We start from the raw sequence: 72,089 nt of genomic DNA, 5'->3' as shown, positions 1-72,089 counted from the left end.
TAGAAATGTAAATTTCATATACAATAAATCAAAAACATATATCATACCAAAAATAAAAAGGACTAAACGGTTTAAGAAAAAACACTCAGGACTAGATAGAGCAACATTTCCCAATATGGGATTTATGAGTAATTTTTCCAATTTAAACCAAACAAGCTGGTTAAAATCGTCATTACTCTTATACTCAATTTTCATAGTAAATTAGCTTTGTTTTTTTTTTATTAAATAAAATAATATTTTAAGGCCTTGTTTGGTTTATGAAAATTTTAAAAAATCCCAATATATTGGTTTGTGATTATGATTCAATTTTAAACAATGAATAACAATCTCAATCAAACAATCAATAACGAATCGACACAGCGATTTAACGTGAAAAAGATCACAATTTGACTCCTCTAATCGTGATAAAAAATCACAGGCCTGTTAGTAATGGGCGCCCATGTGGCATGACCATTTAAATTTAACATTTGATCCTTATCCAAATAGGTTTTGATTTTGAAATCAAACCTATTTAGGATAACCACTCTTGAAACAGACGTTATCAGTTTGAACTGATATAGATAGATATAATATATATTAGATATTATCTGTATCTTAACTGATATGGATAGATATTATAATATATTAAATATCTGATATGGTTATGGGTAATCAGAAAAAAAGAAAAAAAACAACGTAGTCTGTTTTTCTACCCACATTCTGACTCTCTCCCAAAAACACAACGATCAAGTCTTTGACACTGTGGTTAGTGTGGGTGATATTCAATCTGTGATATCACTCCACTGCTGGGTTGGTTCATCAAGAAGTTTCCTGGAAGCACGTGATTTATCCAAGAAGGTTCTATCATCAAGAAGGTATGATCTGATCATTTTAATCCGCTGCATATTCTGTGTTTTTTCAGTTTACATTGGTATCAGAGCCAGTTAATGGATATTTTCGTGTTTTCCTCATGTGTATACTTTTATATGTATATGTATATATTATACACATGAATATTTGTAGAAAATTTTTTTTTTCAGATTAGGAGCATAAAAATATTTTTTTATGTTCTTTAATGTCTTTTTTCATATCATAAATAGTTTTATTTTGAAAAAAGGAGTCTGGCAGTACAAAAATCGGACCAGAAAACACCCTGGAAGGCGGCGCGTGGCCTGCACGCGCCACCTGACGCCGTGGGCCGTTTCCACGCGCCTCCACGCGCAGCCACGCGCCTCCACGCGCCAGCTGCTCACCCGACGCGCTTGCACGCGCTCTCACGCGCGCGTCAGCGGCGCAGTCACGCGCGCGCCCTCCGCGCCACGCACGCGCGCCGTGCGCTGAGCCGCGAGCCGAGCCGCGAGCCGAGCCGCGCGCTGAGCCGCGAGCCGAGCCGCGCGCTGAGCCGCTAGCCGAGCCGTGAGCCGAGCCGCGTGCTGAGCCGCGCCGTTTTCCTCGGCTGGCTTGGCTGCTGGCGATTAGGCACTGTTTGTTTTGTTTTTAATTCTGAACTGCGTTAAATGATCATAATTAATTCATTACATATTTGTTTTATGCGTGGCTTATACTGTTAGACTCAGAATTAAGTTTTCTACATTCTGTAAAATTTTGAAAATTTTCAGAAAATATAAATTATTTTTCCTGTGTTAATAATTCATTTTTTATGCTTTAAAATGATTCTGGTATTGCATAAATAATTTTCTGGGGCTGAAATATTTATTGTAGACTTCTGAAAGGTTTTATTATTTACTGGTAATATTGTCTCATTTTATCAGTTTCTGGATTTTTTATTTCTAATTTTATGTGTATTTATTAGTCATTTAAAATTCCAGAATATTTCAGAAAAATTTCAGAATATTTCAGAACAATGTACATTTTAATTATGGCATAATCTGAATATTGTTTCTGTTTACTAGTTTCTGGATTTTTTATTTCTAATTTTATGTGTGTTTAATTAGTTATTTAAAATTCCAGAAAATTTCAGAAAATTCCAGAAAATTTCAGAAAATTCCAGAAAATTTCAAAAAATGATGTACACTTTAATTATGGCATAATCTGCATATTAAATACAATTTTTTTTTGGTTTTTTAATATGTTGCAATTAAAGCATGATTATTTATTTATTTATTTATTTGAATTACATCATTAAATAAATATAGCATGAGTTGTTTGCAAATTTATATTGAGATGCTATTGTATGGAATTTATCATGCTTTGTATATGCCATAAATAGTGGGAGATTGTTTGATTATTTTTTGCGCATGGAATGAAATTAAATTTTGATAATTATCACTAGAGGCGCAAGAGATGATTACGAGCATAGCAAATTTTCGATCTTGAGACATGTGTAAAATTATCATTATTTAATTTAGATTCTTTTTTGCTGCAAAATATTTTGTTTTGTGTTGCTATCATTAATATCCCCTGCGCATTTTTATTTACTCTGTATGTAGAAATGGCTGCTAAGTCAGTGGTGGCAGACTTAACTAAGGGAGAGAAATTGGATGGCGACAATTACGACATATGGCGCCGTAAGATCCAATACCTCCTCAATGAGCAAGAAGTGTTGACCACACTTGAACAAGTGATGGTTGAGCCAGAGCAGGGCAATACAGCTCAACATCGTTGTGATCTTGAAGCCTTTCAGACTTGGCGTAACAAAGATCGGTGTGCGCGCTTTACTATGTTGAGCAGCATGCACAACGACTTGATTAGTGAGTTTGAGCATTGCCCGACTGCATTTGAGATGTGGGAAGCTCTCAAGCAAAAGTTTGGTATTACCTCTTTGGCAAAGCTACGTGGGCTGACTATGAAGTTTGACTCATATCAGAAAAGGGCGCATCACTCGATGAAGCAGCATTTGAGAGTCATGTCAGCCATGATACGTGAGCTTGCGGCTGCTGGGCATAATTTGACTCAAGAGCAGCAAGTACAGGCTGTGATACGCTCTCTGCCAAATTCTTGGGAGCAGATGAAGCAGAACATGATGCATAATGAGAGTGTGAAAACATTCGAAGACATATCGCGTCATTTGGAGCTAGAGGCTGAGCGCCTTGAGGCGGCTAAGTCTGATGGTTCTGCTATGGTGGTTGAGTCAAGCTCACGTAGGACTTCTCAGTTCAAACGTGGAAAAGCAAAAGGTGCCCCCAAGAAGCAAGCAGCGGCTGCGCTTAAGCCCAATGGCGCTAGAAATTTCAAGCGTAGGGGCAAGAGAGGTGGTAAGAAGGCAAAGGCTAAATTGACATGCTTTAACTGTAACAAAGAAGGACACTTCGCTCGGGATTGCCCTGAGCAGAAGAAGGTACTCCCTTACTTAATTTCTCGCATTCAATGCTTTGTGTCTAGTCAAGCATTAATTGCTCATTCTCCTCATTTTTGGGTTGTAGACTCCGGAGCAACAGACCACATCGCGAGGGACAGAGTAGGGTTCGTTGAGTATCGTCGAGTACCTGCTGGGAGCAGAAAAGTTTACATGGGGAACGAGTCCAGTGTGGAGGTGCTTGGCATAGGCACATTCAAGCTGGAAATGCGACGAGGGCGCACCTTGTATCTTCATGATGTTCTTTATGCTCCGGATATTCGGCGAAACTTAGTTTCAGTTATTAGCATGATGAGCCTTGGTTTTAGCTTTTGTTTTGAGAATAATGGTGTTAGCATTTATTTGGGAACAATTTTTTATGGTTTTGGTTATCTTTCAGATGGTTTTTTAGTTTTGGATGTGGATGATTCTAGTATCAATAAAAATGCCAATGGCTCTATTTCTAATATTGCATCTTTTTGTGATAATGATTCTATGAGATGGCATGCTAGATTAGGCCACATAGGGCAAGACAGGATGACTAGATTGGCTAGAGAAGGTCTTTTAGGCCCACTCGCTAGAGTCACTTTGCCTACTTGTGAGCACTGTCTTGCTGGAAAGGCAACAAGAAAACCATTTGGGAAAGCCATAAGGGCATCTATCCCATTGCAACTTATTCATTCTGATATATGTGGACCAATGAATGTGAGGGCAAGGCATGGAGCCCCCTATTTCATCACATTTATAGATGATTGCACACGTTTTGGTCATGTTTATCTGATTTCTCACAAGTCAGAAGCATTGGATTGCTTTAGACGGTATGTTAATGAGGTTGAGAATCAATTAGACAAGAGCATTAAAGCTCTAAGGACTGACCGAGGACGTGAGTATCTATCTGAGCAATTTAAAGTGCTCTGTGAGGAAAAAGGAGTTATCAGGCAATTGACAATTCCTAGGACTCCGCAACAAAATGGTGTAGCGGAGAGAAGGAATCGCACATTGCTTGACATGGTTAGATCAATGATGGCGCAAGCTAATCTTCCAATTTCTTATTGGGGAGATGCTTTGTTGACTGCTGCCTACGTCCTTAACCGTGTGCCCTCCAAATCAGTTCCTTCCACCCCATATGAGATGTGGACTGGCAAAAAGCCTGATTTGGGCAATTTGCGGCCTTGGGGTTCGGCAGCTTACATACACAACGCTTCTCATAAGTTTGGGAAGTTGGGCCCTAGAGGAAAGAAGTGTATCTTCATTCGCTATAGTGAGCATTCTAAGGGCTATGTGTTTGTTGGGGAGCATCCGGATGGAAGTGTGACTGAAATTGAGTCGCGAGATGTGGATTTCCTAGAGGAGGATTTCCCTAGCAGAGGTGAGGTAACTAGAGAAGTAGAATTCTACGAGATGGAGGATCTACTTGAAGGCGCACCTAGTAGCTTAGTAGAGAATGAGGAAATAATTCCTCAAGCTCCTAGGGACAGTGGGAGCGATCTACTTACCCATGGATTGGATCCAATGGATGAGGATTCTCAACTACGTAGAAGCAAACGTGGAGCTATACCCCGTCGTCGTTTTGAGATTGAAGGGGAAACATTCATGATTGCTCCGAGTGATGAGATGGAGCCTAAGAATCTCAAAGAGGCTCTCTCATCCCCTGCTAGTAAAGAATGGAGTACTGCAATGGAAGAAGAAATAGAGTCTATGAAGAAAAATCATGTCTAGGACTTGGTTGATTTGCCGCTAGGGCGCAAGACTAATGGGAACAAATGGGTTCTCAAAATCAAGCGCAAGGCGGATGGTTCCATAGAAAGGTATAAGGCTCGCCTAGTGGCGAAAGGTTACACCCAACGAGAGGGTGTGGACTATGAGGAAACTTTTTCACCAGTTGTAAGGTTTGCCTCTATTCGCCTAATCCTGGCCATAGTAGCTCAGTTGGACTTAGAGCTATATCAGATGGACGTTAAAACTGCATTTCTTAATGGAGAACTGGATGAAGAGATCTATATGGATCAACCAGAAGGCTTTGTGGCAGTAGGTCAGGAGCGCAAAGTTTGCAAGCTTCAACGATCTATTTATGGCTTAAAGTAATCATCCAGACAGTGGAATCTGAGATTTCATCGAGCCATTATTTCAAATGGGTTTACGATGATTGATGAAGATCACTGTGTGTACGTTAAGCGGTCCAAGGACATTTTTCTGATATTGTCATTATATGTAGATGACATATTATTGGCTGGAAATGACAAGGAGATGATTGTCGCCACTAAAATGTGGTTGTTCTCTACATTTGAAATGAAGGACATGGGTGAGGCGAGCTATGTGCTCGGTGTTAAGATCCTCAGGGATCGCTCTAGGAGACTTCTTGGTTTGTCTCAAGAGACTTACATTAAGACTATTCTAGAGCGGTTCCAGATGCAGAGCTGCAAACCCATTGACACTCCTGTTGCAAAAGGCGAGAGCCTAAGCCTTGATATGGGTCCTAAGACTCAAGAAGAAAATGAAAAGATGGCCCGTGTTCCCTGTGCAAATGCTGTTGGAAGCTTGATGTATGCTATGATGTGTACACGTCCTGACATTTGTTATGCAGTCGGATTGGTGAGTCGTTACCAATCCAACCCAGGACCAGCTCATTGGAAAGCAGTTAAGAGGATATTACGATATCTTAGAGGAACTGCAGATTACACACTTTGCTACCAGAGTTCAGATCTACATCTAGTTGGCTATTGTGATGCTGACTGGGGAGGAGACCTAGATGAGCGTAAGTCTACTTCAGGATATGCTTTCATGCTTAGCGATGGTGCTATTTCTTGGAGCAGTAAGAAGCAATCCTGCATCGCCTTATCGACCATGGAGGCTGAGTTTGTGGCTTGTTCATCTGCCGTTCAGGAAGCCGTGTGGTTGAGGAGATTCCTTCAGCATTTGGATGTTGTCACACACACTTCAGATCCTGTGACTATCCATTGTGACAGCATGGCTGCACTCGCTTACGCTAAGGATCCTAAATACCATGGCAGAACCAAACACATTGATGTGAGGTTTAATTTTATCAGAGATATTTTGGCGCAGAAAGAAGTGATCCTGGAGCACATCCCTACAAGTCGCATGGTTGCGGACCCTTTGACTAAGCCCATTGCTAGAGATGTTTATCTTACTCATGTTAGGGCTTTAGGACTACGTAGGTGGTGATTTTTTATGTGTATTTAGTTGAACTCTTTTTTTGGGGATATTAATGCCATTAGTATTCATACTTGTTTCTATCACACATTTATGTTTACTACTTTTAGTAATGGTTTGTGAATTAGCATACACAAAACAATTAAATTGATGTTAGCAGGCAAGATTGGCTCACTCACACGAGCAATCGCCCTTAGCGCTGGGTAGCGAGTAAGGATGAGACTAGAAGCTAAAATTATCCACTAGCTATGTCGCCTTGGTTGAAGCCAAGATGAGGTCTTGTTAGAGACCGACCATGGATATGAGAGTACTCACTTTTCCATGATATGTCTGTTATGGATAGCCAGATGCGAGATCTCATTTGATGCCTGAGAGGCGAGCAAATAGAGAATTCGAGTTAGACGCTAGGAAGCGACTCGTGCACTTAAGAGCGACTAGACTAAGATCTGTATGGTGTGTGAGTTTAACATCACTCTTTGGAAGAGTAACTCCACTATAACATGCATTCATACTGCATGTGCTTATCGACCCGTTAGCGAGGTGAAAGAATGGATCCCTGCTTCTTCACCGTGTGAGTCCTAAAAGTCTTTTTTTGACTTTACTTTGTGCCTTTTGTGACCTTTGACTATGTCATAAGATGAGGAGTTGATGTTCAGCTACTTTGGTATGTTGCCTGCGGTCATGTATGATTCGGCTTTAAGGGACATTACTGGGAAAGCGGTCAATTTCAAATTGAATGATATGAGGGTGAAGGGAAGATCATCTAGTTCTACATCTCTGCTCTATATTCACTGTCGACAACTCACATCGCTCTTTATAGGATGCTGATTGGGTGTGAATATAATGCGGGACCTAGGAAAGTCAAACATGCTCTTTGAGGGATTAGAGATGTTTTTGGACTGATGTAGCTAGATGGGTCTGGGTACATGAGACACTATTTCTGTTCTTTTTGGGTTGATGTCTCTATGCTGACTCATGTTGAGTTTCTAGTATAGAGCTCCCACTTGCAGGTGTTCTCAGCGGTCGCACGGTGCATTGGCTAGTATGAGATTGTTCGTTTTTGGGGAGATTGAGATAGAGATGTGGCAGTGTCATGCCAACTCATGTGCGAGTGGGAGATGTTAGTAATGGGCGCCCATGTGGCATGACCATTTAAATTTAACATTTGATCCTTATCCAAATAGGTTTTGATTTTGAAATCAAACCTATTTAGGATAACCACTCTTGAAACAGACGTTATCAGTTTGAACTGATATAGATAGATATAATATATATTAGATATTATCTGTATCTTAACTGATATGGATAGATATTATAATATATTAAATATCTGATATGGTTATGGGTAATCAGAAAAAAAGAAAAAAAACAACGTAGTCTGTTTTTCTACCCACATTCTGACTCTCTCCCAAAAACACAACGATCAAGTCTTTGACACTGTGGTTAGTGTGGGTGATATTCAATCTGTGATATCACTCCACTGCTGGGTTGGTTCATCAAGAAGTTTCCTGGAAGCACGTGATTTATCCAAGAAGGTTCTATCATCAAGAAGGTATGATCTGATCATTTTAATCCGCTGCATATTCTGTGTTTTTTCAGTTTACAATCACAAAACAATCTGTTAATCATATGATTTGATTTTGATGATGTCTAAAATATTATGAGATAAATTGTGATTTTTCAATATACATACTTTGTATTCTTTGACACAAAATATTATCTATTAAAATATATGTTGTATAATGTATTTGTTATAAATATTATTTAAATAGATTTTACTATGCATGTAAATATTTTAATAAATAAATCACCATGCATTAAGCACTATGCTTTTTACTAGAAATATTTTGAAAAATCAACTTTTACTATTCATCAAAAGCGACCTTTTTATCAATAATTTCAAATGATTGCCTGGCATGTTCTCCGCGTGAATCCGAGCTGCAATCTGAAGCGTCTCCAAAGTCATAGAAGGAGCTTGCCTTCCCAATTGATATATTTTTTTGATATAAATAAAAGTGTTAGTTGAAGAAAAATATGAAGTGAAGAAGAGAAAATTTGTCATATCAAATTATTTTCAAATATTGTATTGTGTTTCATTGAGTTATATTTTCTATGAGAAAATTTATTGAGAGTTTAAGTAAAATTGTAAAAGGGTTTTATATCCCTTACTCTTATTATTCTTGTAAAATAGAGAATTTTTGTGAGTGGTTTTTCAGAAAAAAAAAAAAAAAAAAAAAAAAAAAAAAAAAAAAAACAGTTGGATTAGGTGTGACTAGGCACCAGATTCTAAACTAGTCGAAGTGATCAGGTTTGGTCACTTGTTGTAAAGGTTCACTAGCACCCGTAAAATTAGTGGTGTATTACTATTTGAAGAATAGTGGAGAAATTTCCGAGAATGATACTTAGAGAGTGGATGTAGGTCCGACGTGCCGAACCATTATAAATCATTGTGTTTGATTTTCTTTCCCTATCTCTTTTCACTTTTATATTGATTATTATTGCTTTATTTTTTATTTATTAAAATTTGAATATTTTGATTATTATATTTAATATTGTGAAATTATTTTTAATAACCTAATTTACCCCATCTTGGGTTGCCTACTTGGGATAACACAATCTACTGAGAAGATAAAAAGAAATTACACATGAGAACCCTCAATTTCCTATCGAATTCAAGCCCACACTGAACCAAACTCGATGTGTCTCTTCCACAACCGTCTTCACCTTAGAATTACTTTGTCCAACATTGAATCCACAACGCCGATGTCGAATTCACAACGATAAGCCACTATGAAATTTACCAAAGTTTCTCAGAATCTATCGATAAACACTATTCTTTTTTGTGAATCAAATAACAAAAACAACCCTTGATGTTTGTCAGTATATAGTTCGTTGATCAATCAATCATCTTCTATACATCAAGGAAACTCATCTATAAACATCCTCAAATATAGAACACTTTGTATTTTACTCATTTCTAGAAATTTAAACGAGTTAAACCCTAAAAATCACAAATAACACACATTATACTAAATAGAACTGCGGATACCGTTCGAGCAGTGTAACTAAAGGCAGTGTTCACGTATAAGTCAACCGCTCGAGCAGTAAAACTTGTCTCTCAAAAGTTTAGAACACAAGTAGAGCTACTGAATGAATCACTTTACCGCTTGAATGCACAAAAAAACGCCCAAGCGGTTAATCAACTTTGACTTTTTTCTTGGCTTCGGTCTCTATACTTAGTCAGTGAAGTGACAAATAAGGAATACTCAAGTCAAGGAATGGAATATTAGCACAAACCCCTCTGTACAGGCACAACTTAGGTTGGATTCGCATCTAAACTCTCATAATTCACAGATACAATAGAGCGAATAAAAATATAACTGAAATAAGTTTTGTTCAAAGGGATTGCCAATAATAAAGACTTAAGAGTGTAGTTTTGAAAATAATTTTTAAAAGCTCAAAACTTAAAACTTGTTTATCTAAAAAAAAAACTAAAAAAATAGAAGACGAAATGAAATAAACATAACATAGCCAATAAAGACAAAACATAGTAAAATAACTGATAAGATAAAATATTACATTCAATTTATAATCATTTCATTTTTTCTTGCACAACCATCAAATCAACTACAATAATAAAAAACAATTATGTTCCCAAACACAACTATTTTAGATAGGCTAAAATAGCCAAATAACCAACTTTCCAAACAAGGACAAAATTTCTAACTACAAAACGCCAACTACAAAATGATTTCAAAATATATAACTAAACAAATTTTTAAAATTTGAAAACCCTTTTCGAAAACCTAGATGATGTGACATGTGGCTCGTTCTATCACAACGAAGTGTTCTAAAAAGGCTGTAGTATAGTTTTTTTTCACTATAACACCCAACAAAACCAAACTGATGTGGTATGTGACATATTCCACCATAAATGTTTTAAAAAGACAATAATATATTTTTTTCCACTGTGACATTCACTTTTTTCCATTGTAATACCCAATAAAAATCCAACAAAAAGTTAAAGAGAGTGCCAACGGGGCATGCTTCACCACAAAAAATGATTCTAACAAAATATTATGATATACTATAGTATATCATAAAAAGGCTATAGTATATATATTTTTTCATTATGATACCCATTTCTTACCATTGTAACATCTAACAAAATATTAAATTTATCATTACACATTCAATAAGACCAAACCCAACATAAGAAATATTTTGAAAGCGTCAGGCTTGTCTCCCTTCTCAGATTGGATTGAAATGTGATGTTGGGCTATTGGGGTTCACAACGAGTCCAGTTTCGATAATCCGAACCATATAGGGTGTAGAATTCGTCGAGTATTTTAAAAAATTATGTTAATCGGATATCGATAGCTAGTTGATCAAATCAGATTTCTGTCAACAGTATAATTTTTTAAATAAATTGTTGACAAAAATCTGATTCCATCAAGTAGCTATCGATATCCAAACAATATTATTTTTTACAAAAATAAAATACTTCACAAACTCTACATATTGAACAATTCAAATTACTAAAATAAGACCCATCATAAACCCTACAAACCTAATAACACTGTCTAATTCACAAAGTCAACTTAAAACAAGCCTGGCCTATCTTCAAATTATTTCAGTCACAATTTCAACCTTTAATCTTCATGCATCAATCACCTTATTTTTTTTGGGGTCATGCTACATCCCCCTAAAAAACATCCCCCTAATCCCCCTAATTTCCATATTAAGTAAAAAAAAAAAAAAAAAAGGAAACAGTTGCCAGAAATGAAAATTAGGGGGATTAGGGGTGAGGTTTTTAGGGCTACAAATCATTTCCCTTTTTTTTTATAGAACTCCAAAATCAAAAGTAGGAGCCAATCGTGCTTTGTTGTTTCTTTGAATCTGTAAATCAAAGCCGTTGATGCATTACTTACAGCATAAGGACCCTGTAACCACCGTCGGATCTTTTATTACTTTTTGCCTGCAATCATTTCAAACAAAGACTTCCCAATTGAAATTGGCGGTATTTGATTTATAAATATAGATGTAAATTTTAAAAAGGAAAAAAAAGTAAAATATAATTTTTTTTTAATTTTTTTTTTAATTTAATTTTTAAAATTTTTAATAAAATTCATAAAACAAACCTAACCTAAAAATAAATTTAGAAAGTCAAGTTAAAAAATTAAACATGAGGAAGTTAAAAGATATTTTATTATGGGTCTTGACAAAGAAACATAAAAATATTGCATATTTTTAAGACATTCAGTTCATGAATTTAAAGGTAAATTATAAATACATCTCCTAAAATTTGATTAAAATAAAATTGCTTCCTATGATTCTGAAAATTACATTTCATCCCTTGAGGTTTCTAATTTCATAACAAATCGCCCCTTTTATTAATACATCATCAAGTCAATTAACAGTTTTTAATGATGTTATAAATATATTTCAACTAATAATTTAGATAATTTTATTATTATATAGAAGAGCAATTATAAATTTCTTTTTTTGAGTTAATTCTATTAAATAAATTTTTTTAACAAGGGGGTATTCGTAATTTTTCAAACTACAAAAGACAATTTGTACTTTAAACAAATCTCAAGAGGTGTATTTGTAATTTATCTTAAATTTAAATTGTAATTTTATGAAGCGAGAGATCCAGGCGCTTAATCAATTTATCCAAAAAGACAAGTTCAATTAAAATGATCAAAATACCCTTCTTATATATTTGTTTTTATCTGTTAAAATTGTTTGTTGAAAAAATAACTTATATTTAACTTTCCTAAGAAATATATATATATATATATATACATAAGAGTATAAATGACTCGATTCGGTCAAGATTGAAGGAGAATTTAACATTAAATCAAAATTTTCTATGGAGATATATTTTCTGAGTATCAACACGTGGCCAAGGTGACGCCAACGTGTCAGCCGAAGTGCCACGTGTTCTGGTCATGACGTCGAGGTTATCTCGGCAAGGCCGAGGTTATCTCCGAAGATATCAGAATCCGAGATAAGCGGATAAGGCACAAGAGTCCTAGAATGATGAGAGGACTCAGCCTGGATAAAGATAAAAATCTTAGGGAGTTTATCTCTATCTATTGAAGAGTCCTGGATAAGCACTGAGCTAAAGTCCATTGAAGCTAGGCTTCTGTTGGGACAAGGATTGAGTTAACTATAAAAGAAAGACACCCCCAATGGGTCTAAGGTACGCAATTTTATACTCAGAACAGTGAGTTTAGTATTATTGATTATTTTTGAGAGATATACTGACTTGATCGTCGGAGTGCCCCCGGGTACACGAACCACCGCCGGAATCTTCTCTTTCTGTAGCAGGTCAGACAGGTGCCATCTATTCTGCTAGTGCTCTCCAGCTGAATACTGAGTTGGCAGTGTGGTCAGAAAATCACTCACACAATTTGACGCCGTCTTTGGGAAAGAAAGAAGAATAGATGGCCAACGACGGATAAAAGGAGAAGGTTGGGGATGACACTCCTAACGGGAGTGGGAGACCTGTTGACGTTGACGTCGAGAAGGACAATTGCAACGAAGACCAGAATCACAGCAGAAAAGACGTCGGCCAGGATGGTGACGTACCGAAGAAACCAGACCAAAGTGGGTACTACAACGAGGATGACCTCCAGGTATGGAAGGATAGATGCCTGCGGAGAGACGAAAAAGTAAAAGAGATAGGGAACAAATTGGCAGACCTGCAATTGGTCGTCAATTTCATGATGCAAAATAATGTCATGCAGCCACCATTCCCGCTGCAGGACACGCCGATCTCGGCGGCCAATGCCCAGAAGGTGGGATAGAAGCCAATCCCAATAGCCCCCCAGCATACCAGGAGTGAAAGACACTCTCACCGGCCTTCAAGGGAGGTCAGGCGAGGAGAGTCGAGAAAGGAAGAATCGCAGAGAACGCATCGTACCAAGGAAGCAGACCCCAGAGAACATCAACATGTTCAAAGGCAGGAGTTGTGTTTCGACACAACTCATGGAGAAAGGTCGAAGAGGGCTCACAATGAAACTGAGAGCAGTGCACCTAAAAGACTGAAATCAGGAGATAGCCGAGCTCCTGGGCGGACAAAGGAGGACTTGAGAGATTACGTCAAGAGGAAGCAACAGAATGCCGATGCCGAGGTAACCTCCCCTGATAAGCCGAGAATACCCTTCTCAGTGGAATTGGACAAATTTGCGGCGCCGAAGAGATTCAGTATGCCGAGGTTCCAAATATACGATGGTAAGTCAGACCCCAATTTCCACGTTGGATTATACTTGAACTCAATGGCATTGTATAGTGGGAACGAGCCGTTGCTCTGCAAAGTGTTCCCCTCATCCTTCGGGGAGATTGCATCAAATTGGTTTCACAAACTACCAAAGGAAAGTGTGAAGACCTGGGAAGGCCTGGCCGAGATGTTTGTGGCCAGGTTCGTGACAAACAAGCTGCAGCCATTAACGGTGGACGCATTGATGGCTCTGAAGATCAGTAAGGATGAAGGCCTTAGGGCCTATGTAAAAAGGTACTATGAGGTGTTCAACCGAATACCAGAGTGTAATCAAGAGGTGGCAGTCGTATCTTTCAAGAACGGCCTAAAAGACGACCATCCACTACGAAAGTCTTTGGCAAAGACATTGCCAAAAAGCATGGAAGAGCTCATGGCGAGAATTGAGAAGTATGCCAGAGCCGAGGAAGACACGTCGGGGACTAAGGAGACAAAGCAAGAAAAAGTAAATGGCTCGCCGAAGCGAGGCCGAGGTAACAACGGATCCAGCAAGCAAGAGATAGGACTGAGGGCTACACAGGCAGTTACAACTGTGTTCCGAATCCCAATTCACAAAGTCCTGGACAAAATTCAGAACCAACCCTATTTCAGAGCACCAGCAAGGGCACTAAGAGAGTTTATGGGAAGAAACCTTGGCAAGCATTGTGCTTACCACAATGAAGATAAGCATATGATTCAGGGCTGTAGAGCCCTGAAAACACACTTAGAAGACCTGGTAAGGCAAGGCCATCTGAGAGACCTTATCGATGAGGCTAGGACAAGGGAAGAATAGGCAAGACTACCTCAGGAGCCAGCAGCTCCACCTCCCCCAGCACAGCAACCTCAAGCAGGAGGACCTCGGGTAATTAATGTAATTCACTCGAAGGTCAACGAAAACGAGATTCGGGGGGAGACCCAGAAGGTAAAACACCTACAGCATGTCTACCAAGTCAGGGAGAAGAGACATCGGGCAAAGGAGTGCCAAGGACCAGTAGTGTCCTTTACTGAAGTCGACCTTGAGATGGTGCAGCATCCACATAACGATGCCTTGGTAGTATCCCTCCAGGTTGGGGAATGCCAAGTGAAGCGCATCTTAATCGACTAAGGCAGCTCTTGTGACATCATGTACGTCAGATGTTACAAGGAGCTTGGCCTTCACCTAGACGATATGGAGTAATCCAATAGCCCAATGGTCGGGTTCAATGGAACGCCGACATGGCCACTGGGAACGACGAGCTTGGAGGTGCAGGCTGGCACCAAGAAGATAAAGACAGAGTTCACCGTAATCGACACACCCTCCCCTTACAATATCATCTTGGGAAGGCCGTGGTTATATGCGATGGGGGCTGTTCCCTCAACATTGCATCAACTATTGTGGTTCCCAACAGAACATGGGATAGAGGAGATCAAAAGAGATCAGCTGCAGGGAAAGAATTGCTCCATGGCAGCAATGAAATCCACCTGCAGCATACGAGAACCAAATAAGGCAGAGATCGAAGGCGAGGACGTGGAGGTCCTAGAGGATGTCGACAAGGAGCCAGCCGAGAAGAGTGAAGAAGCACTGAAGAAAATCCTCATCCAGGATGGGGATGAAGAACGCTTCTTTCTTCTCTGCTCGGGCTTAGCCGAAGAAGAGGAAAAAGAGTTTGAAGCTTTTTTGAGAGCAAATATTGAGGTGTTTGCTTGGACACCTAACGAAATGCCTGGCATTGACCCCGAGGTCACTTGCCATAAACTGAACGTTGACAGGTCGGCCAAACCTGTAATCCAACAAGCAAGAAGACCGACGTTGATGCACGTCGAAGCAGTAGAAGAGGAAGTAGACAGACTTCTAGAAGCCAAGGCCATTCGAGAGGTAAATTACCCGACATGGCTATCAAATACAATGGTGGTGAAGAAAAAGAATGGTAAATGGAGGGTCTGCATGGACTTTACCAGCCTGAACAAGGCATGTCCCAAAGACAGTTTTCCTCTACCCAAGATTGACCAGCTGGTAGACGCCACTTCGGGGCATGGAAAGATGAGCTTCCTGGATGCCTACAGGGGATACCATCAGATAGCCATGCATCCCCCAGATGAGGAGAAGACTGCGTTTATCACCCCAAAAGGGCTGTACTGCTACAAAGTGATGCCTTTTGGGTTGAAAAACGCAGGAGCAACTTACCAAAGATTGGTAACCAAGATGTTCAGACACCTGATTGGCCGAATGGTGGAAGTTTACATCGACGACATGGTCGTGAAGACCACGGAACCTGAGGGTCATCTGGCCGATCTAAAAGCAGTCTTTGAAATCCTTAAGACATATCGGCTCTGACTCAATGCATCGAAGTGTGCATTTGGAGTTGGTTCTGGTAAGTTCTTGGGATACCTAGTGACCAAAAGGGGCATTGAGGCCAACCCAGATCAGATCAAGGCCATCCTAGAATTGAAGAGCCCGACATCGGCAAAATAGGTGCAGATGCTAACTGGAAGGGTTGCAGCCCTGAATAGGTTCATAAGCAGAAGCTCAGACAAATGTAAACCTTTCTTTAACTTAGTAAAGACAGCTACAGACTTTTTATGGACCGAGGAGTGCGAAGCCGCCTTGGCCGACTTGAAGGAGTATTTAACCACGACTCTAGTTCTCTCAAATCCAGAACCTGGAGAGGAGTTGTTTTTGTACTTAGCAGTTTCAGAACACGCAGTAAGCGCAGTGGTAATCCAAGAAGAAAAAGGGGAGCAAAGGGTTGTTTACTATGTAAGCAAAACCCTGGCCGATACAGAAACAAGGTATCTACCCTTAGAGAAATTGGCACTAGCTTTAGTAATGGCTTCAAAGAAGCTGAACCATTACTTCCAGGCCCATAAAATTGTGGTGCTAACTGAACACCCCTTGAAGTCCTTGCTGCAACAAGGAGACCTGACAGGAAGAATAGCCAGATGGGCAGTCGCCCTGGGCCAGTATGACCTGGAGTACAGACCCAGAACAGCAATCAAAGGCCAGATTTTGGCCGACTTCGTGGCCGAGTTCACGCCAGAATCCATCAAACATCAGGCTCCGTTGAGCTAGGGTGAACGATGTCCAAACAAGCAAGGAGGAGCCCAGCCAAAGGCAAAAGAACAAAAGAAAGAGGAAAAACTCAGACCCTGCAGCATTTACATCGGCGACTCCTTTCGACTGTTCGTTGATGGGAGTTCAAACCGACAGGAAGCGGGGCAGGAGTAGTATTGATATCTCCAGATGGGCAGATACTAGAACAATCGATTCGTTTGGGGTTCAAGACCTCAAACAACAAAGCAGAGTACGAAGCACTCATTGCCGGACTAAAACTGGCAGCAGCAGTACAAGCAGATGAGGTAATAGTCTTTTGTGACTCACAACTTATAGTTAACCAGACAACAAGCGATTTTTCAGCCTAAGATGAAAGGATGTCGGCCTATGCAAAGGAAGTCATCAGGTTGGCAACCTTGTTTCAGAACTGCCAACTACTTCAGCTTAGCCGAGATGATAACAGTCACACCGATGCATTGACCAACCTAGTTAGTGTAGTACAACCTGAAAAAGCAAGGACAATAATGGTTGACTATTTGTCGGGCCCGAGCATCGAACCACTGACCACAGAGCGTCAAGTAATGTGTGTGAACATGGGACCAAGCTGGATGGATGCAATTGTTGCATTCCTAAAAGAAGAAAAGCTGCCAGATAACCACAAGGAGGCACACAAGATCAGATTAAAGTCGGCAAGATTCAGTCTAACAATAGACGGACATCTCTACAGAGGATCCTTCACTGGACCCTTTTTGAGGTGCGTACATCCTTCACAAGTTGAAGATTTTTTATATGAAATACATGAAGGAATTTGCGGAAGCCACGCTGGGGACAGATCACTAGCTCATAGGGCCATTACCCAGGGGTATTGGTGGCCCTACATACAGAAAGATGCAGAGGCCTATGTCAAGAAGTGTGAAAAATATCAAAGGTTTGCACCTCTGATACACTAACCAGCAGCGGACCTAAACCCAGTATCCAATCCTTGGCCGTTTGCCCAATGGGGCATGGACCTCGTTGGGAAACTGCCCCAAGCAACTGGACAAAGAAAATACCTACTGGTGGCAACAGACTACTTCACTAAGTGGATAGAAGCTGAACCCCTTGCCAAAATCCGAGATGTTGATGTAAAGAGCTTCGTATGGAAGAACATCATCACCCGGTTTGGGATTCCAAGAGCAATAGTTGCAGACAATGGAACACAATTTGACAGTAAGCTAATCAAGAGTTTCTGTGCAAAGTTCAAAATCAAGAATTACTTTTCCACCCCAAGTTTTCCTCAGAGCAATGGACAAGCAGAAGCATCCAACAAAGTCATCTTGGATGGGATTAAGAAGTGGTTGCAAGCAGCAAAGGAAAAGTGGGTGGATGAACTGCCAAGCGTACTCTGGGCATATCGGACTACTCCGAGAAGATCAACGGGGGAATCCCTATTTGCCATGGCTTAGGGCACAGAAGCAGTCATTCCTTTAGAAGTTGGCATCCCAGGAATCAGAACCTAGGGAGTGGAGAATGGGACCAATGACGTATTATTAGCCCGAGATCTGGATCTACTAGAAGAAAGAAGGGAGAGAGCTACAATACAGCTCGCAGCATACCAGCAACAGCTTGCCAGAGCTTATAATAAGAAGGTCAACCCAAGGGAGTTTCAAATCGGTGACCTCGTCTTGAGAAAAGTCGTCGGCAACAAAAAAGATCCTAGAGAGGGGAAGCTTGGCCCAAATTGGGAAGGACCCTACAGAATCATCTCGGTACTGGGTAATGGGGCATATCGACTTGAAGATAATGAGGGCAAAGAGTTGCCAAGGCCTTGGAACACTTGTAATTTGAAATTTTTCTATCATTAGAATTTTTTGTTCTTTTGTCATTTGTCGAAGTAAATAAATAAAGTTTTAGCTTGGTTATATGTTTATACACTTGTGACTGATAAAGATACATAACGTTGTTTCTGGAATACATGTATAATGAGAACCCAAGTGGAACTTAGGTTCACATTAGGGGGCAGAGAGAAGAAAAATGATTTTAACACTTGTTGAAACTTGAGAAAAGTTTACAAGTTGAAGTTAAACCGGGATCATGTTTAACACTTGTTGAAACTTGAGCAAAGTTTACAAGTTGAAGTTAAACCGAGATCATGTTTAACACTTGTTGAAACTTGAGAAAAGTTTACAAGTTGAAGTTAGACTAAGGTTAAACACTTGTTGAAATTTTATGAAAAAATTTACAAGCTGAAACCAAGGTTATGCTAAGAAAGGTACTTGGGTACTTGCCGAGGTAAATCATCAGTTTGTATAACCGAGGTGTGTCACCCCGAGAAGGTTGCACAAAGATTGAAGTGTATATTAAAGATATACAAAATATTCTAAATATGGAATCATACAAGAGTAGTAAAGAGAAGGCAAACATACAAACGTTCAAAACAAAGAAGTTGTATTTATAAGAAGGCACTTCGGCAATATGAAGAGCTTACACTGTTTCAAAAGAAAAAAAAAAGTACAAAGCGCAGAAGAAAGAGAAAAACATGAAATTAAGATTCTTCAGCATCATTAGCAAGCTGGCTTTGGACCTTGGAGGGCTGCTGAGAAGACATCTCGGCGGCCTTCTCAGCCGCAAGCTCAGCGTCAATTTCTTGAAGGGTTAGATCGAGGCTCTTATCAACAAGAGGCACGTCCGATGACGGCTTCTCAGGAGTGGCATCCTTGGGGACTTCCTCACCCTCCTCATCTTGAGTCAAGTCCAGGACTTGCTCATTCAGAGAAGGGGACTTGGTCCCAACAGCCTCCTTTGATTTCCTCACCAAGGTCTCCTCCTAAGACTCAGATTCGTCGTTGGATTGAGTTGGAGTTGGAGGGAATGGAAGAGGAATGACGTCGGAGTTCCTGAGAGGCGAGTCCTCAGGGACTTCAAGCTTTTTTAGAAGAGACATCCAACCAAGGGTGAAACCCTTGTTACATGCCTGCTTCACCTGCTTTTCATAGTCAGCCGTGACATCGGCCACCCCCTCATTGTAGCCCTTCTCATCGGCTGCCTTGAGCTCGGCGTCCTTCGTGGCCAAGGCTTCTTCCAGTTCTTTTTGGGCCTGAGCCGTCTTTTCCTCAGCCTCTCTCTTTTCGGCCTCAAGAACCTTCTTGATGGCCTCAGCGGAATCCGCTTTTTCTTCGGCATCATTTTGAGCTTTGATAGCAGGCTCGACTTGATCCTTCAAAGTCTTCATCTTTGATTGTAAGTTTTTATTAGTCTTTTGCAGACTAGCAGCCTCCCTCTTCTTGTCGGCCTGCTCCTTCCGATTCTCAAAAGATTGTACTCAGAAGGAGTGGGCATGCTGGATTGCCTGAGAGAAAATTAAACGGAGCAGAAGTTATTACAAAATTTTCTAAAGTATTAAAAAGAGAAAGAAAGAAAAGTTGCCAAATAAAGACACTTACTTGAACGGAGCGCTGGAGCATCAAAGCATAGTTTTCATATTCGCTCAACTCGATGTTTCGGTCGAGATCGCCAAGAAGAAGTAGAGCGGTACTAAGGGCAACGCCGACATTAATGTCATCGGCGCTATCGCCAGCCCTAACTGGCTTGTCCTCCAAAACGATTTTGGAGGCCTAGGGGGCATCATACTTTAGGGACCCCGAGGTAGTTGCAGATGATGACCTTGGCCTTTTTGATCTGGTGGATTCGAATGGTTGTGTTTCAGCAGACCTCTTCTCAGGGACAGAGGTGGTCTTCTCACTCTCAGCCAATTTTGAAATTGGCAAGGTGTCCTCAGAATCGATCTGAGTCACCGTTGCCTTTGGCTGAGCCTTCTTCATCCTTTTTTGCTTTGGCTTTAGAGGCTGGGTTGGTGCTGGTTAAGCATCAACTGAATCAGGAATGTTGGCCAAAAGATCCTTAGCGACTGTTTTTTGACGGCCCATCTAGGCAGCAAAAACGGTTCGTCGTCGGCGTCGACGTTGGGATATCGGGATCAGATATGGAGCCGAGGTTAACGGCTGCTCTGCAGGATCGGAAGTCGATCCTTGATCTGGCCGAGATGTGGAGGCAGCTTGAGGAGTTGTGGCAGAAGGAGGAGATAAGCTCTTCTTCTTCTTCCTCTTTGGAACGTCGGGAAGAACCGACTTATAAGAAAGAAAAAAATTGAGGACCAGAGGGGCTCTCCGTTTGAGGACTGGCAGATCCAAAAGTTTCCTCAGGTCTTTGCTGGGAAAGAAAGACTAACGAAAGCCCTTTGATGGCTGAGGAAGAGCTGCAAGAAAAACAGACATTAGAAACAAACAAAATATTGAGGACTTTAAAAACAAGTTAGTATGAACACAGGGCTCTTACCATTGCCCTCTACAAAAACTGATCGAGGAAGAGGATAGAGATGAAGGTCCTCGTCTGGAGCGAACTCCCAATTTCCCGAGGTAATGAAATAGTCATCCCCAGCTCTCTTGTTGGAGTCAGGGAGGTCGGCGACAATTTTGTACTCTGTGGACCTCGGCTTGAGGTAGTAAACGTAGCCCGTATCTTTTTTGAGGCCACACATGGTATAGCAGTATTGGATATCGGCTAAGGTAATCCTAGCATTTTCTTGCCTGGCTAAGGCTATGATACCATTGATAACTCGATAGGAATTAATGGCGAGTTGCATCGGGTTCAACTTATAATAGTGAAGTATCTCACAAAAAAGGGTGTTGAGTGGGAGCCGAAGTCCGCACTCAATGAAGGCTACCACAGGGAAGGGCATAGAATCAGTTGTAGGCATGATGGAGTCATCATCCCCAGCCAACCTCAGGTGGACGTCGACCGGGATGTCAAACTCTCGCCTAAAGTGCTCTAACTTGGATGGGGTGTCTACTCTATGCTTCCACATACCCATGATATCGGCTTAACTGAAGGGGTTGGATTTCAGAAGGGTGTGTTTCTAAAGGGTTTTATGGACCTCAGCTAAAGCTTAAAAATACACAGAATCTGTGGGGAATCGTTTTAATTTTCCCTAACAATTGTTTTAAGTTCTACAAACAAATCCTAAACCTAGATCTATGGAAACGAAGATTGAAGGCACGAATCTGGAAAACAGAAAAGCAAGAATGTGCTTCAGAATCAAGAACAAAGATGGCCTATCAAGAACATTGTAAGTACAAAGGGTATAAGGTCAAGAACAGTGGCAAGAGTGCAGAAAAGTTGTAAGCAGTGCGTGTATTCAAGACATGGGCAAAGAGCAAAGTCGTGAAATAAACACACTCAGATACATGACTCATAAATCAAACATTTGAGTAAAACAACAATGGCGATTAATAATGAAGCAAAACTTCTTGGAGAGCAACAAGAAATAAAACCAGGAGGAACAGTGGCTTACCAGAAAGAGGGAAGTCGGAATGGGGATTGCCGAAGTCTGACGACGGTTGCAAAGGCAGAAGATCGGTGAAAATCACGCCGGAAGGGGTAAACGGAGCAAGTTGCAGAGCTAAGGAAGTTTGAACAATGGAGGATTTGAGAAAGCTAGAGAGAGAGAGAGAGCTTCAGAAACGATGTAAAGTGAAGAGACGGAAGGAGAAAGGGGCTTTTTGTTAAAACTTGAAACGGCAGCAAAAGAAAGCAATTAATGCGCCTAAAATGACGTATGCGTTAGACGGCGCATGCAGGCGCGAGATGACTTGCAAGAGTGTACGGAGTACGATCCAATAAGAGGAAAACGCGTGGTTAAGACGGTTGATGTATTATGCTTGACAACTCATACGCATGAGGGAGCTTTTGAAATTTTTTATCTTTAAAGAGACATGTCGGCTGGGATCTCTAAGCCGATGTATTGGCAGGAAGTACCAATATAGGTCCCATCACCTCAGAATGACGAGGTAATAGAACCTAGGGGGCAGTTGTGGGCATATATTTTCTGAGTACCAACACGTGGCCAAGGTGACGTCGACGTGTCAGCCGAGGTGCCACGTGTCCTGGTCATGACGCTGAGGTTATCTCAGCAAGGCCGAGGTTATCTCCGAAGATATCGGAATCCGAGATAAGTGGATAAGGCACAAGAGGCTTCTGTTGGGACAAGGATTGAGTTAACTATAAAAGAAAGGCACCCCCGATGGGTCTAAGGTACGTAATTTTATACTCAGAACAGTGAGTTTAGCATTATTGATTATCTTTGAGAGATATACTGACTTGATCGTCGGAGTGCCCCCAGGTGGACGAACCACCGCCAGAATCTTCTCTTTCTGTTGCAGGTCAGACAGGTGTCATCTATTCTGCCAGTGCTCTTCAGCTGAATACTGAGTTGGCAGTGTGGTCAGAAAATCACTCACACATTTTCAATTTTATTAATTAATAAACCACAACAGACAGCAAGATACAACTATGTTTTATCACTTTTGTGTAGAGAAAGAATTCTCATAAAATTTTAAAAAGTTTTATAAAATCTCATTGAAAATAAATAAAGAAAAATGATAAAAAGTTGTTCTATAAATACTTAAATATTTTTTTAACAAAACTTAAATTATTAATTACTTATATTCTAATACTTAAAAATTAAAATAAAAAAGTATTTAGATAGAATATTTCGGTCAATTTAATTTGTATCAGTGTAAAACTGAAACATACCATAAATTATAAAAAACTGAAGGAATCTTGAAATTTTGGTTAGTCTTGAATTGTCAATTTGATTACATCAATTTTATTTACACTGCTATATATAGATTAGAAGTGGCAAAGTCAATCCAAACCCCTAAAGTTGTCCAATATACCATTTAAAATCTCTTTTAACCGAAGTTTAAACGCGTTGTTGGCAAACAATGAGTCAAAAGGAAATTATTGGCAAGCCACATATTAGAACTTTTCACTTAGTACATTAAGATTCTTATATGCAACAAGGTAGATCTTACACCACATAATTTTTTCTAGTCAAAAGTCAAACAAATGGTAACAGTGCCTACCCAGAAAAAATACTTAAAAAATATTCAAAATTTGAAATATGCAAACGAGATCCATTTGGGTATCGAAAATGAGTCGTAGCTCGAATATTTTGGGCTCAAATGGCTCGAAAGGACAAATTTCTCTCTCCTCTTGATCTCTTCCCTCTCAGCTATTCCACCTCAAAATTGATACCACCTCTCTCTCACTCTCGCCTTACCCCTCTCACCTCATCCCTCTTACCTCTCTCGCCTTATCTCTCTCATTCACTCTCGCCTCTCTCTCCTCTCTATCTCACTCTCGACTGTCTCACCTATCTCTTGAAGGAGTACGAAGGACAACGAAACAGGGGACAAAGGACGACGAGACGGTGGACGAACGACGACGGAAGACGAACGACAGTGAATCTGAGGCAAACTTGAAATCGCAAAGTTAGGGTTTAAGTTAGAGTAAACCTAAAATCGCAAAATTAGTCGATTGGGAGTGTTTGGGGTTGGATTTTGCTTGCAATTTGTGTTAGGGTTTGGGATTTGGCTTTAATTTGTGATGTGTTAGGGTTTGGAATTTTGCTTACAATTTGTGTTAGGGTTAGGGTTAGGGTTAGGGTTAGGGTTTTGCTTGAAATGCACATCTGTGATGAGTTTGGTCATGCAATGTTAATCTTGAATGCATTCATACATTGCTTCAAGGTTGTCTAGGATGAATTTGTTGAATTAATTTTGTATAATTAATTCTTGCAATGTTAATTTTGTCTTGAATTAATCTTGTAGAGTTTGAATGCATTGCAATGTTAATCTTGTATAATTACAGGTTAATCTTGAATTAATTTTTAATCTTGATGAAATGTTCCTATGTTAAATAATTTCAAAATTAATTCAATGTTCTGTGTATGAAAAACAGATTGAACTCTTCTCTCTTAATTTAACCGATTGAACAGAGTTCTATGAAAAATTAATTCAAGATTAACCTGTTAACCAAATTAATTCATGATTGAACTCTGTTATCAAGATTAACCTAGTTAATTCAACATATCAAGATTGAACTCTGTTATCAAAATTAATTCCAGATTAACCTGATAAGAGAGTTCAATCTTGAACGCATCTGTCTCTATTTTAAACAGATTGAACTCAATTATCAAGATTGAACTCTTTCAATGAATCTGTTTTCAAGATTGAACTCCAAGATCATCTTCTACTAATAATAGGAAGATACAAAAAATGGAAGAACAGCTTGGTAGGCAATTGAATCATCATCTTCTACTAATAGGCAGTTAAATCTGTTGGTAGGTAGTTGAATCGTTCTCTTCTACTAATAGGTAGTTGAATCATCATCTTCTACTAATAGGTAGAACAGCTTGGAAGATAAAAAAATAGAAAGAACATCATCTTCTACTAATAGGTAGTTGAATCTATTGGTATTTTTTATGCAGATAAAAAAATGACTTCATCTTCTACTAATAATAGGACCATAAGATTAAAGCCAAGATTGTGTAATTGTGGAAGAATAGCTTCCATGCATATTGTGCGAACCAACGAGAATGGAAATGAAGGACGTGTGTTTTTTGTTTGCCCAACAAAATATGTAAGTATCTGTTATATAAATTAATCTTTTGTTTTTTACAAATTTCATTTGTCATTTATTGATTAACTGAATCTTGTGCATTGTAGAATGCGAACAAACACTGCAATTACTTCAGATTTGCAGATGATGACGACGACGACATTACCTCCACAATCCATGCCAATGCTGGACCTTGGACAGATTCAAGAACAGAAAAAATTAATGATCTAAGGATTAGGCTTGGTGAGATGGACAATGCAATTCATGAGCATGATAGAAGGCTTTAAAGGATGGAGAAGATTTGCAATTACAGACAACATCTCTGTGAACAAGTTGAATTAAAACAAACAAAGAAAAAAGAATTTAAGAAAATTCATGACAACTCTACGTTTAGGCAAGAAAAGATAATTCCCCAATGACCAAGAACACAAAAGAATAAAGAGAGACACAGAAGAATTAAAGGCCAGGAAAGAAGAGGGAATCAACAATTAATGGGTACTCTTGATTTAGCCATGAAAACAAGACCCCAATTGCAGAAAAAGCCAGATTTTGTGAGGGAGACCTCTCAGGCGACCATTGAAGGTGGAGCATAGAAGAAACATGGGTAAGGACATAAATGCATACCAATTGAGAATAAGCTGTGATTATCAATTACTGCTTTTTCTTGGCTAAGAATGGAGAGAAACAGAGTGGATTTGCAGACATGGGTCTCTGTGGCCTTTTACCTAACTTGAAAGGATGAAAAATACAAGGAGAATCAGATGAATATGTTCTTGCTTATGTCAGTATTAGGAGAGATCTGAAGTGTGTTTTTAACCCTTCTTAAACCCTCTACTCAAAAACGGGCAAAAACAGGCAATTTTATGGAGGTAACAGCAGATCAATAATCGATTTTAAAAAATAAAATAACAACATGAGGATGATGCATACATACACACACAGTATTTTATAATTGTGGTGTTGATGAAAGGTGGAGTAGGGGACTCCAAAGGAACTGAATGCTAGTAGAGAGCTTTACACTCAACCTATTTGACAAATCACACAAGGGAAACAAAAATACAATAGGTTGAAGAGCAAATGACGAGCAAATCACACGAGAAACAAAAATACTAGTCAAGACTCCTCTTCTTCAACTATGGACGACACAACAGCATCAGCTTGCGGCACCCACGGCAGCAACAGCAACAGCAACCCAGATCGCTCCTCTCACTGTGCCGCTAGGTTACGAACGATACATGCTTCTCTCTCTTTAATCTCTGTTCTTGTCTTTCGTTTTCCTTTTTTATTGTTTTGCCGCCAAATATGATGTTTGGCTGTGAGACTTCATTCAATTCAAGCACACGCCCACAGAGGATAAAAAGTAACATTCGGGCCACTCTCGAGCCACAATATTTCGAGCTACGAATCGCTATTGTTTGGGTATTAGTTCACACCCCCACCAAAGTTTGAATCTACAGTCATACACTTTACTTTTTGAATGTATCTAGCTTATTTTTTTCCTAGGTACAAAGCATTTTTGACCAAAAAAAATTAAAATGATAAAAAAAATAGTAATTTGAGATATGTCAGCATGAAGAAAGAGTTGCATCGCACATAACTTGCATAGCGTTTCCCACTACTGGCAGTGGATTCAATGAAGAAAAGACTCCCTGCATTGATACTGAACAGATTGACCCAATTCGCCATGCTTAATTATTCTTGTGGTTTGTAGAGGAACAAACTTGTATCTACATAGAGACCTACCAATGTTGTAGTTGTCACAAACAGGCAATGTTGCTTGCGAATGGCCTCATGCAGAGCTACCTTTCACTGTAAAGTATAGTTGGCGAGTCCCATGGATTCGGCAACTTCTCTAGAGGAAAAAGAATCAGCTTGTTCCTACTCATTGCACAGAACATGCATTAGTAGACTGTAAAATAGTAGGTATTCACGAATCCAAGTTTCAGTAAAAAAAAAGGAAAAAAAAAAAGAAAAAAAAAGCTGCCTCTCCTCTGAAATAGAGGATTTGAAAATGGGCTTAATCAACAGCTAGAACGACAATATTCACAACAACAAAATGCTTAGGCACTCATTGGTTAACTTGGATATGAAAATGGTCCACATTCATTGTTGTTTAAAATACGAACACCATAAGTTTAAACCTACATTCCGAACATACATTCAAAAGAGAGCACCATAAATTTGCCTCTTAGAAGTTTTCATTACCACCGTCTTTCAAGACCGACTGTCCCTCTATATCTGAGAACCTAATATACACGTCTGTGGTGCATGTGGCATGCACATTTCTCTTTGTTATAATTCCTGTACATCTACTTTTTTTTTTAACAAAATGGCCATCATGCTCATGATCAATGAAGTGTCCTCCATGGTAGTTTTCAATAGATAGACCTATCATTAATGCTAACAAATATAGTATTCAACTATTGTCTCGAAAAAAAAAAAACTGAGACAGAATTTGCAGATAACAACATATTCATACCTGCAGACGATGTAGCAGATACATCAAGAAAAAAGCACAAATACCTGTGGATAACTCGGCATGGTCATCATGCAATTCAAAGCACTATTAACGATTTTTAACAACCATACTATTTCATTGGAACAGGAAATCCCAAAAATAAAATAAAATAAAATAATTGGTGGTGATATGTTATATATTCTCACCAAATAGAAAAACAGCAGGATTCGAGCAATTGGATATCGCCACAGAAATCGTGTGGCCCTGACAGCCCCAGAATCTAGAAGTTTTGCTGCATTCTGCAACTGCACCAGACAAGTATAACAGAATGAGAAAAGAAACATAGGTGGCAAGACTGTAGTGAAAGAAAAGAGCAGTGCTGACCTGAATGCTCACCCCAACCATATGGCGGTGATACAAGGGAAGAGGCCTGCAATTACTCTTTATGTGAAAGAAAGGAGAAAAAAAATACTGGTTTCACTTATAAAGATGATTAAAAACAAATGATTAGGCCATATGCATGCAATCTTATTCTTCTATGAAATGGCTATTCTTCTCATTTATTTAGGAACTAAAAAGAGAGGCACAGGTTTATGATTGGCAAAACATTCCAGAAATAAGTAATGACTACACAGCTTTTACAGGATGTAACCAATTCCACCAAGGATTGGTTGCCCTTACAATTTTAGCAGAATACTATCTATCAGTTAAATCTAACTACCAAGCAAGAAGCACAGACATGGAACAGACACAAATACAAAAAGGATGTCAGTAATCTTAGCACAACAAAGCACTCTCTAGTGGCATGGAATATCTATTATTTTATTTTTTTTGCCAGAATGTCAGTAATCTTAGCACAACAAAGCACTCTCTGGTGGCATGGAATATCTTCTTTTTTTTTTTTTTTTTTTTTTGCCAGAATCCCCAAGTAATGTCTCTGTTAGATTCTCGGGTACCTCACTTCATTTATCATTTAGTTCAGTTTCGCTATAGGTTTATTGTGTAAAATAAAATTTCAATACGAACAAAGACAAATTTAGAAACTAAAAAATAATACAAAATGTAAAACTCAAACAATGACAAGGTAAAATGCAATTAAAAAATGAAGGAATAGATCATATTTCAACATGTTTTAAGAATATACAGAAAACATGAAGCACATTGACAAGTTCTATTCGATCAGAGAAGAGAGAAACATACTCAAGTGTTTTCATGTCAGTGTCTTCTTTCCAAGATGATGATGCTCGACGAGAAACTCTGCTCCTTTCTGCTTCTACCTGCTCAATTAAGCAATAAAATTATATGCATAAGACATTAGATCGTGTAAGATTCTATCCCCACCATCTTACAGTGAATGGTATCACTCTCCCCATATGGTAGGGCAGGTTTGACCGAGCATCGATAGGGACAGACCTGAGCTTCTTGAAGCCGCTTCATCTCCTTCTCTAATTGAAATTCTGACGCAGCTTTTTGCCAGCCATGGCTTCCAACTGTGTTTGCTTGTAATACTGAAACATACATATGATTAGTCAAACAGTGAGTCATCATAAGTTAGCAATGATAATAATGATTGAATGACATTAACTTTGAGTTTGACATACCAACAGATCAGTTAGTTCACGGTACCGTTTCTCCAGCTCCATATGCTCCTGTCAAATGGTAGCCATAACACCTAAGGGTGATTATACTATTAAAAATTTCCAAATATTTACCGAAAACAAATAACATAATAAATTAAAATGTAAAAAGCGAATAAAAACAGAGAAAAAGAATAACCAAATAATTAAATTTACTTAACTCATATATCAACCTTCAAGAATAGAGGGATAACAACATATAGGAAATTGCAAGTGTAGCTCATGCAGAAACAAAGAGGAAAGACGTTCACAGTACATTAGTTCAGTATAGGATTATTTTGGAAATTTTTCTAGTTAGGGAATTGCCAGGACTCACATTGAACACTAAATGCCAAAATGGAAGCAAGATCCATTTTCAACGTATATAAAAAAGAAAATGGATGAGTTGACGAGAAATATTCAGAATAACATGCCATGGTGTATGCGTTTTGCGAACGATATTGTGCTAATGGATGAGACTAGAGGAGTTAACACAAAATTAGAGATTTGGAGAAAAGCTCTTGAATCTAAAAGATTCCGGATAAGCAGAACTAAGACAGAGTACATAGAGTGTAAGTTTAATAATAGTAACAATGAAAGCAGAGGAGAAGTGAAGATTGAGAACCAAGAACTGCCTAAGAGTGAACATTTTCGCTATTCAGGGTTGATTATCACAACAGCGAGAGAGATTGATGAGGATGTAACCCATAGGATTAAGGCAGGATGGTGTAAGTGGAGAAGTGCGTCTGGGGTATTGTGCAATAAACGAATATCCACTAGACTAAAAGATAAGTTCTTTAGAACGGCTATTAGATCAGCGATGTTGTATGAGACGGAGTGTTAGACAATCAAGAAACAACATGTAGATAAGATGAATGTGGCTGAGATGAGGATGCTCAGGTGGATGTGTGGCAAGATTAGACAAGATAGAATTAGGAATGAGTGTATTCGGAAATGAGTAGGAGTAGCACCTATAGAAGATAAGCTGAGAGAGAATCGATTGAGATGGTTTGGTCACATTCAACGAAGACCAATAGAGGCAGTTATGAAAAGATGCGATACTGTAACAGTAGATGAGAGTGTTAGGGGACAGGGTAGGCCTAGATTAATGTTGATTAGCGTTGTAAATAGAGATATGGATCTACTTAATTTGACTAACAAAATGGCCTTTGATAAGACATTGTGGAGAAGAATGATTCATGTAGCCAACCCTATTTGATGGGATTTAAGGCCTGGTTTGGTTTGGTTTGGTTTGGTTTATAAAAAAAAAAAAAAAGGACGCAAGGAAAAAGTCACAATACGAATGAGTTCATCCTTCCATCACTGATATATGACAGTTGTTGCATTGAAAGCTTTCATATCAAAACACTAGTACATGGTTTCTCTTGCGTGCCTTCAGATGATTGCTGCTTCCCTTCTCTGTTTATAACAGAGCCACCTCGCACTAGTTTGTTGTATTCATACAAAAGCTTTGCTCTGGTCCTTTATGTCCAAAGTTCATTCAAGCGGGTTTCACTTCTATAAGATTTATTTATTAATATATATTTTTTTAAACATTGTAACCCACAAACATCTCTATGTCAGTAAAGAAGGAAGCCGGTTCAAAGTGAAGTTTCATTTATTTTTTATTTATTTATGATAAGTGTTTAAGATTCAATATAGTCCAATAATTTTGAGCAAAAAAGTCCATCAGAGAGATGTATTCAGTTATACTTCTGTATATATGTTAATTTAATAATAAGTAAGAAGCATGTGACTAACTAACTACAGTGATATACAACTAGGATTTCAACTTCCTCCCTGATGTGAAACTTGGCTAGGATAAAAATGTATGAAGTATAGTTTTTAAGAAAACGTCCATTTTGATGGTTTATTAGTTAACTCTCAACTGGCAAAAAAAAGAAAAAAGCAACCATGTCAAGTGAAATTTCAGGAAAAAAATTACAGATTCCTCAGTCAGAGTTTGTCTGCTACCAAAGTCCACATAAAAAACACAATTACCTATTTACCCTTCAATACCAAAGATTACTTAACTACTGATACGAACCCCTTGGGTAGAACTCACCATTGAAAACCAGCTTGTAAGGGTAGAGTGCCCAAGAGTTTTATATGCACATGGCCACGACCTATGCTAATCGATGTGGGATTGTAACATATCACCCCACTCAATACCTGAATCCTTTGCCACAGAGATCACTGTAGACTGAGATACTGATAAAAAAATCACTGCAGAATCAGACTCAGGCTGGTGGATGGGTGGGGTGGGGTGTAGGGCAGAGACAAAAGCAATTGCATCTCGACTCTATAAAGCACTACAAGGAGAAGTGAAATGCACAGAGAAAGATAGGTACAGGTTCTCAGAAAGACCTGTGACTTAATGATCGATCTGGGCCAAGATAAAGCAGAATGGGAAAAGAGGAAACTTCCAGCCCAATCCCAAAATTTGAATGTTAAATTCCTTCTTCAGAACATACCGTGCCTTAATTTAATTCAAGATGAGAAAAAAGCTCTTATAGAAGTGTGATGCTGGGAAATTAGCATAACCAAACAGAAGATGACCACATATCAGAAACAGGGTGATAAAAGAGAGATTGCTTACTTGACGTGAATAATGCTCTGCATCTCTCTTCATGGCAGACATTTCGACTCTCATTTTTTGCACTTCAGCCTGCAAATAAGTATGTAACATAAAAAGTCCTTAAATAGTCTTGAAACATCAGTTTGCAACATTTCAAATTTATTTATTGTATAATAATAAAAATTAGATGTTGGAATCAATTCCCAATTGACATCTCCAAATAAGCAGCATTGAGTCTTCAACCGTGTAAGTTGATTAAAGATAACAAGTAACACATGCACAGGAACATCACAAGAAACTTGCCTCTAAAGAAGAAAGCTTGCTCTCAGCATCTCTCCGACCTTGCCGAGCTCGCTCCGCTTCTTCCTGCCATGCCTGCATCTTCATATTCATAAGATAAAGTGGTTAGATGGATATGTACTACTATAGCACTCTTCTATTGGTGAAAGACTAAATTATAGTTGTATTATTTTTATGGAAAACAAAGGATATAAAAAGTATGAGAATTACACTACAAAGAAAAAATAAAGAGTGCAAGGTATCAAACCGTTTCAATTTATAGGTTTGGCATAACCTATATAATCCATCTTTTTATCTTTTTATCTTTTTTCCATTACATCACCTCTCTACTTTTCTACACATCTTTTCGTAAAAAAACAAAAAGTACACTTTTTTAGGACACCCCAAACATTAAAATCTTGCTTTAAAGTAGAAGCTTTAAAAAAATGAATGATGGATATATAAATTGATTGCAAAAAATTTTTCTTGAGAAATTCTTCAACCTAAAAAGAACATGGTAATAGAAACTTGGAAAAAGGTGAGGCTTGAACTTAACAGGAGAGCATTGTAATTTTTCGGTGAACAGATTCTCAGAACTAAAGATTTCATAAATGTTTTGTTATTGGTCTGATAGTTTGAACTCAAATTTAATTATAGAATAAAAATATCATATATTAATCAAAATATATGCATATGCTAGGAATTGCACTCCTATATCTAAAAGCGGAGAGGGGAGGGGGGGAAATACAATTTTGGAACACAATTTGCCAATATATAAATATATATATTTTATATAAAGCACAAACTTCAAAACCACAGAACCAAGTAAATTATGTGAAACTCATTACGTATTTTGTTTACAAATTCATAAAAATAGATGCTGGCCAAACAGTTTAAATTTGTGTACCTGAATCATTTGATTCGCATCTTCAGGAGACTTCTTTTGTCCACAACAAGCACGGGCTTCCATATCTTGTAGCTCTTGATTCAAGGATGCACATTCAACCTGATGGCAGATGATGAAGATTATGTGGACTTACATATCAAGAATGGAAAATAAACCTTCATTTTGAAGAACTAATGCCACCTTCTGCTCAAGTTCTGCCACCTTAGCTGTTCTTTCATCTGCTGTTCTCTAAGGGAAGCAATGAACAAAATTAAATCAAGACTGTAGAAATATAAGTCAAATTATCAAATGAATCATCACAAAGTTACTAGAAAGAAGAACACGCATTAGCTACAATGAAGCACGGACATGAACACGAACACAAACACGCAAACATAAGATAACACTAATCTCTAAAGTTTAAACGTGAAGGGATTAATAGGCATCAATCTACATTATTTTTCTTTTATCATTGTATCTTAAGCTATTTTGTTCAAACTTAAAATGTGTTTCATGTAAGAGTATGTCTAAACGATGGACACACGTGTTCCCCAAGTGTCCAAAGTAAAAACTGGTTTGGACGCGTGTTTGACATGTGTCGGGGAGTGTCCAGCAAGTGTCTCTAGCATACATTACTGCTCTTTATATTTCCACTCTTTGCTAGGCATCAATTTAGGCTTATCTCATTCTGTCTCTCTTTCAATATGTACTACAACAAATTTGGGATTTAAAGACGAAACAAATTTGTCCCAAAATGTATATATTTCGTCACCCAAACTAATTACGACAAACATTTTTCGTCACCCGTTTTGTCTCCAAAGGGTCGTCGCTAAAGGGTCTTGGAGATGAAAAAAAAATTCGTCATTGAAAATGATAAATTTGTGACGAATTTTTTTGTCTCCAATACACTTTGTTGGGAACATACTTGTAAGTAATTAGCGACAAAATATTTTGTCATTAAAGAAGAAATTAGAGACAAAAGTATTTTGTCATAAATATAAGAAATAGAGACGAAATAATCTTGTGACGTTTAATATAAACGAAGACGAAAATTTTTTGTCAAAGAAGCTACCAATAGAGACAAAAACAAATTCATCATTAAAAATGATAAATTTGTGACGAATGTTTTTGTCTCCAATACACTCTGTTGGGAACATACTTGCAAGTAATTAGCGACAAAATATTTTGTCATTAAAGAAGAAATTAGAGACAAAAGTATTTTGTCATAAATATAAGAAATAGAGACGAAATAATTTTGTCACGTTTAATATAAACGAAGACAAAAAAAATTTGTCAAAGAAGCTACCAATAGAGACAAAAACAAATTCATCATTAAAAATGATAAATTTGTGACGAATTTTTTTTGTCTCCAATACACTCTGTTGGGAACATACTTATAAGTATTAGCGACAAAATATTTTGTCATTAAAGGAGAAATTAGAGACAAAAGTATTTTGTCATAAATATAAGAAATGGAGACAAAATAATTTTGTCACGTTTAATATAAACGAAGACGAAAATTTTTTGTCAAAGAAGCTACCAATAGAGATAAAAACAAATTCATCATTAAAAATGATGAAATAATGTCAAAAAAAATTCGTCACACATTGAGGGTAATAGTGACAAAATGTGACAATATTTTTTGTCATGACAAATTCATTTAGCGACGAAATAAAGAATTTATGACAAAATTAATCATCCACCTAAGCCAAATAAGGGACAAAAAAACCTTCTTTAGGGATGGAAAATTTTGTCAATAATTTCATAATATTTTTTTCCACATTATATACCTATTTTATCAAAATCTAAATTTTAGTTCAACAAATATGACCCTGTTCATGTTGAAACCTGTTGAATATAACAATTCCATCACAACTTAACCTAACTTGTTATCAACACATTTACGAATTAACAAAATGAAAATATCCATTCATCATTACAAATAATTTCATCCTGATATAATAAAATAGTGAAATATCCACAAAATATCCAAAAGTTATAACTTGTTCAATTCCACCAAAAATCCAACAATAACTAGTGTAACTCCAAAAAGTATGTGTATCCTTATCAAACAAAAATGAACATTCAAACAAATTACATCATTGTTGCACGTCAAAAATGCCACCCCAATCCAATCTGCAAAAAAATAAATTAAAAGTTATAGTAATTAATCAATTATACAAAAGATTAAAAATATTAGTAACTCATCAATTTACAATTAGATCAATTATACAATTTATCCCTGTAACAGGCTTTTTTTTAGATTATGAGAACAAAAAATTAATTTTAAGGCTAATTCACAAATGGTACATCCCATTAATGTGCCGTAAGTTCATACAACTTATATTGGTCCCTCCTAAGGTGTTTCTATTGGTTCTTGTACAAATCTATAATTGTGTGATAATTTAGCATTTCGACAGCCTTTTTTCAAGCTTTAAGTATAGAGAAAAAAATATATTTTTTAGACTAATTCACAATTTATACATCATGTGCACCTGTACAAATTGGATGTCATATGCATGTTTCCATTACTTCCTAATTCTTCAAACATGTATTCTTTTATAAAATTTGTTATATTAAAGTTAATATACTTTACCAAGAAGTATGTCCACTTGTGGATGAGTCCCCTCCACTTCCAAAGTGTCCAGTGAATCCTTTGGTCCTCAAAAAGTTGACAACATCAGCCATTATCTCCCCTTGCTTCTTCTTACCCTCTTCAAGATCTTCTATTTTATTGTTCTGCATTTGTATTTGTTCCTTTTGTGTCTCTATTTGCATCTCAAGGCGCTTCACATAATCATTTGTTTCAGCATATATGGTAGTGGCTCTCCTAATAGAGGATGAAGGTCTCATGCCAAGTCCCTTCACATAGCCAGACCTTGGCTTTAGGACTTTGATTGATAGCTCTTCTGCAGTCAAAGGGATTGATCCTGGCTGTGAGAGGTGATCAGCCTGTGTCTGTATCATATTTTCCTATCAAATATAAAAAAAATTAAATAATTATTAGAAAATTAAATAAGATTATAACAAATAGTATTCTAAAATTTTGTTAATAAAAATTGCAATATATACTCACATAATTACACTGAGCTTGAGATGAGATCCACTCATGTGTTTTTTCATTATAGTGAGTTTCCTTGTACAACTCTGCTAGATCAAGTAGCATCTTCTTTTCTCGTGCCTAATTCGATAGACCAAATATTCAATAAATAAAGCTAAGAATCTAATATAATTCTGAAAGTGCAAGGATACGTACCAGTTTTTCTACTCTAACAGGGATTGACCTAGAACCACACCTATGTTTTGTATACATCCTTTCTCTGTTCGCGATGTTGGTCTTTGATTGTTCCTATAAGGAAGAATGACCAATATAACAATGAAATGTATCATTAGTAAGACAAATATGTTGGCTTTTGATTGTTCCTCTAAGGAATAATGAACCAATATAACAATGAAATGTATCGCTAGTAAAACAAATTTAATGATTGATAATAAAGAAATTGCATTGTTCCTCTCTATCATTTTCCTATATATCATTTCAACTTAAAAGATATTTCAAATTATTCACTAGTTTCATTCAATTCTGTGAAAAATATATTAGAGGACTTGTTGAGATTTCATCATAAGATGGTTTTTCTGGGTGAAAAAAGAAAAACGAGTAATTTACACCGTTCACAAATAGGGGGCATATAAGCATGGGCAAGATAGATTGTGAAAAAATCCATTTACATTTCACAAGATATGAAACAATTACTGATACCAAACTCATAACCCTTTCTTTCTTCCACAACTCTATCAAATCTAAAGTTCTGTCTCAATACCCTATATTAGTTACTTAGCTAGTTGCTTACCATTATCATGAAACTTCAGACCAAACCCAAGAACAAACAGAAAATTAATACAATCATAGAAACTGAAATCTTAGTTCTTTGTTCTATGATGTGAAAGATGCACTTTAAGGAACCATAAATTAATCTCCTATTATGCGAGCCTTCCAATCCATGTTTAATAGTTTCCCTTTCTCATTTTTCCATTTATTTGGTTTTTATTATGTTCCACTTACATGCCTAGAAGATAAAGGGAAAAGAATACATATGGAATTTCACAGCAAATTGATTGTGTTCTTTCTAGTTGTTTTAGAATCTCTCCCTATTCTAATCAAATTCTTTCTTCGCTAATATAATAAAAAAGATTAAAATGTTACCAGAAATTCTTTAGTGTTCCACTTTTTATCAATAAGATCTATCCACTTGGTAGGATCGACATCCTTTGGTGGGTGGTTTCTTGCATACTCCTCCCCTTTAGCCTCCTTCAGCTCCATGAATTGTTTGTGCAGCCTATAGGTATGGTTACTCAATCTCCGACCAAATTTTGTGTTCATTGCCTTCTTTATATCAACAGGGTCTCCTTGTAAATCAAATTGATCCTGCAAAAAATAGATAAGTCATAGATAATTCTTATAAAAAATAAAATAATTACAATAAATAATTAAGATTTCTAACCTATTATAAAAATGAGTAAAATCTCCTATAAGTAGACAACGAACTTACATTCAAGCGTTGAAACATCGCCTCCTTAACGGAGGCATCAACATACTTCCACCTACGAACACTTGGATTTGGTAAACGAGTTCGCACTTCTACACCAATCTTTGAGGCTAGTTTTGAGGCATAGTCCCCTACCGGTGCACGAAATTCTGGAGGGATAGGCACGCTAAGCTTTCCATCTTTATCAACAAGGCCTTGAACCTCTTTGCCTCGAGTCGGGCCACGAGCACGCTTAGCAGCTGATATTGTGAAGCCATAATATTGAAATAGTATGTGAACAAATTTAATTAAGATCTCAAATCAATGTAAATAAAGAGTGTGTCTTACCAATAGTATTACCAGCAGTCACCTCAAGTTGAGGCTCCACATTGAGAGGTGGTGGCGAATTGCTAGTCACCTCAGGACGTGAAGAGGTATCCCCCTCTTCTAATGCGTGGGTCAATGCCTCATGATGAGATTGTGAACGGGCTCTCGATGGTATCTCTAACAGCTGAATAACATAATAAAATATGAATATATGTACAAAGATATACATGTCTATGTGTGTATGAATTGAAAGTAACAAGAAAGAATATATTTCACAATGCATAAATGTATAGTACCTCATGCTCAAACGAATCATAGGTTTCAGTGTCACTGCCATCTTCAGCCTCTGACGGTCGATAATCATCATCATTTTCCTCAATTGGTATTTGTTTTTCCTTCCTCAATTTCTTATGTTGAACCGTAGCCTTCAAACAAGTTGTTATATTCTTCACTCCTAGAGCATTCATTCTCTCACGGTTTTTATTAATATTCTTCATTCTTTGTTTCTCATAGTTCGTTACCTTCTTAGTTGCGGTACTTGGTTTGGTCAATTGCTTTTTTGTAGCGTCCATTTTGCCCAACTATAAAGCATAATTGAACATTTTTTTGGTGGATACGCATAATTGAACATTAGATGTAAAGAAAAGATAATTATATATTTCTATACATAAAGCATAAAGCAACAACAATCTCAACAAATGGATATGTCATATAGGCTCTAAATCATTGAAATATGGCTAGAGTGATATGGATGATTTTTGTTTTTACCATTTACTTATCATAGAACAAATTAATTACAAAGCCATCAGACACACAATATGACCAATCAATGATAAACCTACATAACAGTGGATGAACCCCACAACTGAAATTCAACTACATTAATTAAGAACAATGTTCATATAGAAAGTGCAAAATAACTACAAATCCTAGTCTACATCAAGATCCATATAGTAATCCACATCAGGTTGGTCACACTCTTCATTTTGTTTGTCAACTCTTTTCTGTATCATTGTTTCATCAGATGACCTAACCCTTGTAACAACTTCTGCTTCAACACCATCTCTATAACATTGAACATTAGGGCCGATGTCAATTGGAACAACATCGGTAATATTTTCTTGTTGGAACACATCGTTTTCTTTTGGTTCATGTAATGATTCTCCATCACCTACCTCTGGTACATCAAAGACACCCCTATGTTGCACTCGTTGAACGACTTGCCAAGGTTGTCCCCATTTGGTATCATTTAGGTAAAAGACTTGCTTAGCCTGGTTAGGCAAGATGAAAGGGTCGTGTTGATACCACCGACTTGTGACATCAATACTTGTGCAATAATCATCGGTTCGCAATGTACTACTTCGACCTGTATTTCCTGTGTTGTACCATTCACATTGGAACAATACAACTTTGTTATGACACATGTACTCCAATTCCCAAACATTGCACAAGTGACCATAAAATTCATGCGTCACTCCCTCATGATCCTCTTCCGTAAGCACACCACTATTCTGACTGTTACGGCGATTGTCTACTTCTCTTGTACGAAACCGTACGCCATTGATTATGCAACCTGAGTACTCTTTTACTAGTAAATTTGGGCCATTTGCTAACGACCAAAAATCATTGGTTGCTTCTGGTGACTTTTCTTCTCTCAATATATTTATCTACATTCACATATGACGTACATTAAGATAGTAAAAATAAATTAATAAATGATCAAATCTTATACAAATTTTTAATCATGTCTTAAAATTGAAAATGCCTTACCCACTCTTTGAACCACTTGGGAAACTCTTGTTGTTGTATACGGGTTATGCCTTGGTCAGATGGAGTCCGTAATAGATTTTTGTGTATCCTACTCAAAAGAATGTGATTATTATGCACTACTAACTACATTAACAAAGCTAAGAATACACATATTTAAATGAAAAACATACTCTAGATACTTCTCTATCTCGGGGCTATTGTTCAACAAGAACCAATGAGCCATATCACGATATTCTTGTGACATATCAGAATCCCTTGTGATTAGGCCAATAGGACGGGTAGTTTCTGTGAATACAGTTAACCCTTTGTGACGTTCGCCACGATCTTGATTTCGTTCGAGTCGATTATGCACTGTTTCGATCCCATCAACATACATTGAACAAAAAGTAATGCACTCTTTGACAATGTAAGCCTCTGCGATTGAACCTTCTGGTCGAGCTCGGTTTGTAACAAACTTTTTTAAAGCTCCGAGAAACCTTGAAAAGAGAATTAGTTAAGAGCAAGGTTACACATGCAACATATAATTACGAACCTTTCAATTTAACAATTACCTTTCAATCCGATACATCCATCGATATTGCACCAGTCCTCCAAGAATAGCCTCACGCGGCAAGTGAACGGCCAAGTGAACCATCACATCAAAGAAGGCTGGAGGAAAGATCTTTTCAAGCTTGTATAATATGTTTACTATACGTTCCTCTAATTTCTCAAGTTCATTACGGCGCAATGTCCTTGAGCACAAATCCTGGAAAAAGCTACCTAACTCAAATAGTGTTTTACTAATTTCTTTGTCTACGTAACCACGCATCCCAATTGGAAGAATCCGTTGTATGAGTACATGGCAGTCATGACTTTTCAAGCTTGTTAATTTACCATTTCTCGCATTCACTGATCTTGATATGTTTGCAGCATAGCCATCTGGATACTTCACTGATTTCAAGAATTCAAAGAAACCCTCCCTCTCTTCAGGGGTCAATGAAAAGATTGCCCTAGGTTTGACATAAGTTCCATCAGGACGACGTGTTAACGACAACTCTTTCCTTATACCCATATCTTCCAAGCCCATCCGTGCTTTGTCGGTGTCTTTGTTCTTTCCATCAATGCCTAACATAGTTCCAAAGGTATTTTCACTAAAATTCTTCTCGACGTGCATAACATCAATGTTGTGTCGAAGCTTCCGTTTCTTCCAGTATGGTAACTCATACAAGATGCTTACCTTTGTCCAATTTGGTGCCTGACGGAGTCTTTTCTTATTTCTTGGATGCTTCCCATATGTGACACCTGTCACTCTATCCAATTGCTCTAATATCTTTTCCACTGGTAACTTTAAAGATCTCTTTCGCTTCTCATGCTTACCATTGTAAGCCTTACTCTTTCGCCTTTCGGGGTGGTTTTGAGGCAAGTAGCATCGATGGTTAGTGTATGCAGTCTTACCTTTCAAGGATTGAAAATATGGTTCATCATTGCAAGTGTAGCAAGAATAATGACCCTTTGTTCTCCACCCAGATATGTCACCAAATGCGGGCCAATCGTGTATAGTCCACATCAAAGCTGCACGCATCTGGAAAGACTCACCAGTTACGGCATCGTAAGATAATGCACCATTTTCCCACAACTCATTCAACTCATCCACCAGAGGTCTCATGTAGACATCAATATCGATCCCTGGTTGTGATTCTCCAGGAATAAGTAGTGACATCATAAGAAAGGGATCTTTCATAACCAACCAAGGTGGCAAGTTATAAGGAATGAGTACTACAGGCCATAAACTATACGAGTTGCTCATGTTCCCAAAAGGATTGAACCCATCAACAGCCAACCCTAGCCTCACATTTCGAGGCTTCAGGGCAAACTGAGGATGTTGCACATCAAATTCCTTCCATTTATCACTATCGGCGGGATGTCTCAATACTCCGTCATCTATACGTTTCTCCTTGTGCTATCTCATGTCCTCAGCAGTCTTTCTTGACATGTACAATCTTTTCAACCTTGGTGTTAATGGGAAGTACCGCAACACCTTATGGGGAATCTTCTTACCCCTGCCACGATTGATCTTGTATCTGGATGCCTTACATTTTGGACATTTATCTAACCTTGCATTTTCCTTCCAAAAGAGTACACAATCATTTATACAAGCATCAATTAACTCATATGACAAGCCCAAATCTCGAAGTATTTTCTTAGCTTCATAAAATGACTTTGGAACCAAATTATCTTTTGGTAAAAGTTTTGTTAAAAACTCCAATAGTGTGTTAACCGACTTATTGCTCCAGTGGTTTGTTACCTTCATATTAAGCAGCTCGATGACAAACTTCAACAGAGTGTAGTTTGTGCAACCTAAGTACACCTCACGTTTGGCATCATTCAATAGCTTATCAAACGTTTGTACTTCCTCATTCTGGGGTGCATCGTTGGGTTCTCCTCTTATTCGATCTTCCACTAAGGCATCAATACCACCTAAAACCTCATCTTCATCAATTGCCATTTCATAATGAGCCTCATTTGATACACGTGGTTCCCCGTGCTCATGCCAAATAGTGTACGTTTGCATAATCCCATATTGAAGCAAATGAATTTGCACATTTCAAAGATTTTGGGAATAATAGTTCACACAGTTCAAACATGGGCACAGAATTTTACCTTCCTAGTCAACAACTGCCATTGCAAATTTGATAAATGATGTCACCCCATCAATAAATGGCTGACTCATCCTTCCATCAGGTGTCTTACCCAATGTAATCCAACTCTTGTCCATGTCTGATCGCAAATGAAAGATCAAGTTTTTTTTAATTTGTTTATGTCATAAAACGCATCATGTGTACTATTAGCCTATTCCATTTAGGAATGCACAATGTGTATCATACAAAGAAAATCATATGACGTTGTCTATCTCTAATCTTTCCTTAGTTCTCCAAGTATATAACATAGATTAAGATGGAAGTATTATGGGAAAGGATAGAGTAGAAAAAAAAATGGTTCCTGATAAGTTTACAACATTAGTACATTAAAAGGAATAAAAGAAAATTTGCTCATTTAGGAAACTAGTTATTTTTGAAGAAATAAAAAGAATCTTAGTTGATTGGACTGTTTATAGAGGCAATATTGATTATGGTGTGTAACTGTGGCTTCAGATTTCTCTAATAACGATATAATTGGAAAAGAAGATAATCAGGCACAATATTATTTGTTCTTCCTTTCATTTCTTCTATTTTCTTATTTTTATTGCCTTCGTTTTAAAGAGAAGGTGAACTTAGAGTTACTAATTCTTTCCTCTATCCATCCATTAAGTTTTAAGGAGAGATCTTTGTACACACTACTTAACTTATCATGTAACAGCATCACACTTGATATGTTCTTTAGTAACTCTAAGTTCAAACCAAGCCATGGAATTATTTATCTTCACTTTGACTTGTACACTAACAACCACATGTTCTCTACCTTTTGTCTTCCATGGTAATTTTCTAATTTTTCTCTATATTTTTTCATCATTTTTTATTTTGTAGTCATTAGCTAGCCACTTTGTCCTTTGTTAGTGCTCTACTCTCACTATGCTCAATTTGGTTCAATTAATTTACTGTTTGATGTTTAAGTGCTTTTACCAAGTTGGTTTGTGGAATGTAACAGTTTGGTTGTTTTCGATTGTGGCTTTATGAAATTTTCTATACCCTTATTTGCTGTGCTAAAAGCTTAAATTTTTAGGACTATTAGCATTAATACGAACACATAAATTGCTTTCAAGTCACTACTTAATTCATGACCTGTTTGGTAATGTTGTGTGTTTAAGGTTGGTCAGTTGTTGTCAAATTTTGTCTTCCTTAAGTTAGTGATTTTTGTTATTTTTGTCATTTTTTGTTATTAAACATCTTTACTTAACAATTAAACCTCTTTAAAAAAATCTGACAGATTAAACCTCTATAAAAATAATCTGAAATAAAAAGATTTGACAGATTAAAAAATTTAAAATAATAAAAAAAATCTGAAATAAAAAATCTAACAGATTAAATCTCTTTAAATAATATATATATAAATCTATACTATATATTAAGCAAAAAGGAGTTTTTAACCCCAAGGCCTGTGGGAGCTCCAATCTCCTAATCCTAATTTTCTAATTTTTTGATTTTAAAAAAAAAAAAACCTCAACATTTATTGATTTCTCCCAACCCAACCTTAGCATTTATTGACTTCTCCCAACCCAACCTCAGCATTTATTGACTTCTCCCAACCCACAATCCCTTTTGACTTCTCTCATAATTATTGCAACACCTTTTTCAATTTCTCCCATATACTATGGTTACACACAAAAATAAAAAATAAAAAGATAAGAATTTAGCTATAGATCTCAAAAAGATATAACATCTAAATTTGAATTATGATTTAATAATATAATTATGTATTTTTTTATGTATATCTATCAAAATTTTAAATCACTTAATGGGACAAATTAATCAATTTTCTAAAATTATTGATTTTTAATTTACAAAATAGATTAAAAAAAATTATTGACTGATTTATTTATTTAATAACAAAAATATTTCATAATCTCTCCCTCCTAATCTCTCTCACAAATTTTCAAAAAAAAATATTAAAACTTGCATTCATTTTCTCTTCCCCAAAAAATCAGATAATATTTTCTATTAAAGTTGTAGATATCTACCTATATTTTATATATTATATTATAACATAACAAAAAAAACAAAAAAACTAAAAAAAAAATCTTTAAAGTTTATCTAAATAAACTTTAAATCAATAAAACTCACATGTCTATCACATATCTAACTCACATCATAACTTACCTAAATAATAATAATTAAAAACAAATAGAAATCACAGATAAATTAAATTTTAAAAAAAAAAGATACCCACAACTTCATCTTAAATAAATTGCAAACAAAAATACCCGAATAGAAACCACACAAAAATAAAAATAAAAAGAAAAAGATATATCTATCTATCTATCTATACTATATATTAAGCAAAATGGAGTTTTTAACCCCAAGCCTTGTGGGAACTCCAATCTCCCAATCTAAATTTCTTGATTTTTTTATTTTAAAAAAAAAACCTTAGCATTTATTGACTTCTCCCAACCCCAAGTCTTACCCTCATAATAATACTTTAATTCATTAAGAACAAGCATGAAAAAAATTCTTTGAAATCCAACACATATGAATCCCTTGAAAAGTCTCAACACATATGATTATTATTCATCATAATAACACTTTAATGCATTAAGAACAAACATAAAAAAAAAAAAATTCTTGAAAAGTCTAACACATATGATTATTATCAAAATATTAAACTTTAATATAATATAATAAAAAAAAGAAGACATTTAATTTCTTGAAAAGTCCAACACATATGATTATTATCAAAATATTAAACTTTAATATAGTATAAAAAAAGGGAAAAAAAGAAGACATTTAAAAAAAAATTAAATATCGCAATTCACATATATAGATAATTGTAAATATATTAAGGAAAAATGAATTTTTAAATCCCAAGCCTTGTGGGAGCTCCAATATCTTAATCTTAATTTTCTAAATTTTTTATTTAAAAAAAAAAAAACCTCAACATTTATTGATTTGGTCAAAATCCCCTTATCAGCATTTATTAACTTTTTTCAATCCATATGCTTACATTTATTGATTTAGTTAAAATACCTGATTAGCATTTAAAATCTCCTCATACAAATAATTATAAATACAGCTAGTGCATAGTTACTGCAGTAGCCTTTTTAATTTCTCCTGTACACTATCCTTAGTGATAAGATTGTTAAATTATTTTTATAAAAACCTTAAAAAATATAATTTATATATTAAAAAAAATTTTAAAAAAATATAAATATCTATAATTATTCCGTGCATAGCACGGGTGATAGGCTAGTATATATATTGAGCATATGTGCATTTAAAATATATATAAAAAATTATATATTCTATGCCGATAATATATATATATATATATAATATAAAATTATGAGAGAATAACTTAAAACAAAATAGAGCATCACATATTATAAACAAAACAAACCAAATGACACTCACACACTCAAACCCCCCACCCCCCACCCCAAGTTGGATCATGAAATTGTTGAAGTGTCAAACTTGAACTCGGAAATTAAATTATTGCCAAAAAATGGTTGTTTAAGTTTGCACAAAATGACACATTATGCAAATTCACCAAGTATGCAGCCATACTAAATTATTGGTAGTGCGACTTTGCTGAAAAATGCACGAAATGACACATCATGTAAAAATGGATCATGATAATGACACCCTCTCAATGAAGTTTTGGGAGAAGACGAATCAAACATCTTGCAAACATGTAAGTGTGCAGAGAATGAGCAATATGCAAACACATCAGGCACGAAATGAACATTGTCCAAATGGTGGTAAGTCAATCTTCCTCTAAATGACAAATAGGGCAAGATATGTGCACAAAATTAGTATCATGCAATCATAAGAAAATGATGCAAGAAATAAGACATCTTGCTAATGGAATGCATCTATGGATTGAAAGAAAATGTGACACCATGGGCCAACGAGAAATGGCATTAAGGGCCAATAGGGAATGGCACTTTGGTCCTATGGGAATGCCATTATGTGCCAGGGGACTTTGGCTTTGAAATATTTTTTTGGTAGCATTTTGTTGCAAATGAACTGAACAGTGGCAAAAACAATGCATGGTTTGTTGTGGACGGGAGAGACCATGACATAAGAGACCATATGAAAGAAACGATACTAAAAACATTGTATTACTACTTAAAAGGAGGCAGAACCAATAGATAGTTAAAAGTGGATGCAAATGAGTCATAAGTAGTTGGGAATGGTCTGATGTGAGAGGAAGACAAGTGCCACCAACCCAAGTAGGAGTTTCTCGCTACTAAGGTTCCATCAATCTTGGCTTATGTCCACACATAAAGCCACAGTGGGCTACATGATTGTATTACTACTTGAAAGGAGGGTAAAACCAATAGACAGTTAAAAGTGGATGCAAATGAGTTATAAGTTGGGAATGTTCTCATGTGAAAGGAAGACAAATGTCACCCAAGTTGGAGTTTCTTGCTACTAAGGCTCGATCAATCTTGGCTCATATCCACACATAAAGCCACAGTGGGCCACATCTTATATTCACTCTTGAATGATCTGTTTATATCAATAACACGTATATATAGGGGTGAATTACAATCGCATCCGGTAATTTTAGTATTTTATGGCCCAAAGAACTTACTGTTTAAAGCTTAAAGATGGAATTGAAATCTTATTAGAAAGAGAGAGGAGTTTTTGCAGTAGGAAGTCTGATCTCTTGATATACAAGTGCTAGTGTTCTTAATGTTGTTAATAGGGTAATTTTTTGTTTAACATTTTTATTGGTGTTTCATATTTTAAGCTAATTTTAAAACTTGACCTTCATTATCTACATGATTGTTGCTTTTCTGCACTTGGTTTTGCAGCAAGCTCTGACTCTGGTTTTTGTGGAGACGAAGAAAGGAGCTGATTCACTGGAACATTGGTTGTGTATGAATGGCTTTCCTGCTACTACCATTCATGGTGACAGAACACAGCAGGTAAAGTTGTTTTAAGCATTATCTTTTGCTGGGGTATTTATTATGATATTGGTGGTGTATATTTTGGACAAATCACAAAAGTAACTCATTCAATTATAATTAAAAAAAGAAGAGAAAAGCTTGTGGATAGCAGCATATTTGTTCTTGTTTCATGTTTACATTTTAGTCTAGAGGTTAAATTGCATTGGCGTCCCCTAAGGTTTTGAAATTAGGCACTCTCCATGTGCATGTGTCCACGGCTGAGAGAGAGAGAGGGAGAGCGTTTTTGCCCTCTCCACCACTTTCTTCTTCCTCTTTTCCTTAATTCAAGGTCAGTTCTGGTGTACACATCAGATAAATAATTATATCGTTTAGTCAGGTTTAATAGTGGACAGTCTTGCTATTAGTTTGTATCTATATGTGTATATGTATCTGTACTGTATATTGAACTATCAAGTGGCTATATGTATATATGTATCTGTACTATATATCAGACTATCCCCTGTTAGCCGTCTTTAGTGTAGATTTATTCTGTATAAAAAGTGTCAACACTACAAACTCTACAATGGTGAACAATGAACAAAAATGAATTATGAACTCCCCACAGAACCTTCAAAACAAGGATTTGGAGGTAAATTATGGATCAAAGCTTAATAAAATTAACTATAATTACCGGTGCTAACACTGGCTTGCTAATTTTCTCTGTTCATATCTCCATCGCCAGAGCATTATTTACAATTCTCGCTCGCAGATTCGAAACAACCATGCAAAAAAAAAAAAAAAAAAAAAAAACAATTCCATAGTTGTGGAATAAATTTCTAGTGACGATAATCAATTGATCAAACCCACGCATACATACGTCTTATTGGAAGGTCATATAAATATGTATTGATTGTTCCTAATGGGAGGGAAGAGAGGGAGGGAAAGAGGGATACATGTGTACCATGAGAGTCCCTTCCAGTCAGATTGTGGAAGAATGCAACCGATCCCTCAGCCGTGGGTTGCAACTGTAAGCACACCAGAGGAAGAGCAGAGGAAGTTTGATGGTGTTGAAGATCACAGCCTTTCAACTTCTCAGCCTCTAGATATGTATTGATTGTGAGGAAGTTTTTTACAATGGGCCCAACTTCTCAGCCTTTCAACTTCTCAGCTTTCAATTTTATTTGATTTCATTTTTTGAAAACGATTTGGAGTTATTTGTTTTTTTTAGATACACTTAATTTAACTATACTTAAAATGTAAAATATTTATGAAAAATAAAAATCAATAAAGAAAATGACAATGTACTAAATTTTTATATTTTTTTGTATGTAGTGAATTTTTTATAGTGTTTTCATAAATTTTGTACTTTTTAAATTTATCTAAAGGGCAAATTACACAGGTGGTCCCTATACTTTGTTTTTTTGTGTCATTGTGGTCCCTACACTTTCAATTGGCACAATTTTGATCCTTAATTTTAAATTTTGTGTCAATTTGATCCATTAATAATGCCATTAGTGTTTTTAAATGAAAATAATCACTGAATATTGATTGAAATTAACTCACTAAAGTTAGTAAATTTATAATTTTCTATAAAAAAAAATTAGTGGTAACCCGTACTACGCACGGCATGTAAAAAAGTTAATAATATATTTTTGTACAAAATAATATAAATAGTTAAATTTTTGTATGCAAATTATGAACACAAAGAAGATTGAAATTTTACAATTTAAATCTCACAATTTATTTATTATTTTTTTAATTTGTCACAAATTTAATCATGTAACTTTCAACCTCACTTTCTAAAATTGTAAACTTAGGTGGGCTCAACCCAAGCAACTTGAGTCAAGCTTAAATTTTTTTTAACGATTGAACTATATAGTTTTTAATTAAATGAATACTTATGGAGAAATTCAAAAATTCAAACTAAATTTGAGTGGACTTGGGCAGAAACACCAATTAATAACTTGAGCAACCAAAACAAAATTATATATATAAATATATATATTATTTTCTAATTTATTTTTTAAAATAATGATTAAAATTAATTAAAAATTTAATATTAATGAACAAAAGAAAAAACAATATACTTAAGATTTTCAATAGAATTTTTCTTGAAAATATTTAAAAAATATACCTTTTAGAAAGGGATCATTAAATAAAGGGTTGTTTGGGAAGTGCCATATTAGCTCTTTTATATATATATATATATATATTTTAATCTTTTTTGGGTCACATCACATCTCTACTTTTCTGCACATTTTTTTATAAAAAATAAAAAAATATACTTAATTATCTTTTTTTGGGTCACATCAGATCTCTATTTTTCTATACATATTTTTGTAAAAAAATAAAAAAGTATACTTATTTAGCACTTCCCAAACTACCACTAAGTTGATATTAAAAAAATTTACTTTTTATAATGGCAAAAATAATTTATATATGATTTTTTTGAAATTATTTTTAATTTAATAAAATATTAAATAGAATAAAAACAAATTTCTTAATTAATAGCGATTAAATTTAAGATTTTATTTTATAATTTAATAAAGGATGCAAAATTTTATCACAGTTAAATTTTTTCTGTAAATTATGAAAACAAAAAAAGATTGAAACTTAAAATTTAAGTCTCACAATTTTATCACAATTTATTTATTATTTTTTAATTTATCACAAATTTATTCATGTAACTTTAAAACCCCCTTGCTAGAATTGCAAACTTAGGTGGGGTCAACCCAAGCAACTTCAGTCGAGCTTAAAAATTTTTAAAGATTGAACAGCATAGTTTTTAATTAAGTGAGAACCTATGCAGAAATTCAAAAATTCAAATTAAATTTGAGTGGATTTGGGCAGAACCACCAAATAACTTGAGCAACCAAAACAAAATTATATATATATATATGAATTATTTGCTAATTTATTTTTTTAAATAATAAATAAGATTAATTAAAAATTTAATATTAATGAATAAAAGAAAAAGCAATATACATAAGACTTCCAATAGAATTTTTATTGAAAATATTTAAAAAATATATCTTTTAGAAAGAGATCATCGAATAAAGAAGTTTGGGAAGTTCCATATTAGTTCACTTTTTTTTTTTAATCTTTTTTTTTTTTTTTGGGCACATCACATCTCTATTTTTTTACACAGCATTTCGTAAAAAGTTAAAAAAAAATATACTTAATTATCTTTTTGGGTCACATTACATCTATACTTTTCTATACATATTTTCGTAAAAAGTAAAAAAGTATGTTTATTTGGCACTTCCAAAACTACCACTAAGTTGATGTTAAAAAAAATTACTTTTTATAATGGCATACATAATTTAAATATGATTTTTTAGAAATTCTTTTTAATTTAAAATTACAATAAAATATTAAATAGAATAAAAACAAATTTCTTACAAAATAAAAGTATTTGAATAAAAAAAAAGGTAACAAGGAAATTTAATATGGTATTCTTATTTAATCTGAAAATAATTTTAGATGAATAATAAATTATCACCTATAACCCTTTTCCTTTTTTAAAAAATAAAAAAGTTTAACGAAATATCACTTTTAATAAAAAAAAATAAAAAATTAAGGTTTCTTTCTAATTTATTTTAACAAAAGTAACTTTTTAACAATTTGAGCCAAATATTTCTTTATTCTTTATTTTAATTTCTTTAATTGATAATTGAGATAAATAAAAAAAATCTAATAAAATTCACCATGTTTAGTAAATACTAAAAAATTTATGTTTTGTTCTTTTTTTAAAAAAAAAATTATATTAAAAAATATTATTGTTCAAGTCCTTATAATTTAGAAGGATATAATTTTTTTTATAAAATTTAAAACAAAAAAAAATTAATAGCGATTAATAATTTGAACACATGTATTTAACACAAATTATATTTAGACCAATAATATTATGACACATGTAAATATTGAACTAATTCTAATCGTAGTAATATAATTTGAAGAAGAATTCACATTTGAAATTTTATTTTATAATTTAATAAAGGATTCAAAATTTAAGGAATGAATATTGATCTCATTTCAATTATAGTAACATAATTTAAGTAAGAATCCAAATTTGAAATTTTGTTTTCAGAATATAAAATTAATTTATAAACCAATCATATTGTAACACGTATTAACAAAAAATTAAACAAAATAAAAAAAAATGAAAAAAAGGAATTGCAACTTTCAACCTTAATGAAATGACAATATTTTGAAATTATAATAGTATATAGATAAATCATGGAATATATCATTATTTAAAACTTATGTATTATGGGATAAAAAATAAAAAATTTAGAAAATTTAGATTGGAATATTGAAGCTCCCACAGACCTTGGGGGTTAAAAATCCCCTTTTGCTTAACACGGAACTAGCATATCACCCGTGCTATGCACGGGTTATGTTTCACCACTTTGTCTTTTTTTTTTTTTTTTTTTATACTATATTAAAATTTAATATTTTAATACTAATCATATGCGTTGAACTTTTCAATGAATTCATATGTGATGGACTTTTCAAGGAATTTTTTCCATGCTTGTTCTTAATGCATTAAAATGTTATTATGAGGGATAATAATCATGTGTTGGATTTTTCAAGAAATTCATATGTATTTCACAATTATTTCTATATATGTGAATTGTGATTTTTAAATATTTTTTTTTTAAATGTCTTTTTTTTATATTATATTAAAGTGTAATATTTTGATAATAATCATGTGTTAGACTTTTCAATGAATTTTTTTTTATGATTGTTCTTAATGTATTAAAGTGTTATTATGAGACATAATAATTGTATGTACTGGGACTTTTCAAGGAATTCATATGTGTTGGACTTTTCAAAGAATTTTTTTTATATTTGGGAGTTGGGAGAAGTTAATAAATGCTAAGGTTTTTTTTTTTTAAATAAAAAATCAAAAAATTTAGATTGTGATATTGGAACTCCCACAAGACTTTGGGGGTTAAAAACCCCATTTTTCTTAATATATATATAGATAGATAGATAGATAGATATATCTTTTTATTTTTATTTTTATTTTTTTATGGTTTCTATTCAGGCATTTTTTTTTAATTTATTTAAGATGGAGTTGTGGGTATCTTTTTTTTTTAATTTAATTTATCTGTGGTTTCCATTTGTTTTTAATTATTATTATTTAGGTAAGTTATGATGTGAGTTAGATATGTGATAGACATGTGAGTTTTATTGATTTAAAGTTTATTTAGATAAACTTTAAAGATTTTTTTTTTTTTTAGTTTTATAGTTTTTTTTTTGTTATGTTATAATATAATATATAAAATATAGGTAGATATCTACAACTTTAATAAAAAATATTATCTAATTTTTTGGGGAAGAGAAAATGAATGCAAGTTTTAATTTTTTTTTTTGAAAATTTGTGAGAGAGATTAGGAGGGAGAGATTATGAAATATTTTTGTTATTAAATAAATAAATCAGTCAATAGTTTTTTTTAATCTATTTTGTAAATTAAAAATCAATAATTTTAGAAAATTGATTAATTTGTCCCATTAAGTGACTTAAAATTTTGATAGATATACATAAAAAAAAAAATACATAATTATATTATTAAATCATAATTCAAATTTAGATGTTATATCTTTTTGAGATCTATAGCTAAATTCTTATATTTTTTATTTTTATTTTTGTGTGTAACCATAGTGTATGGGAGAAATTGAAAAGGGTGTTGCAATAATTATGAGAGAAGTCAATAGAGATTGTGGGTTAGGAGAAATCAATAAATGCTGAGATTTTTTTTTTTTAAATCAAAAAATTAGAAAATTAGGATTAGGAGATTGGAGCTCCCACAGGCCTTGGGGTTAAAAACCCCATTTTGCTTAATATATAGTATAGACTAGCATATCACCCGTGCTATGCACGGATTGTGTTTACAATTATCTATATATGTGAATTGTGATTTTTAAATGTTTTTTTTTTCTTTTTTATATTATATTAAAGTTTAATATTTTGATAATAATCATACTAGCATATCACCCGTGCTATGCACGGGTTGTGTTTCACCACTTTGTCTTCTTTTTTTTTCTTTTTTTTATACTATATTAAAATTTCATATTTTGATACTAATCATATGTGTTAGACTTTTCAAGGAATTTTTTTCGTGCTTGTTCTTAATGTATTAAAATGTTATTATGAGAGATAATAATCATATGTTAGATTTTTCAAGGAATTCATATGTACTTCACAATTATTTTTATATATGTGAATTGTGATTTTTAAATGTCTTTTTTTTATATTATATTAAAGTGTAATATTTTGATAATAATCATATGTGTTGGACTTTCAAGAAAATTTTTTTTTATGATTGTTCTTAATGTATTAGTGTTATTATGAGGGATAATAATCGTGTGTGTTGAGACTTTTCAAAGAATTTATATGTGTTGGACTTTTTAAAGAATTTTTTTTATACTTAGGGGTTGGGAGAAGTTAATAAATGCTAAGGTTTTTTTTTTCTAAATAAAAAATCAAAAAATTTAGATTGAAATATTGGAGCTCCCACAAGACTTGGGGGGTTAAAAACCCCTTTTTTCTTAATATATATAGATGGATAGATAGATAGAGAGATATATCTTTTTATTTTTATTTTTATTTTTGTGTGATTTCTATTCAGGTATTTTTTTTTCAATTTATTTAAGATGTAGTTGTGGGTATCTTTTTTTTTTTAAATTTAATTTATCTGTGGTTTTCATTTATTTTTAATTATTATTATTTAGGTAAGTTATGATGTGAGTTAGATATGTAATAAACATGTGAGTTTTATTGATTTAAAGTTTATTTAGATAAACTTTAAAAAAAAAATTAGCTTTTTTGTTTTTTTTGTTATGTTATAATAGAATATATAAAATATAGGCAGATATCTACAATTTTAATAAAAAATATTATTTGATTTTTTGGGGAAGAGGAAAAGAATGCAAGTTTTAATATTTTTTTTTGAAAATTTGTGAGAGAGATTAGGAGGGAGAGATTATGAAATATTTTTGTTATTAAATAAATAAATCAGTCAATAGTTTTTTTAATCTATTTTGTAAATTAAAAATCAATAATTTTGGAAAATTGATTAATTTTTCCCATTAAAAAAAAATTAGTTTTTTTGTTTTTTTTTTTTTGTTATGTTATAATAGAATATATAAAATATAGGTAGATATCTATAATTTTAATAAAAAATATTATCTGATTTTTTGGGGAAGAGAAAAAGAATGCAAGTTTTAATATTTTTTTTTGAAAATTTGTGAGAGATTAGGAGGGAGAGATTATGAAATATTTTTGTTATTAAATAAATAAATCAGTCAATAGTTTTTTTTAATCTATTTTGTAAATTAAAAATCAATAATTTTGAAAATTTGATTAATTTTTCCCATTAAGTGATTTAAAATTTTGATAGATATACATAAAAAAAATACATAATTATATTATTGAATCATAATTCAAATTTAGATGTTATATCTTTTTGAGATTTATAGCTAAATTCTTATCTTCTTTTTTTTATTTTTGTGTGTAACCATAGTGTATGGGAGAAATTGAAAAGGGTGTTGCAATAATTATGAGAGAAGTCAAAAGGGATTGTGGGTTGGGAGATGTCAATAAATGCTGAGGTTGGGTTGGAAGAAGTTAATAAATGCTGAGGTTTTTTTTTTTAAATCAAAAAATTAGAAAATTAGGATTAGAAAATTAGAGCTCCTACAGGCCTTAGGGTTAAAAACCCCTTTTGCTTAATATATAGTATAGATAATTATAAATATTTATATTTGTATTAGATTTTTTTTAATATATAAATTATGTTTTTTAAGATTTTTTATAAAAATAATTTAACAATCTTATCACTAAGCATAGTGTATGAGGGAAGTTAAAAAAGATACTGCAGTAACTATACACGGATTGTATCTATAATTATTTGTATGAGGAGATTTCAAATGCTGATCAGGGGATTGTATCAATAAATACAGGCATGTGGAAAAACATGTGGATTGAAAAAAGTTAATAAATGTTGATCAGGGAATTTTGACCAAATCAATAAATGTTGAGTTTTTCTTTTTTTAATAAAAAATATAAAAAATTTAGATTCGGATATTGAAACTCCCACTGGCCTTAGGGGTTAAAATCCCTTTTTGCTTAATATATAGTATAGATATAGATAGATAGATAGATATAGATATAGATAATATAATATAGATAGATGTGTTGAAATTTTCAAGAAATTTTGTTTATGCTAGTTTTTAATGCATTAAAGTTTAATTATGAGGGGGTTTTGACCAAATCTCCCAAAAGGTATGAGGATTGGGAGAAATTAATAAATGCTGAGGTTTTTTTTTTTTAAATCAAAAAATTAGAAAATTAGGATTGGGATATTGGAGCTCCCACAAGCCTTGGGGGTTAAAACTCCATTTTGCTTAATATATAATTAGCATATCACCCATGCTATGCACGGATTGTATTTACAATTATCTATATATGTGAATTGCGATTTTTAAATGTCTTTTTTTTTTCTTTTTTTTAAATGTCTTCTTTTTTTCCTTTTTTATATTATATTAAAGTTTAATATTTTGATAATAATCATATGTGTTAGACTTTTCAAGGAATTAAATGTCTTTTTTTTTATTATTATATTATATTAAAGTTTAATATTTTGATAATAATCATATGTGTTGGACTTTTCAAGAATTTTTTTTTTTATGCTTGTTCTTAATGCATTAAAATGCTATTATGAGAGATAATAATCATATGTGTTGAGACTTCTCAAGGAATTCATGTGTTAGATTTCAAAGAATTTTTTATGTTTGTTCTTAATGCATTAAAGAGTTATTATGAGGGTAAGACTTGGGGGTTGAGAGAAGTTAATAAATGCTAAGATTTTTTTTTTAAATAAAAAAAATCAAGAAATTTAGATTGGGAGATTGGAGCTCCCACATGGCTTGGGGTTAAAAACCTCATTTTGCTTAATATATAGGATGGATGGATAGATAGATAGATAGATAGATAGATATAAACATATAGATAGATAGATAGATGGATAGATAGATGGATAGATATAGATATGACACATACCATTTATATGACACAAGGACCAAAGTACCGGGACAATTGCTGCAATTTGCCCTCATCTAAATTAAAGAGATTTAAAAAGTAAAAAAAAAAAAATTATAATATTAAAAAATGTTCACTAAAAAAATATAGATTAAAAATTAAAAATTAATTATTGAAAACTCAATACTAAACAAGGTAATGTTTTCTATTAATTTTGAAAATTAAAAAATTATTATTAATTTTTCCTCTGTTTTTTTTCTCACAAAATTTTTTTTTTTTTTTTTTTTTGAGAGGGGTTTTGACCTGCGATTTTTCTAAAATGAGTCTTCTAGACGGAAAGGGTAGAATTGGTTCAAACAATGAGAAAAAGTGCTTATGCAAAGGGCGCCTTCACTATGAGAAAGAATAGTCGGTTTTGCATAGGGTGCCTTTTTGGATAATAGCTTCAATACTGGCATGCATGAAGGGCTTAAGTGTGAGACATATGAGAGGGGCTTTAGTGCGAAAATAAAAGAAATGGTTTACAGAGTGTCTTCTTGCTTCACGACTTCAATACTTGTGAGAGAGAAGTAGGCTCAAGTGTGAGAGAGAAGTAGGCTCATGTGTGAGAGAGAAATGAAGGTTTCTAGGAAGTGTCTTCTTGGGTTGCGACTTGAGTGTCCGTGCACATGAAAATGAGTGATAAGGGTTAGAGTGTGTCTCTTGGGGTGACGGTTTCAGTGCTCTGAAACACAAAACCATAGCATTTTAATAAAGAGAAATAATTAGTGATAAAACATTTTTGTCTCCTTAAATACAAGAACAAAAAATTTATTATTTGTGACGAAATATTTTTGTCTTCCACAACATAACCTTATAAGACGAAAAATATATTTATCGCGCAATCAATCAGAATTTATTAGTGACGAAATATTTTCATCTCCCACAACTTATTCTTCCAAGACAAAAATATATTTGTCGCCCATTTAATAGAAAGATGAAACGGCATCGTTTGCATGATGGAGTGTTTATTGGTGATGAAATATTTTCGTCTTCCATAACTTATCATTCCTAGACAAAAATATATTTGTCGCCTAATAAATGGAAATATGCAACGACATTGTTTAATAGGTAGGGAATTTATTGGTGACGAATTACGTTCGTCGCAAAAAATATATATATATTGTGACAAAAATGTTCGTCTCCAATGAGCTAAAATAATTTGCACCAATGCAAATGAAATTGGCGCCTGAATTTTGTAGACGAAATTTTTTTTCGTCTCCTATACATTTGAGAAAAATTAAAACAAACGACAAAATTAATATTTTGTCATCTTTGGGTTAAATTTTAAGTCACCAAATTTTGTCACAATAGCCTAGATTTCTTGTATTTTGTTTCCTTATTTAATTATTATTATTATTTTTTTGTTTTTGTGGAGAGGGGTTTACTGTGAGAAAGAATAGTAGCTTTGCACAAAATGTTTTCTTAGATAACAATGTTTGCATGCACAAACGGCTTAAATGTGAGAGAGAATAGAGAAACTTCAGTGCGAAATAGAAGAGATGGTTTATAGAGATTGTTTTCTCGAGTCACAACTTCAATACTTGTGAGAGAGGAGACTCAAGTGCGAGACAGAAATGAGGATTTGTAGAGGGTGTCTTTTCGGGTCACGACTTTAGTATTTGTCTGTGTGTGAAAGTAAGTGATTAAGGTAAGAGCATCTCTTAGTTTCTAACGACATTTTAATAAAGAGAAATAATTAGTGAGAAAATATTTTCATCTCAAACTCATATGTTCGTTGCCTAATCAACAAAAATACAAAAACAATGTTGTGTGGGGATGGAGAATTTATTGGTGATGAAATATTTTCGTTTCCTTTAACTTAACCTTATGAGACGAAAATATATTCGTCGCACAATCAATCAAAATGCAACACGACACATGGAGAATTTATTAGTAACGAAATATTTTCGTCTCCCAAAACATATCCTTCCGAGACAAAAATATATTTGTCGCCTAATTAACAGAAAAATAAAACGAGCATGAAGGATTTATTGGTGATGAAATTTTTTCGTCTTCCATAACTTATCCTTCCCAGACAAAAAATATATTTGTCACCAAATAAATAAAAAAATGAAACGACATCGTGTAATAAGTTTGGAATTTATTGGTGACGAATTCCTTTTGTGGCAAAAAACTTTAAATTTTGTGACAAAAATGTTCGTCTCCAATGAGCTAAAATAATTGGCGCCAACAAGAAAAAAAATTGGTGCCTCTTTTTTTTTCTGACAAATTAATTTTTTCGTCTCCTATAGTTTTGAAAACAATTAAAAGAAACAACAAAAATAATATTTGGTCATGTTTGGGTTACATTCTAAAACGAAAATAAATTTTATCACCAAGTTTTAAAAATTAATTATTGAAAACTCCATACTAAATAAGGTAATGTTTTCTATTAATCTTGAAAATTACAAATTTTTTATTATTTGTTTCTCTGTATTTTTTCTCACAAAAAAAAAATAGCTACATTAATTATCTTTTTTTTTTTTTTTTTGGAGAGAGGTTTTGACCTTCGATTTTTTTTGAAATGGGTGTTCTAGACGGAAAGGGTAGAGTTGGTTCAGACAATGAGAAAAAGTGTTTGCGTGCAGGAGGGGCCTTCACTGTGAGAAAGAATAGTGGGTTTGCATAGGTGCCTTCTTGGATAATAGCTTCAATGTTGGCATGCACGAAGGGCTTAAGTGTGAGACAGAAGAGATAGGCTTTAGCGCAAAATAGAAGAAATAATTTACAGAGTGTCTTCTTGAGTCACGACTTCAATACTTGTGAGAGAGGAGTAGACTCAAGTGTGAGAGAGAAATGAGGGTTTGTAGAAAGTGTTTTCTTGGGTCACGACTTCAAGGTCCTTGTACATGAAAATGAGTGATAAGCATCAGAGTGTATCTCTTGGGGTCACAGTTCCAATGCTTTGAAACACAAAACCACGGCATTTTAATAAAGAAAAATGATTAGTGATAAAATATTTTTGTATCCTTCAATACCAGAACAAAGAATTTACTATTGGTGATGAAATATTTTTGTCTTCCACAACTTAACCTTATGAGACGAAAAATATATTCGTCACGCAATCAATTAGAATTTATTAGTGACGAAATATTTTCGTCTCCCACAACTTATTCTTCTGAAACAAAAATATATTTGTCACCTATTTAATAGAAAGATGAAATGGCATTGTCTGCATGATGGAGTGTTTATTGGTGACGAAATATTTTCGTCTTCCATAACTTATCCTTCGCAGACAAAAATATATTTGTCGCCTAATAAATAGAAATATGCAACGACATCGTTTAATAGGTATGGAATTTATTGGCGACGAATTACGTTCGTCACAAAAAAAAATTATATTTTGTGACAAAAATGTTTGTCTCCAATGAGCTAAAATAATTCGTGCCAATGCAAATGAAATTGGCGCCTCATTTTTGCACACGAAATTTTGTTTTCGTCTCCTATACTTTTGAGAAAAATTAAAATAAACGACAAAATTAATATTTCGTCATCTTTCGGTTAAATTTTAAGACAAAAAAATTTCGTCACCAAATTTTGTCACAATAGCGTAGATTTCTTGTATTTTTTATTGATTTTAAGCATTTGGTGACGAAATTTGGTTTTCTTCTCTAAAAATAATACATTTGGAGACGAAATTATTTCCTCTCTAAAATTTTTTACAATGGTGACGACAAATTTCGTCTCCAAAATGGCGCCAAATCTTCCACCAAATTTTCCAGAGGCGGGAAATTGTTTTCTGACGAAAAATAAAATTTAGAGACGAATAAAATTTTCGTCACCTATTGTTTTATTTGATTTTAAGCATTTGGTGATGAAATTTGGTTTTCGTCTCTGAAAATAATATAATTGGAGGCGAAATCTTATTTTCATCACTAAGACATGCATATTTGTAGACTAAATATTTTTTCGTCACGCGTTTTCGTCACCATAGACCTTTTTTTGTTGTAGTGATGGTTAAGTGCTAGAATTGAGAAAACAGCAATAATAAGAACTTCCAAATATCAGTCATACCACAACAGGTAAAAGACCGACCTAAGCGTATTAGGAATTTCAGATAAACATATGTCTTTCAATATTCATATTCAGGCTCATTAAGCACTTATAATTCTTATATTCCAGCAACTAAAACAAGAACCATGAAGGAGATAATTTGAAAAGATATTAGGCATCTGAACAGATTACCAATTTCAATTACCACAGATGACAAGGAATAATCACAAGAGAATATGCATATCCTAGATACAAGAACAGGATAAACTTCTCGACATTTGACTTTGAGTTGTTATAGACACAGAAAGTTATGCATAGACATCTCAGAGTCCCAATCCATTGATGGTAAGAGCTTAAGGATGAACAAGTTCATAAAGATTGAATTATTCTCAATTGACACATTGATGGAGCAGGCATAATATCACCGTAATACAAGTTTCTAGCAAGATACGATTATGGAAGAGAGTACTGGAAATACAAACATGTTTAATTTATATAAGAAACAATAAAGCAACACTTCAGACAATGAATCACAAAAATGACAGGTTCCTACAATACCTGAATCGTGGCTAGGGCTGTGGATGACTCAAGAGCTCGATGCTCCAATTCTACTTCCCTTTCCATAGCAGGCTGTACAATCATATAAATTATATGTGTTACAACCAGGAAAAAAAAAAAAAAAAAAACATAAATTTTAGAAGAAGAATACTGGTATAGAAAATAAATTTTAGATAGAAGTATAGAAAATAAATTTTAGAGATTAACCATCTTTGTAGCATTGTATGCAGCACGCTCTTCTTCTGCTCTCCGTTCTACAGAAGCCAACTCCTCCCTTACAGCCTGGAAGTGCCCCCCCCAAAAAAAAAAATAAAATAAAATAAATAAGTTCTGATCAATATTGAAATTCTACACTAAAACTAGCTGCAAAGGTATGCTAGGGATACACAAGGTGAACTTCCATGTGGACAAGAACCAGTCAGCTTACTTGCATCATCCTCGTCTCTGTCATTATAGACTCCATGTTAGCCTGATCAAAAGTAATGGTGCAGTGTTACAAAAACACAACGATGAAGTGTTACAAAAAGTTACAAATATATAATGAATCTGAATCAGAGCCACAACAAGACTGCATATAAAATAAAATAAAAAATTTAAAAAAGGTGTTTAAATTAAAAGAGAAGATAAACCAAAGAAAGCACTTTATAATATGAGTAACGATTCATCCCCCTTTTCCCCCACCCCCTTTGACCCCCTCTCTCTCTCATTGGTTACCTTTTCTTTTACTTTTTCTTTTTTTTCCTGCTCCTCCAATCACCACCTGCCACGTGGCAAAGGGGGGTGAGGGGGTGACCCCCAAAAGGGGGTCCCAAGCATTATTCTTATAATATAATTCCCAATAGAGTTTCCCTTCTTTGTACCAAAAGAAGCGAAAAAATTAACGTTGTATTTGGTTGGAAGATTTAGGGAAAGATTTGGAAAGGGAAAGAGAAAAAATGTATGAAACTAAGTGAAATATAAATATATTTTATTCACATTTCACTTATATTTTCCATTTACCTTTCCAAGTTCCTCCTCAAATCCCCCAACCAAACACAAAATAAGTGATAAATTAGTATGACCACTTCTAGAGATGAGCTCTCTGTCTTTGAAATTGACCCATTTTCAATGCTCTGAGAAATGTTTCCCACATTTCTTTGCCATGTTCATAATTTGGAAACTAAATTTGCAATTTTAGACACTTTGACGACAATTCTTGGCCTCCGTTTGGGAAGTGTATTGGCTTTTTGACTTTTTTGACTATTTTAGCTTGGGGCTAAAAAACCTGATTTGGGAAGGGCTTTTGGTTTTTTTGGTTTTTTTGACTTTTTTGTGAGAGAAAGAATAAATGATTATGGGTTGGATGTGATGTTTTGCCTTCTTGGGTTAAAAAACTTATTTTGTTTTTTGTGACTATTTTAGCCAAAATAGCCTTCAAACCAACTTCCCAAACGGAAGCTTGGACACCCCCAGACCCTGAACAGATAACCTCACCCTTGCTAAAGGGACTCCTGATCAATTTCTTGGAAATAAAATAGCCTGTCCTGAGTGTGCCTTAATTTTTTTCTAAAAGTAATTTGAAGCATGCAATTGACACTTCCAGCATAAATTTAAAAAAAAAAAATGGTTATAGAGGATAAGGTAGCCCTGCCCAACCATGTCTGCTATTACAAGCCCTCTAATTTCTACAGGGGCCTCATCCAAGACTACAAGAGGCTCAGCTTGATTAGCTCCTAACTTCGCAAGGCCATCCGCACTGTTGTTCCCTTCACGCAAAACATGCTGCATGATATATCCACACCTTTGCATAAGGAATTTAGAGGAGTCCACCAAACTTATAACCGAAGAAGAGACCACGGATCTTTCTTTCAATAACTCAATTGCAGATGATGAATCCGTTTCAATAGTGAGATCTTTATACCCTTTCTCGAAGGCTATAGCTAAGCCTCGGTAAATAGCCCAAAGCTCCGCCTCTAAACTTGTACAAACACCAAGCTTCCCATAATAACCCACAAGCCACATGCCTCTCTCATCTCGAATAAGACCGCCAAAGCCTCCTTCCCCAGGGTCTCCTTTTGTGCTACCACCAATGTTCAACTTTAGTCTACCTACACAAGGAGGGCACCAATTAATAACCACATCACAAATACTAGGATGCAAAACAGAAGGTCTAAATGCTTCCTTGATATCAGAAGCATATTTACTTGAAAGCACAATACTTTGATACCAATGGAAATCAACATTGTCAAAAACTTTTTTGTTAAGGTCTTTCCAAATTTGCCAAAGAGTAGCAGCAAAAAGAGTAAGATCCAAATTAGCAGAAAGTTTGTTTTCAAGATTAGATTCCAACCAATTTATCAAAGGAATATGACGAGCCCTAGACAACCACTCCAAACGACCCATACTGCTCCACATAATGACTGCTTTGGGGCAGTCTCTGAAAATATGATCAATATCTTCTCACTGACAACCACATCTGCTACACTCAGCAGAGTCAATAAGACCTCTCTTGATTCTTAGGCTGTTCGAGAGTAACTTGCCATTCAAGGCAAGCCACACAAAGCCCTTAATTTTTTTGGGGAGCTTCATCCTAATCTCCTACCCAAATTGTAGACAATAAATTCTGGGTGGGGACCACATCAAATTCATTTTCCGAGAAAACAAACAGAGCTAAACAGTATAAAAACCATTTCAGAAAACCCAAAAGTAAGCAAAACTCCAACCATCACAACAGACAGTATTGAAAAAGAAAAAAAAAAGTTACTTGGTGAATTCACTGGACTATAGCAATCATCTGAGCTCCGTTTATGAGGTGAATGATAAATGCCTTGTTGAGTAGGAGCTGTAGCGTAGTCCTTGGCTAAACACCTTATGAAACCACTCAAACTATAGCGAATTTTTTGTGTGCATATTTTTCTGAGGATCTCAAGGGACACCTCTTCGCCGAGCAATTCAAGCTGTTTTCGGGCCGAAGTATCTGCAGGCGGTTTACATTGCTCGATACAGATTTTCTGGAGCATCGATTCGACGGATTGGGGGAGACGAACTTCAGAGAAAAGTTCAGCCATAGTTGGTTTCCGCTTGTTTCCAGAGAAAAAATAAATTAAGGAGTTGCGATTTCAGAGGATTTGGAAGGAGATTGAATTGAAGAACAAATTCGAAACTCTGGCTGGAGAGATGAGAGGGAAGGCCTATTGGGAGAGCTAGTTTTTCAACGACATAGGAAAGTGATGAACAGGATTAATGATTGTTTCTCGAGAAAATTTGGAGCTAGAGATTTTCTCACAAAAAGCAACAAGATTTTCTCCCTCGGTTTCGGTTGGATTCTGGAATTGAAATTCCTGATTGTGAGATGAAGTGATGTGTATTTATAGGCTAATTTTTGGAACTACACTAAAAAAATTAATTTTTTGATTTTTTTAATATATAAATCTTTAAATATATAACAAAAAAAGTAAGGAAGTAATTTGATTAAAAACGGGGCACTTTGAAAAGTTGAGTAAAAAGTTAATTTTTTAATTTTTTAATTTTTTTAGTCAAAAAAAAGTTAATTTTTTTTTTATCTAAAATAATTTAATTTTTTGTCAAAAAAATCAAAAAGTCAATTTTTTACCGACTTTTCTAAACACCACAGCGTACTGTCAAAGAAAAATGATTGGGAGCTCTAATAAAGGAGTTGTAATAAGAGTGAATCCCACTACGATATTATGTTTTGGCCTTAGTTTTATTTTTTTTTATTTTTTTTATTTTTTGGAACATCAGTAGAGCTCTAAAATTAGAGGATTGTATAATTGCTCTACTGTCAAAATAGGTCATAGTCTCCGTTTGAAAAGTGAGTTGATTTTTAATTTTTTTACTTTTTTAACTTGGAACTATGATTTAAAATAGATTTTTTTATTTTTTTAACCTTTTTTTAATGAGGTGGCCACATGTAAAATAACTCAAATGCCCTTATAATCAAAGTACCAAACGGCTGACTAATGGCCTGGTGTTTGCTTTAAATTTTTTTTTATTTTTTTGAATTTGTATATTTTTTTGTCTGCTTTTTTTTTTTTTTTTTTTTGAAAATTATGTGGAAATTTTTTTACAATTGCGTTATTTTCTTGTCTTTTTTCCAGAGTTTTTTATTAATTTGTTTCTTCATTCTGGAAAAGGCGCTGTTATTATTATTATTATTATTTATTATTTGGTTTCTTGGTTTTGTTTCAATTTTTTTTTTATTAATTTGTTTCAATTTTTTTTAGTTAATTTTTTTTACTCACAAAAATACTAATTTCGGTTTCATTAATGTTTTTTTTTTTTTTTTGAAAAGGCTTTTTGTGTTTTTTTTTTTTTTTACAAATGGCATGGACAATGATAATTTCGGTTTTTTATTTAATTTTTTATTTTTTCCTGTTTTTCGAAAAGGCTTTTTTCAATTTTTTTTTGTAAATGACATGGAAAATGAATTCACAATGGCGTTATTTTCTTGTCTTTTTTTTTCATAGTTTTTTATTAATTTTTTCTTGATTGTGGAAAAGGCGTTATTAATTATTTTTTATTTTTTTTATTAATTTGTTTCTTGGTTTTGTTTCAAATATTTTTTTGTTTATTAATTTGTTTCAATCCTTTTTATTTATTTTAGTAATTTGTTTCAATTTTTTTTAGTTAATTTTTTTACGCACAAAAATGCTAATTTTGGTTTCATTAATGTCTCTTTTTTTTTTCCTTTTCTTTTTTTTCGAAAAGGCTTTTTATGTTTTTTTCGCAAATGGCATGGACCAATGATAATTTTAGTTATTTTTATTTTTATTTCTCCCTATTTTCCGAAAAGACTTTTTTCCAATTCTTTTTTGTAAATGACGTGGAAAATGAATTCACAATGGCTTTATTTTCTTGTCCCTTTTTTTTCATAGTTTTTTATTAATTTGTTTCTTGGTTTTGGAAAAGGCGTTATTAATAATTTTTTTTTATTAATTTTTTTCTTGGTTTTGTTTCAAATATTTTTTTTGTTTATTAATTTGTTTCAATCTTTTTTATTTATTTTATTAATTTGTTTCAATTTTTTTATTTAATTTTTTTTTTTACACACAAAAATGCTAATTTCGGTTTCATAAATGTTTTTTTTGTTGTTGTTTTTTTTTTTTTTTTTTTTTTGGAAAAGGCTTTCTATGTTTTTTTTCGCAAAGTACGTGGACAATGATAATTTCGGGTTTTTTTTTTTTTTTCTCCCCCTGTTTTCCGAAAAGGCTTTTTTCCAGTTCTTTTTTGTAAATGACATGGACAATGCTAATTTCGATTTTATTTACCGTGTACAGAGATACATATTGTACATTATAATATACTTACATACAACCTCTTCCGCATGGCTTACCAATGTTACAAGCCTACGAATATTAGATGAACTTTATATATTTTCTAAAAAGCCGTTATTACGCAGGTACACTAACTTGTCCTGTATGCAAAGTCACACCAATGGCATATGCGAGTCCTCATTCCCAACCATTAAACCATCATCATCATGTTCAACTTCTAGTATAGCATTTACAAAAGCTATAGCCTCTTCTTCATTGAAACGGGGATTAACAGTTGTTGGATTGCCTGTATTTCGACATATATAATTATGTAATGCCATTGACGCACCTACTAACTGAACTTGCACATTTACAAAATCATACCGAGGCATGTCTCTAATAAACCCCCATTGATTTTTTCAGGCACCGAAAGTCCGTTTCACTACACTGCATAACGACGAGTAACTTTGTTAAATAATTCCCTAAGGTTGTTTGCTATCCTATTCCCTTGACTAATACGGAATTGTTAGTGGTGGTAACGGCTGCCTTTGAAAGGTGCTAAGTAACCTACCTGGTTCGGATAGCCAGCATTGACAAGATAATATTTTCCTGCAGACAGTACCATATCTTCAAACAAACCACCCAATTATGTTTAATTTAAAATTACCCTAGATTTCTCATATATTAGGTACCCAAATATTTTCAAATTATTGTTTTACCTTCTTCAGGATGTAGAAATGGGGCATTGTCATTTGTTACTATCTCATTGAAGATGCGACTATCATGCATACTTCCTTTCCATCCAAAGTGAAACAAAACACATGTCAAAATCGTACGCGGCCATGATATTTTGCGTGTAACTATTTTCTACCGAAATATGTTACGGCATCTAGCCCCGTAACCCATGCACTAACATGTGTTCCGTATATGGCTCCAATACAATCTTGCACACAACCCAAAAAAATAAGTGACTACTACGAGTACAAGTAATCATTAGTTTTCATACGTCACATCCAATAAAATGTACTAAGTGAGGTTTTTAACTAGTACCTTGAATGGTAGGTATTTTCGTTTCAACCGCACGTATGGATGTATATGATGCTAACTATATGTAGGCCTGCAATGTACAACAGTGAACTCTTTCATCGCGTTAACACATTATGCACGTGCCGGGACACAGTCTCGCTCGAATGTTGAAAGCGTTCTTGGATTTCTCGATTTTGGAACCCACGCAACACGTGGATAAACATTGCAACGCTTTCTTCAACAGCTAAGCCATGTGGACGTTGCGGTACTTGTAATCCAAAATCAATTACTAATGTGTGATGCAAAGTCGCAAAAACTTCCTTCGACATGCACACATTTTCCTGAAATCGACCCACATGGCCCGTATATAGTTCGGTTATCCATACATGCCCGGTCAAAATTGAAGTTCGACATTGCGTTTTGGACATGTGTTTTTCATACCGCTCTTGCACATACCAACATGCTTCTACAATTGTCCAATTGTTTTGTTGTTGCAGCTGTATGGCCATTTGGTTAAGCATTTCCCTTAAATCCTGATTGTTGCTTCCATCGTCGGGATTCATCACGTCGATTCAAGCGAAACCTACAACAGTGGGACGGTTTGAATCAATTTACACGTGATGCAGTGGGGTAAAGGAAATATTTATGTCGAGTCACCATGGAATGTATGATGCCTAACAATAAGGTATAATTGCATTCACAGTGTACCAAATAAACAAACAGTGAAGTGGTGGTAACTAGTAATACACAAACCAATAAAACATCATTTGCATTATGAACACAGAGATACCAACGAAAAAAGTACTTATACCAATAAACAAATAAATAACTCCATAAACAGGTAAAACACAACATCCCGCCGTTGCGGATGTAATTCCCATAATAAATAAAAACACAACCATCATGTTCCATCCGCACAAAAACACATAAACGAAACTGTAATCGTCGAAAACCAGAAAATAACCTGCAAATATTGTTTCATCAAACTAGGGCAAAAAATTAAAAAATAAATAAAAAAATAAAAACAACACACACAACCATCCTGTTTATTACAAGTCCAACATAAGCATAAGTAAAAGTTTTTGAAAGCTAGATAATGGGAACGCATCTTTAGCATGACACCACTATATCAAATCAGTGAGCCCCGAACAAGTTCGCAAACGGTGCCCTCGCACTACACTGCAGCTACTTCTGTGTGAGCCAGCCGATAATGTGGTCGTTATTAGCCTGGCACATCATCACCTCCCGATAATCTACCTTATCCATCAATGTCGAGGCAAAATGAAATAGCGACGTATCGAGAAGGGCAGGAATGTTCCTCAGCCAGTGCATGCACTCCAAAATTGTATACAGTGATTCGTTACCTGTGAGGCGCCTGACCGTAACTTGCTGATTCTGAGTACGCACCACGGTTGTCAGATTATTCATGCTTTCCGCAATAACTGACGCTTCACTTGTGGCCTTCTTCGACTTGCCACAACTTGTTGACAGAGTCCGTTTTCTTTTGTCGTTAACAGTCGGCACAGGTTCGAGCGAAGAATCTGAATCAACGTCCTGTGCGTGTGCAGGTATCGAATCAACAAATGGCTAGGCACCGAGACTGTCCACAGAATCGGCTGAGACGTCGGCAGGTTCATCAACTTTCTCTCCCGAGGTCCAATGGTGCTTACCAGTAGCTGATGCCCTTGTAAAGACCGTCTCCATCAACTCGCGATGTTCTAGTGTTTTTTTCCTAAACTTCGTGCAGGCCTTGTTTGTCTGCAAAATTTGACATTGAAAACAAAAACCGTTTAGTACATGCAACAGGTCAAATGTTTACGAACAACAAATACGGAAAAAAGTGATTGGTAAGAGGAAACTATGAAACGAAACAAGCATACGAAAATTATATTGTACTTACCGATTCCATCTTATCCCACTACTCATTAGACGCTTGGAATATACCAGTCTCGCTGTCAAAGCCAATTCCTGACACTCCTCGGCTAGAATCCATCAACTTTCTCCAAGCATTCTATTCTTTTTTCAGACTCATGTATTTATTCTTCAACTGCTTAAGGCCATGTTGTCTTCCAGTTTTTTTGTCAAATTTCCTCGCCAACGACCTGTACCTAGATTGGCTTAGGGCTAAGAAAGACCAATTTCCTTTTGTAATTTCATTGGCGATTAGCTGCAGGAAAATTCGGATAGAGTCACTGTCCTAGGAAGCCTTGTGGTTAAACTGCTTTTGTGTCTCTTCCACACTGCTTGACTTCTCCAGAGATATGCCTTTGTTTTTCGCTTGGGTACAAGGTAAAGTACGTATGAAAGCCATTTGGACCACGCAAGGCAACTAATTTACGGGACAAAATTATCACCATGACCATCTTGGTTGTTATTACATCCAGTAACATCAGACCATAGCAGAAGAATTTAAATTGGTTGGCATAATAACAATTTATGGCCATTGCACAATAAACATAGAAAGTGGATGCTAAATTGAACAATATATAACCATTGCACATTAATTAACATAACATTACAATCACATAAAAATGGACATAAAAGTACGAATTTTAATAGTGGAAGACAAATAGTAAATACAAGTAATCATTAATGTGTCCCCCAAACTAGTCAGTTAAAGCAAGACAAAGTTAGCCGTCGCTCTTAAGTTTCCTAAGAACATTTTAAGTTTCCTTACATACGCAACAACATAATGACAACCACAATACATAGCACAGAAACAACTGTTTTAAGGAGACGCAATGACTGTTGAATGTGTATGACATCATCCCGCAAATGCATGACAATGTCAGTACTGGATGAGGCAAAATCTGTGCTCTGTCTCCTTGGTCCTTTGCACCAACCAATCCAATTGACATAGGGTTGACGAGTGAAAATGACACGTGTTAGTCAATTGGTTCAGCATGAAATGCAGTTATGACCATTAATGAATTGGGCACTCATCCCAGAGAGAGGACATGCAAAGTAAGGACACCTTGGATTTTTGGTCGACTTGGATATCTTAACAATACAGTGGCCATAGCCACACACACACATCCGACATAGCCATGTACTGGAAGTTGCAATAAAAGTAAACGAAGCCATGCTAAGTTTGCTGACTAGGTGAAAGACTAATGGTAACATGTAGGTGGCACATTAGTCATAGTTCAGGAAATTGACATATTGTTGAAAATTGAGGAACGTCCCCAAATTGTTATTTAAAAATGGGCTTTTACAATTGGCAAAATGTAAGTTGTCAATTACAAATATCTCCAAATGTAGCATTTCAGAATTTTGCTATAAAACCAAATAAAATAAATAATCATGTGTCTCCATTTCCAATTTTGAAGTAATGTACAATTCATATTAAATTTATTCTATCCTTTGAAAGAAAGATACAAATTCAGATTTATAAAAACCCTTAGCATGAATTATTTCCTCTATTTTAGAAAATAAATCCATGTGGTAGCAATTCTCAATTAAGCAAGATAACATGAATTGACTTTGGGGGTGTTTGGGAACTTGGTTTTTGGAATTTTTTTTTCACTACATGACAAATGTTTTACAAAACCAAAAAAAAACAAATCCAAACAAAATATCACATCAAACCCTATAATCATTTCACTTTTTCTTTCACAAACATCACATCCAACTACAAAAAAACTAACTATCATCCCAAACACAAAAAAAAAAAATTCTCCAATAATATCCTACAACTAAAAAAACCTACAAAAAAACACACTTCCCAAACACCCACTTTGTCAAATTCTTTATTTTACAAAAAAAAAATGACATTCTCTATTTTACAAATAACATGAATTGACATTTACAAACACCCTCAACATGAATTGTCATTGGCAAATTCTCGCAAATAACATATTTGCAACTAAATTCCATGTGTTAAATCCATGTGTCGAATTCTCTAAAGTCTCTATTAAATTCCATTTGTTAAATCAAAGGTGTATTGTTGCTCTTCCTTTACAATTGAGATTTACAAAAACCATCAACATGCATTGATTTGTCCTGTTAATTGTGAGCTTGTAAAAAAAATTATTTCACAAAATAGAAATGTCACATAAGTTAAAACCCGTATAGAAACCATGACAGTTTACATAAATACAAATTTCACAATCGAAAAGCTAAGCCAACATTGCTATGGAGCAGAGTCAGAAAAAACGTAATCCAAACGTTCCAAGAGCAATATGTAATAAAAACCCTAACCCAGCATTTGCAAGAGAATTACGCTAATCCAAACCATGACAGTAGTTAACAGAAAAACTATAAATTTCACAAAATTAACAATCGAGAACTTAACCCAACATTTCCATGGACCAGAGAATGAACTTAACAAAATCGTATGAATTCATATGGGCAAACATAAAATTAGTTCATGTTGTTCCTTACAATTCAGGAAACAAATTAATTTTGGCCAAAATAAATATTTTGGGGAAAAATAAATTTTATTTAAATTCTGTGTGTTATTCAGGAAACAAATTAATCGTATGAATTCTGGTGTTCCACTGGGTTAAAAGGGTTAATCGTAACAAAAAAAATACATTCATCAGTGTTGTTCCTTTTTCTTGTTCCTTCATGTTTAAAGGGCTAATGGACTCTGTTGTCATCGTTTCATCAACATGGGAAGATGGAAACAGGGTTAGGAGATTTTACCGCAAAAAAAACCAAAAAACATAAACCTCACTTGCCCAATTTCAGAAATTTTGAACATGTGTTATCAGAACCTCAGTTTAACCACACACACACGCACACAAAAATTGAAAAAATCGAAAAAACCCAAAAAAACAAAAAAAAATTTACAGAACCTCAGTTGTGAAAAAAAAAACTGAATTCAAAAAAATATATATATAATCTTGAGTTTCACGAAAAAAAACAAAATAAAAAAACATGAACCTCAGTTTCACACAAAAAAAAAATTATCAGAAGCATAATCTCCATTGATTAGCAGAATTTGTAGTTAAAAAAAAAGAAAAAAGAGGGAGGTTTTGGGCGTAATTTCCATGACAGACCATTAGCTTCCATCCCACATGC

At 34.6% G+C, this 72,089-nt stretch overlaps 2 protein-coding genes and 2 long non-coding RNA genes across 10 annotated transcripts in view; all 4 read right to left on the bottom strand.

Annotated features, from left to right (window-relative positions):
• Positions 1–26,533: 26,533 nt before the first annotated feature.
• On the bottom strand, positions 26,534–27,702 carry LOC145790984 (uncharacterized). Its single transcript, XR_014330497.1, has 2 exons — positions 27,659–27,702; positions 26,534–27,057 (listed from the first exon to the last, which is right to left on the bottom strand). It is a non-coding gene; the product is annotated as an uncharacterized LOC145790984 (long non-coding RNA).
• Positions 27,703–27,841: 139 nt separating this feature from the next.
• LOC114319987 (uncharacterized) lies at positions 27,842–64,108 on the bottom strand. The gene is made up of 14 exons (XM_082870435.1): positions 63,530–64,108; positions 62,422–62,873; positions 61,214–61,255; positions 60,994–61,068; positions 60,787–60,858; positions 33,198–33,245; positions 33,018–33,116; positions 32,135–32,212; positions 31,853–31,921; positions 29,239–29,286; positions 29,051–29,145; positions 28,838–28,914; positions 28,022–28,067; positions 27,842–27,942 (listed from the first exon to the last, which is right to left on the bottom strand). Exons 1-11 carry the CDS (start codon positions 63,831–63,833, stop codon positions 29,083–29,085), a joined length of 1,350 nt encoding a protein of 449 aa, XP_082726561.1. The 5' UTR covers positions 63,834–64,108; the 3' UTR covers positions 27,842–27,942; positions 28,022–28,067; positions 28,838–28,914; positions 29,051–29,082.
• Positions 34,905–40,326, bottom strand: LOC145790983 (uncharacterized). Of its 5 annotated transcripts, none has more exons than XM_082870431.1 (8): positions 38,146–40,326; positions 37,871–38,033; positions 37,547–37,782; positions 37,201–37,422; positions 36,253–36,345; positions 36,073–36,177; positions 35,593–35,969; positions 34,905–35,132 (listed from the first exon to the last, which is right to left on the bottom strand). In XM_082870431.1, coding segments are annotated over exons 1-8 (1,473 nt in total). In that variant the 5' UTR covers positions 38,422–40,326; the 3' UTR covers positions 34,905–35,131. The 5 variants fall into 5 exon arrangements, with proteins under 5 accessions (XP_082726557.1, XP_082726559.1, XP_082726558.1 ...); XM_082870433.1 differs by having other exon boundaries at positions 37,883–38,033; XM_082870434.1 differs by lacking the exon at positions 34,905–35,132 and having other exon boundaries at positions 35,488–35,969; positions 37,871–37,892; positions 37,941–38,033.
• A 3,795-nt stretch (positions 64,109–67,903) lies between the features above and the next one.
• Positions 67,904–72,089, bottom strand: part of LOC114281377 (uncharacterized) — a 4,739-nt gene continuing 553 nt past the window's right edge. Inside the window, exons 2-3 of one of the 3 annotated variants that reach the window (XR_003635883.2) lie at positions 68,965–69,393; positions 67,904–68,822 (exon numbers count right to left, since the gene is read on the bottom strand). This is a non-coding gene — a long non-coding RNA (uncharacterized LOC114281377). Of the gene's footprint in view, positions 68,823–68,964; positions 69,428–72,089 lie in introns of all 3 variants that reach the window. The other 2 variants (XR_003635884.2, XR_003635885.2) reach the window with 2 other exon arrangements.

This window comes from Camellia sinensis, chromosome 5, assembly GCF_055761805.1.
Source record: "Camellia sinensis isolate YWXY chromosome 5, ASM5576180v1, whole genome shotgun sequence".
Taxonomy (NCBI): domain Eukaryota; kingdom Viridiplantae; phylum Streptophyta; class Magnoliopsida; order Ericales; family Theaceae; genus Camellia; species Camellia sinensis.
Note: the sequence above shows the minus strand (reverse complement) of the source record. Positions and strands in the feature narration are given on the sequence as shown.

Coding starts and splice junctions, on each gene's coding strand:
- LOC145790983 (XM_082870430.1), bottom strand. CDS start 38,421: ATGGACGCTACAAAAAAGCAATTGACCAAACCAAGTACCGCAACTAAG. Junction 38,034..38,145: donor ATGATTCGTTTGAGCATGAG/GTACTATACATT, acceptor TATGTTATTCAG/CTGTTAGAGATACCATCGAG. Junction 36,178..36,252: donor CTGTTAGAGTAGAAAAACTG/GTACGTATCCTT, acceptor CTATCGAATTAG/GCACGAGAAAAGAAGATGCT.
- LOC114319987 (XM_082870435.1), bottom strand. CDS start 63,833: ATGGCTGAACTTTTCTCTGAAGTTCGTCTCCCCCAATCCGTCGAATCG. Junction 33,246..60,786: donor CAGCCCTAGCCACGATTCAG/GTATTGTAGGAA, acceptor TGCTTCCCTTAG/AGAACAGCAGATGAAAGAAC. Junction 29,287..31,852: donor CAGAGCATTATTCACGTCAA/GTAAGCAATCTC, acceptor ACCATTTGACAG/GAGCATATGGAGCTGGAGAA.